Source organism: Coptis chinensis, chromosome 7 (genome assembly GCF_015680905.1).
Source record: "Coptis chinensis isolate HL-2020 chromosome 7, ASM1568090v1, whole genome shotgun sequence".
NCBI classification, from domain to species: domain Eukaryota; kingdom Viridiplantae; phylum Streptophyta; class Magnoliopsida; order Ranunculales; family Ranunculaceae; genus Coptis; species Coptis chinensis.
Window position 1 is genome coordinate 39453121 of NC_141462.1, and position 72089 is coordinate 39525209.

General features: G+C 37.9%; 2 protein-coding genes across 3 annotated transcripts; one reads left to right on the forward strand and one right to left on the reverse strand.

Moving 5' to 3' along the window:
• Positions 1-6436: 6436 nt before the first annotated feature.
• SDP6 (FAD-dependent oxidoreductase family protein) lies at positions 6437-16446 on the reverse strand. Its single transcript, XM_086572053.1, has 7 exons — positions 15754-16446; positions 14127-14600; positions 12836-13167; positions 10402-10562; positions 9848-10106; positions 7239-7536; positions 6437-7126 (listed from the first exon to the last, which is right to left on the reverse strand). Exons 1-7 carry the CDS (start codon positions 16121-16123, stop codon positions 7119-7121), a joined length of 1902 nt encoding a protein of 633 aa, XP_086428179.1. The 5' UTR covers positions 16124-16446; the 3' UTR covers positions 6437-7118.
• Positions 16303-29376, forward strand: LOC147487486 (ubiquitin C-terminal hydrolase 12-like). 2 transcript variants are annotated; one of them, XM_086572054.1, is made up of 7 exons: positions 16303-16715; positions 16804-16933; positions 25964-26133; positions 26275-26560; positions 26639-26795; positions 26933-26997; positions 29150-29376. In XM_086572054.1, exons 2-5 carry the CDS (start codon positions 16806-16808, stop codon positions 26694-26696), a joined length of 642 nt encoding a protein of 213 aa, XP_086428180.1. In that variant the 5' UTR covers positions 16303-16715; positions 16804-16805; the 3' UTR covers positions 26697-26795; positions 26933-26997; positions 29150-29376. The 2 variants fall into 2 exon arrangements, with proteins under 2 accessions (XP_086428180.1, XP_086428181.1); XM_086572055.1 differs by lacking the exons at positions 16303-16715; positions 16804-16933 and adding an exon at positions 25281-25541.
• Positions 29377-72089: the final 42713 nt, after the last annotated feature.

A 72089-nucleotide genomic window follows, 5' to 3' on the forward strand; every position in this document is an offset into this window, starting at 1 on the left:
GACTCGTTCCACTATGTATGGTCCCTCCCATGTTGGTGCTAGCTTGGAGTCATCTTGAGTCTTTTTCAGAACTAGATCACCAGGTTAAAAAGATCAATGATTGACTCGCTTGTTGTAGGACCTCTTTAATGTCTGACGGTAAGATGCTACTTTGATGGCTGCCAAGTTGTAGCGTTCTTCCAGTAAGTCAACCTCTTGAGCTAGGACGGAGTCATTGTGTCCAGACTCGACAAGTTCTAACCAAGTCGTAGTGACTGTCAGTTCGGTGGGAATAATGGCCTCTGTGCTATAGTATAAGGAAAATGGTGACTCGCCTGTGCTAGAGCAAGCTGTAATGCGGTGAGCCTACAAAATGTTCTCTAACTGATTTGGCCATTGGCTATTGTTCTTTTCAATCTTTTTCTTCAAATTCTCCAAAATTGCTTTGTTGCTAGCTTCAGCCTGGCCGTTGCTTTGAGCGTACTGGGGAGTGGAAAATGCATGAATGATCTTCCACTTGGCTAGAAACTCCTTGACTATTTTTCCCTTGAATTGGGAGCCATTTTCCATCACCAGTGTGTGTGGCAAGCCAAATCTGGTGATGATGTGAGTTCAGATGAAGTTTCTGACGTGTGACTCCTTGACATGTGCTAAAGGAATTACTTCGACCCACTTGGTGAAGTAATCAGTTGCAGCTAAGACGAACCGAAAACCAGAACTCTTTTGTCAGATGAATGGTCCCATAATGTCCAACCCGACATGTGAAATGGCCAAGGGCTGGCAATGTTGATTAACTCACGAGCTGGCTGGATGATATTGTGGCCAAAGGTCTGGCATTTGATGCACTTGAGGACATACTTTTTGGCATCGACCTGCATTCGAGGGCAAAAGTATCCCTGGGAGATCGCTTTGTGGGCCAAATAGCGACCTCCAGCATGGTTCCCACATTCACCCTCATGAATTTCAGCAAAAATCAACTAACCTTGTTCTGGGCTTATGCATCTCAAGTGAGGTCCGCTAGCAGATTTGCGGAATAATTTGTTATTGACCAAGCAGTAACGACGTGCCTAATATGGAATTTGTCTAGCTTTGGCACGCTCTTCTGGGAGTGTACTGTGCTGGATGTACTCTATGATGGGCTGCATCCATATTTGACTCATCTGATCCTCAGAGAGTGGGCACAGGTCGCTGATTTCTAGGACATGTTCAGCTTGGTAGGCAGGTCGGTCAATTACTTTAATGAGTAACTGCCTAGGAGCGCAGCTCGGTGTTTGAGTAGCCAGGTAATCTAAACTATCCGCGTGACGATTTTCGTCACGCAAAAAATGGTGTATTGTGGCTTTCTAAAAAATGGTGTATTGTGGCTTTCTTGAAAGAAGGAAGTAATTGATAAACAACTTGAAGATATTTAGAAAGGTTACCTTCATGGGTAGTGTACTCTTTAGCAATCTAGCGAACGACCAGTTGCGAGTCACTAAAGACTTGAAGTTCTTGTACACCGAGCTGTAGCGCCATTCTAATCCCCATGATTAATGCCTCGTACTCCGTCTCGTTGTTGGAGGTTACGAAATCGATGCAAACTGATTTCTCCATCATAGCTCTATCTGGGGACACTAAGACGACTCCGATTTCACTTCCTCCAGGGTTGCTAGAACCATCCACAAAGAGAGACTAGATGGACTTGTCTTGCTTCTTTGTGGATGGGATATCTGTTTCTGGTTCCCAATTTAGGTCGTCGACGGGAAAATTTGCGACGACCTACCCTTTCTGAGAGGTGCGTGGGACGAACTCGATATGATGTTCCCCGAGTTCTTCTGCCCATACTGCCATGTGAGTTGTTTTATTCTCCTTGAGAAGGATTTTCTTCTGTGGGAGGTCGGTGAGTACCTTGATTGGATATGCTTGAAAGTAAGGCCTGAACTTCCTTGCGGAATATAACAATGCGAGTAATGCTCTTTCAATGTAAGAGTAGTTCTTTTCTGCTGGAGTTAGCGTCTTACTTGTAAAGTAGATCGGTTTCTCTGAGTTGTTGTCTTCTTTGAAGAGAACCGAACTGATAGCAAAGTCTGATACTGCTAGATAAAGCCCCAGCGTTTCCCCATCTGTTGGCTTTGCTAGGACGGGAGGTGTTGTCAGATATTCTTTGAGGGTGGAGAACGCTTGGTGGCACTGGTCGTTCCACGAGAACTGCTCACCTTTTTTAAGAAGTTTTAGGAACGGTCGGCACTTGTCTGACGCCCTTGATATGAATCGGTTGAGTGCTGCAACCGTTCCTGATAGCTTCTGTAGTTGCTTCTTTGTCTGTGGATCGGGCATGTCCAAGAATGCTCGGATTTGGTCTGGGTTAGCCTCGATCCCACGCTGTGATACCTGGTGCCCCAGAAATTTTCCGGAGGACGCTCAAAAAGACACTTTTATGGATTCAGCTTCATTCGAGTTCGTAGTAATCTGGAGAACGCCTGCTCTAGGTGAGTGAGGTGGTCACCTGCTTTCTTGCTCTTGACGACCATGTTGTTGATATAGACTTCCATGGTATCACCTAACATGTCCTGGAACATGTCAGTGACTAGCCGTTGATAAGTCGCTCCAATGTTCTTGAGGCCGAACGGGAGGATGTTGTAGCAATAGATTCCCTGTTCAGTGATGAACGACGTCTTCTCTTGATCTTCTTCAGTGAGTGGTATCTGGTTGTACCCACTGTATGCATTCATAAAAGACAAGAGCTCGTGGCCACTGGTCTGGTCCACAAGTCGGTCGATTCTAGGTAAAGGAAAGCTATCCTTTGGTGTTTCTTGGTTGACATTGGTGAAGTCAATGCAAAGGTGAACTGTGTCATTCTTTTTTGGAACTGCTACTATGTTAGCAATCCAGTCGGGGTAATCGACCTTTCGGATGAAACCGACTTGTTTGAGCTTGTCGACCTCATCATTTATTGCTTTTTGAAACCTCTGTGATAATCTCCTAGGTCGTTGTCAAACTGGTCTAGCATTAGGGTTGACATTTAATCTATGACACACAACACTAGGATCGATACCGGGCACATCGACATACGACCAAGCGAAAACATCTTTATTCATGGATAAAAAGTTTACAAGCTGGGCCTTGAGTGTAAGGTCAAGGTTAACCCCTACATAGACAAATTTAGGATCGTCCTCAGTTCCCAGGTTCACGCGCTCTCTTTTACTGCGATCGAACCTGCGACTTTTGATGGTTGAAGCCCCTCGGGAGATTGGTTTCTGGCGGTGATTAATCGATCCGGAGGATCAAGGTCTTGGCGGTAGGCTGTTTAACCTCGTGGTTATGATGACAACGGGGCTGGTGCGACCTCAACTTACTTAAATCTTCTGAACCCGACAATTCTTGGACGACCTCTATGGTCCTGACTGGCGGAGCCATTGGTGTTGGGGCGACCTCTGGGGTCCTGACTGGTGGAGTAACTACTGCTGAAGTGACCTAGGGGGTCCTAACTAGTGGAGTAACAATTGCGGGAGCGACCTCAGGGGTCTTGACAGACGGATAGACTATTTTGTTCGAGCCCCCAGCGTGTTGCTTTGGTGCTTTGGTCTTGACCTCAGCGACCAGATCTTTGGCCATTGTATAGCTGGTGGGCTCATTCCTAGTACTGATGGGTGGATCGGTGGTCTTGTTCGCTGACATAATCTGGTTACAATGATAAGCCTCGAGCTGATTGCTTCAAAGCTCCATCATACCCCTGGGGCTAGGAAAGCGGAGTACTTGATGCAGTGTTGACGATATAGCTTGCATTTGGTGAATCCAACGCCGTCCTAGGATGGCGTTGTAAGACTATTTGATGTCCAGAACGCTGAAATGCGTATTGAAGCTAACTTTGTCTTCTCTAGATCCCACAGAAATTGGGAGTATGATGTCACCAATTGGGTCGGCTCTGGAGCCATTGAACCCATAAAGAGGAGCGATTGGGTCTATGAAAACCGACTTGGGCAAGTTCATCTCTTGAATAGTATGGTAGAACAAAATGTCATATGAACTACCAGGATCTATCAGAACACGCTTGACTATCCAGTCGCTGATTTTGACATGCACTACTAGTGTATCATTGTGCGGGAGGCAAACCTTATTGAGGTCGGCTTCCATGAAAGTGATATCACCTGAACTACGATTTGAACTGCACGGGGCAGGTGCAGCCTATGAGGAAAAGTGGTAAACTTCTTGAAGGGCACCTACGCGCCTTCTTTTTTCTCTGGAAGATGTACTGGAATCATCTTGAAAAGTGATCATATGAATGGTTCTGTCATTATCTAGATCTGACGAGTGCTGATGACGCTCGTGGTGGGAACGGTCTCTGGGACGTTTTCTGCTACGGGAGCGAGCTTGGACATTGTGGCGATCACGGCGAGGTGGAGATCTACTGCGCACCCTTCGAGCCATAAGTTTATGGCGCAGATCGCCATCAGTGATGTTGGTGTATTGCTTGATATGTCCTGATTCGATGAGGTCCTGGAGGTGATGCTTTAGCCCCCAGCACGCATCTGTCTCGTGACATTTTGCTCGGTGGAAAGCGCAGTAAGGCTTGTCAGGTCAATCTGCTGGTTGCCGCACGTCAGGTCGGTAATACGCAGCTCGCTTGATCTTTTCCAATATGTAACTGGGAGATCGTGTAAGAACAGCGAACTCACGATAGTTGTTCGTTCTGTTCCTGCGGTCTGGGCCGCTTTTTTGCAAGTTGGGCGTTGTCGGAGATCGTGGCCACTTCCTGTTGTTCTGTTAGGCCTTGACGTTTTAGGCCTTCTTGCAACTTAATGTACTTGTCTACTCGAGCGTATAACTCGGACAGCGTCTCTGGATGTTCTTTCATCAGCGACCTAGAGAGGTCTGTGTTGCGCACTCGACAGGCATTAGAGAATGCCAGTGTGGCAAAAGATTCTTTGAGACCGCTCTCCATGCATAGCAGTTCGACCTTGAACCGACCTAGGAATTGGCGGATGGTTTCATCCTAGCCAAATGAGAGCTGGAAGAGCGAGTCAAGATCGACTTTTTTATGTCTATTGTGGACGTACTGACTAGCAAACAGATCGGTGAGTTGCTTGAAGGTCTTTATCGAGTCTGACTCGAGTGAAAAGAACCAATCTAGAGCCCCATCTTTGAGACTGATAGGAAACAAACGACAATGGAGATGATCGAACTCTGGTGCACTATAGAGTGCAAGAATGTAGCGAGCTATGTGCTGACCAGGACACGTGCTGCCATCATACATTGGAAAACGTGGCTGGATGAAATCTGGAGGAGAAGCTTTGTTTAGTACTTTAGTAGCGAACGGGGACGCGCGGTATGTCTTCAGCATCTTTTGAACGATCTGACTGGCGTCTTTCTTGACTGCACTTTGGTCGATCCTTTGTGACAGTTCGTTAATCTGTTGATTAACCTCGTTGATGTCGTCCTCTGTTAATGCACCAGGTGGATTCTGTGTGTCCACTTGCGCGCGAAGCGTGACATTCTCTTGCCTGAACAAGGTGATTTGCTTGTTCATCGTACCTAATTGACCTGCTAGACTCTGGATTTGAGCTTCGAGGCTTGCCATGCTTCATTGGCTTGATGATGTTTTCTTTTTAGTTTAGGATTTGTAAAGTGGTTTCTCAAGAAATAGAGACCACAGACGGCGCCAATGAAAATGAGTGTTTTAGTCTTCCTCTACATACAAGATTAGGAAGAGAAAGGGGGTTAATTATTGGAAAGACCGAGTTCGTTCTTTGAGCGAACTGCCTACGTATCTATCTCTCGATTATGGGGGGAGAGAAGAATCAAGTCTGGCGTAGTTCATATGGGAGGTATTTATAAATGGTGGAGGTGAATCTCAACCCAACACGTGTAAGGACAAACACAAATGTATGGTTCAGATTGAGGAGGAGTATTGGAATGATGTTGGTAGGAATTCCGTAATGATGGGAGTGGTTACAGTGGTTAGTAACTTGCGGTGGTGAATTGTGTAAGTGTAGCTTTGGCAATGATTGTTTGTAGAAGATAGGCCGAGTCATGATATAGAACGATCTGCGTGGTGATGTGCGAGTTGATCTGTTCTAGAGCAATCTCATAGCTCGTTGACATGAGCTATTGATGTAGGTCGTTTTGAAGGTAGTTCGGATTTCAGAGAACTAGATCAGAGGTTGGTGTGGTATTTCCACTATGCTGAGCACGTTCTTGATATTCCTGAATGAGAATATCACTCCCCACACATGTCATTTCAAGCATTTCCAGTACATATCTGCCAATAAATAGATGTTTATATTCATGTCAGAAGTACTTTGGCAAGATCCCAACGAAAATATAAATGCGAACCGAAGATTCAAACTGGACGTGTTAAAAAAAGAGCTCTCGACAATGTAATGGAGGAATGAATACCAGTGTTTTAATTGATATTATCACAGGCCTCCGCTTCCATTATAGGAAATTTGGTAAAACCGAAAACACAGAATCAACAGCATTGAGTAAAGTTGATGAAAGAATCAGGCTTCTATAAATGAAAACACTGCATAAAGTTGCCACCTCAACCAGTTTTTTCTAGAAAAAAAACAAGCATTCATTCGTTCTCAAACTGTTAACAAGGGGCCTGATCATTACAATATGGCTGATGAATAAGACTCCCTGTATAGTGAATAACCTTGAGAAAACCAAAAAGATTGTATCAGGATAACAATTTCTTCCGCAAGGCAACTAAGACTCCGAGAGTGGTGCAATATTGCCACCTTAACCAGTTGCAAAACAAACTGCATTGCTAAGCAATCTCAGCAACCAACTGAAAATCCATGGTATTAGTTGCTAAAGTTAAAATAAGAATGACCAAGAAATTTGATCAGCTACAACAAAATTATTTGCCTCTAATCCCCTCTATTGATTTACATGTTTTCCACAAGGCAGTTCCTCTGACCCATAGGATTAAGTTTATGGAAAGACATGTAAATAATTTAACCAGTATGTATTCTTTGCTCCAAAAAGAATTTGAACAGTCTTTTTATAATATCTTTTTCTTTGATCAATAGTTAGTCTCAACAACCGGCAAGAATAGGTGAACGCAAGGGGCACAATGAGCAAACACTTCGGCAAAAAGATCTGCAGCACCCCCACTTCACCGGTTTATTAGTTGTAATGATCCGTCACATCTTAATTCAAGAACCTAAAGGAAACGGAAACCATAAGGAGATGGAAATGGAAATGGAAATGGAAATGGAAACAACTTTAACAATTAACTTCAACAATTCCTACAACGAAAAAGGACGAGAAATTACCTGTGTGTTTTCCATCATGGAATTGAGCATTTTTTGATGACTTGAAAGTTTCCAAGAATTCTTTACCCTTCATTAACTCTTGTTTTTGTCTAGATTTATCCCACTTGTGTTCAGCAGCCAGTATCTCAATTATCCTCGGTAATGCTCGGCCAGCAGCATCAGTGTCAAGAAAAGCAAGTCGAGATCTCCTAGCAATGAAGTCAACAGCAGACTCACAGTATTCATTCCTTGCACAATATGCAACTTCTGCCTCCAGGTAAGGGTATCCGTGGGCAAGCCGCTTTCCAAGATTTTCATTCTACAAAAACAAAGAAATTTGAGAACACAAGCTCGACATTACAAACACTCAAATATATTCTGCTCACAGTGAAAAATTTCACAAACAATGAATCCAACATCTCCTAAACTCATCAGTCATCACAGAACTGAGTAAATCATATATGACGAAGATAGCCAGGTATTGGTTTGTTAAACTTTGGGTGTTTCAGTACTTTGTTTCACCACAAGCAGCAGTCGTGAAAACTAACTTCACGTGCATGGAAAGGATGTTCGATATATTTTACCACATTATATACTTCTCTACACTTCACTTCTAAGATCTAAACTAAAAACAGATTCAAAAGGCCTTACTATCAGTAATCAATTTGTTGTTATCAGTAACTGCCACTATCATAGATCAAAAGATAGATAAATAGAACGAGATGGCCTATTGAAGCACAACAAAATCAGCAAATAAAAAACGAGCAAATGTATGTTATGTCAAACCATTACTTGCACCAAAGGTGTATGAAAACCTAATCTGCAGTATGTTGCATCTGATCCTCCAAACACTTCCTATTACACTCCAGCTGTATGCTCCACATGATGAAAGCCCAAAATATCCATGACTTCCGATATATCAGCACCCCACCCCCCTCAAAAGATTCAAATGTATGTCGCTGATACATCGCAACATGCTGGCTTATATATGAATGGCAAATGCAGATTTTGAGGAAGGTGATAAACTAGACAGTTCATATATGTATAAGAAAAAAAAAATCAGGTTCCCAAAATTCCACTTCATAGGTATATTTCGTCCCTGAACATCATGGCATAAGGGTTGATGCTCAACAACTAATTTACCACCCTCTGTTACAGAAATTTCCATGTCCGAAACCATTATAGATGCTAGGTTGATAGACAAGCTTTCTACCATGGTTGTATTTAACTGTAGTTTACTGAATCAGGGAGTGCATAGACTCTACCGGAGATTTTTAGATATCCACTTCACTGGCCAAAACTTCATTTGTTTTCGGGAATTATGACGCTGATGAGTATGCAGATGAACTATTGCATTTTTTACCAACCAGAATGTATTGTTTACTTTATAGCATATATAAAAACTTAGATAGCATTCTACTAAAAGGCTTCAGGCAGTAGTCTGCGCAAGTAATAACATGAATGAAAGCTGAAGGAACACAATTTTCATAAGACATTTCTGATCATGTTTAGTAGGAGACTTTAACATGTGTTCACAAGACATTTCTGTTCATCCAAGAGAGGCTTCTCCATCTTCCAAATTCGTCACCTCAACTAGTCTAAACATCTGGATGCTTCTGCACCTAAAAGGCTAGAACAACTATTGAGATATGGTAACAATAGAAAATGGTCAAGGGCAGATAGATGTTTAGTCAACTCCTATTGATGCCAAACATTTCCATGCGTACACATGGAGTTTCATACTCAAGGAGTCAGATCACACTCCTATCGTTGGATCTTTTATGAGCATAATTAGAAGGAAAACATACTGCAACTCTTGGTGCTTGCACCCTGATTTCTTAGAACACTACCGTGTCTACCTGGACTACTCTTATCCACAGTCACTATTCCTTTATCCTATCCAAATAGTTCAAGCTCATTGCTGTTTTGTCACAAAATCCACAACCTGCGACCATATTTCATTTTCCGGTACTGAAAGAGATGACATTCTTCTTGCATTACGAAATTTGTTGAAGAAGAAGTATAATCAAGAGTTCCCCACAGGATTAAAAAAAAAGGCCTACTATGGATTTATTCTTCAAAGGCGAGGCTACAGTCTCATAGGAAACAGACATTCCTCGGAAGTACTATTTCCCTGATTTCTCCTGACCGATTTCTTACATTTAAATATCATTTAACTTTCTTTTCAATGCGTTTGCAACTTTGCATCAAATAAGAATATAAGCAACTTCTTGTAGTTAATATAAGCCATATAGTTCAAACGTAGAACGCTTGTAAGGTTTGATATCTCTGATATTTAACGAATAGATGATTGCTATATTTAAGAAAATACAATGAAAAAGTGATACAAAGAACAACATCCCATCTAATGTTACTGACACCCTATAAATGTATAATCAATAAACAGCATCCAAAGTTTTCTGTCAGGTGTTTGGAGCAATGTGCAACTATATGATCCATGTTACTTTATAGTGCCTCTAAGTACATTCCCATGTGTAAGTTCAATTTTTTGATTAAGCTATTCTCTAGAAAAAATAATTTTAAACTAAAAAGCTAAAAAAGAAAAAAGAAAACAGGTAGCAAAGTTTCTTTAAAGACTTCTAAAGAAAATAGTTTACGAAAATCCAAACCTGAGCTACGGACGCCACTCGTTCAGCCAATGTACCATATGCATGAGCCAGATGCTTGGCTGCTGTGCTGTCCATTGCACCTGGAACAACCTTTCCACCATATGACTTCTTCATACGTACATATTGTTGAGCAAGCACTGTGAATGATGCTGGGTCCCACCCATCACCACCAACAATTTGCAGGTTGGGAGTCACACAGCCATTAGTTGGGCTCAGCTTTCCAGATTTAACAGCCAAGTCAACTGCATCTTCCGCCATACTGAAATAAAATTTAGTGAGGCCTAGAACATACACTACTGATTAAGTATATTTGTATTTGAAATTAATTCCCCACCAAACATAAGCATCAGGAAACAGGAAACTAGATACTTCAAGATGGGTGTCTTCTTCTGTCAAATACTTTAATTTTTAGGCTAAGTTTGAATACTTTAATTTTTAGGTCTTTTGCCATATCCAGGTATATTCCGAAAGAAGAGAAACCTTGCAAACCCAGTTTAAAAGTCCATTCGTATTTAATAATAAAATCAAAACTAAACCAATTTAATGAAAATTACCTTCGATATGTAGTCCACTTTCCTCCTGTTATCGTGATCAAACCAGGGTAATCTTCACAGAGAACATGGTCTCTAGATATACTCTCTGTGTTTTTAGCATTTGGATCCATGGCTAAAGGGCGAATACCACTCCAAGCAGAAAGAACATCAGTTCTGCGTACCTGAATTTTCATATAATCATATTACTACTGTGAACATAGAAGTATGCTTGTATATCTACATAGCAGCAACAAAATATCTATCACAGTAACCAAAAGACATAATAATACAGAAAGACATTTCTCTAATAGGTACATACAAAAACCAGTATAACAAGAACAAAGTATCATCAACAAAGAAAAAAAGTTCAAGCCTTCAGCAAGAAGCTGTTCATCACTTTGAAAACAAAAAGGTATTTGCGTGACGCTAAAACTCATAGGCCAATAGTAGTTTCAAATTGATGGCCTTCAGCCTAGTAAAATTTAAAACAGTGATCACAGTATTAAAGAGTATCCAAATCATAATTATTACTTGGTGCAAAATTCCAAAGAACTCCCACTCACCACCCCCCCAAACTCACACGCATAGCACCATTCACATTTCCTTTCAGTACACAGACTTAGCTTCCGTCTTATAAGGTATACTTTACATCAGAAGACGAAGAAAACTTATTTTCTATAAACATCAAATCTTATATACAGACATAGGTAGATGTTATAAAACATATTTTCTTTTAGTCTATAGTAGCAAAACACCATTTCATCCCAAAAGATATTAAGTGACCACACAAGTCAAAACTCCTAAGGAGGTTCATTTCGAATCTAAATCCCTTTACAAAAGAACAATTTAACCTTATTAGAAGCTTACGAACGTTGAATTTGGATACTAATATTGACTATCGATTAGGATTTCAGTTATTGAATATTCTTTTAGATTCAGATCCACATATGGGCAGTGTTTATTTTAATTAGCATCTGTTAAAACTCCATTTTTCGAAAATTTATATTCGATTCAAGATATAATTCAGCAAGTGCCACAGTGACAATAATTCACTGAAACTAGTGGAGCTAGCCAGGTCTTGACCGGATAATATGGCACGGAACAAATTCCAATAGACATTTGATGTTTGGGTCATGTATAGAATTGTTGGTATTATTAAGGAGCACTTAAAAAGGCCTTAAGTGGTCTGGTGGTTGAGGCACACTTGAAAGATCCAGGTTCAACTCCTACCAAATGTGATGAATTTACAGATAAGAAAAAGGGTACTATACAGAGCACTTTACACAAAACAATGCTTAAACCAATTCTCAGCAGTTCCACAAAAGAGTGGCTGTCAGATGATTTTTTTAACGAAATCAGAAAAACAAAAACAGGAACTACTGGAAGGTATTTATCATACAGTATGACTGAATATTAACATAGTCTAATTCCTATCAGCCTTCACATATCAGACTAATGTGGTCATTTAAAAATGAAAAAAGAACCTAGCTTCTTTTGCTCCTTTTCGTCTCCTTATTCAGAAAAAGAATTTGCCCCTTTTTTTCTTTGAAAATGAATTTTGCATATACTAATACCAGTTGATATCTACTGTCTCAGATTTTCCAATAAATCAGAAAATATTGGGTGATATTATCTGTTTAGTAGGTCATAGATTAGAAACTTTAACAGATCGAAAACCCGTATCGTGTTAGGCTCTACACCAGCCATCAATTTGGTGACCACCAGGTCTTCAACTGTATTGAACACTTTATTCCTCAAATTAGTGGTTACCACCTGTTCTGGTTACTTACTTCCCCATTAATGGCATACTGCGCCTAAGCCGATATAGCCCAACTAGCGGTGACTGCACAAATTTCCACAAACAAATGACTTCATTGGCTATACTGAACCTTTTAAACTGTACATTTGCATTGAAGAACTACAACCCTGGTGATGTTTGGCTAATGTTGTGCGTGAAAAAACTATAAGAAAATAAGAAGAAAGAAAGAAAGCAAAGAAGAAATTACCACCATTACCCTTACACAAGTCCTTATTCCAACCATCCAGGAAAATGTGTCACACAAAAATGGAAACAAATATACAAATAAAACTCCAAAAGGAAACACAAGTACATAGAATCTTCTCAGTGTGTGTGTTCAAAGAACTAACTCTCAAGTTAAGTTAGGATATCGAGCCTGATTTAATTTCTAAGAAAATTCCAATCTAAAAAATAGGAAAATCGAAAGAGAGTGTTTAACAAGAATTTAAAATTTCATCTTCCTGTCTTATTGTCTTGCTAGAAACCAATATTTTTTTGGAAAACTGGTTTTTCAGTTTCCACATAATCAAACATGCCCAAAAAGAATCACGGTGACAAAAGAATACTTGATCAGAAATACGATATACAATGTAAACTCAAAACTACAATCACCATATCTGTTTTTTTAATAAAGGAGATTTTAGAAGAAACACAAACCTTAACGTTAAGATAATCAGAGATAGCGTCCAATATAAATTGTATCTCATCTTCATGTGGCTCTGGAAGCATTGTTATTGTAGTGTTTGAGTCGGTAGTTCCTGCAACTGTTCTTCCCAACCACGGTAGCATGAAAACAACACGTCCATCCTTAGTCTTGGGAACGATCAAACCCATTCCTTCAGGAGAATAATAATCAGGTAGAACAATGTGTACACCACTACTTGGAAGAATCATGGGTGCTGCATCTTTATCAGCTATTTTCCTCACAGAGTCGCAAAACGGCCCAGCCGCATTCACAATAACTTTGGCATATGCATCAAACTCTTTGCCTGTTGCACTTTGATAGACAGTGAGGATCATAACAGAAAAATGTACATTTTAGTTTCCTAGATAAAGCTCGTCATCTACTACTATTATGCAATGCTAAAGCAAGCGAACGGTTGCAAATGCTTCACCACTCAATAACAATTAGATGCCTGCTATTTTTCTATCTAATTTTACCGCTATTTAAAATTGTATAAAGCATTATTGTTAATGTTTGGTCAATTTATTTTTGAATCTTACATCAATTTATTTTAACCTTAGTAACACAAGAAAAACCTAATCATCATAATTCTAACGCACCCGTGAAGCAATGTTTCAAATAAGACAATAATAGTGTTGTAAGCCGCTTTCTTCCTAACCACTTCCTCTTAGTAGCTAGGGTTGGGAACTTGCGTGGAAAACAAGATAACAAAAATAAACTTTAAGATTCTCAAACCTCAAAATCTAAAACCTTGTTTCTAGACCTCCAATGGTCCCAAACGGGTCTAGGTTCCATACACCTACATGTGGGTTGGTTCTCCCACCTAATATGGTCCTCAACAATGATCCTAACACCTAATACATAATTTTTAATTGGCATAAATAATTAGATAGGAAAATATCGGTTGTTACAAAGTACCAACTTAATGCTTGAAATATAAAACATGAACATCTCATTACTAATTACCATATAAAGTATTTTTATGTATGAAATAAATACAGAGCACATATTTCCATCTAGCGTAGTAGGTCAATTGAGTAAATATTTGGATATAGTTGTAACATTAACTAAAATTAAGAAAGAATTATAGAGATTTTTTTTAATCAATCTTTTAAGAAATTGAAGAAAAAAACGAACAATAGAAATCAAACTGGTATCTCGAATGTGATACTAGTCACCAATAAGTAACTCAGAGAAGGATAGACAATAAGACAATCTCATTCAGCTTCTAACAAGTCAACTAATAATGTGTGCTCGCAGTACCTGACAGATTGTCTCGGATACGGGCACCAACGATCCGTTTGCTATCATCATCCTTAAGAAAGGAGATAACCTCTGCATGATTAAGAATTGATGCACCAGCTAATGCAGCAGTGCACGCAAGTCCAACATTAAGTCGAGAATCATTCATCTGTCCGTCATAGTATACCACTGTACCTTTCAAGCTTCTATCCCCTCCCTTCTTTGCAAGAGTAGGAAAAAGTTCAACAGACTCTTCTGCAGAATAGTAACGAGACAAATGCAGAAGCCGCGGCCCTGCGACCAGGTCGTACATTTTCAACCCCATCCAGTAGTACACTACATCAAACCAGTTGAAACATGGTGTCATGCATGGCAAGGCATGGCATAAGTGGGGAGCATTCTGGATAACCTGTTTGCGCTCCTCAAGCGCATGGAAAACCAACTTCAGTTGCCCATAGTCAAAATTAAAGACAGCTTTCTCCAAGTAGCGAACACCTAAGAAAAGAGGCAAGTACAGACAATTAATTGAGTAATGATTAAGGGGAAATAATCTTTATTGTGATTTACAATAGTACAAGCTGATTAGATGGAACAGTTATTCTGAACTTCAAAGTATTGGCAGCTAGATTGATACTTTTACTGTCATGAAGTGCTGACCACCCAAGGTAAATTTTCAGTGGCACTAAAAACAACTTAGTCGGCCAATTTAAGAAAATGACAAAATAGTGAACAGGTTGACATCTATGAACCAAATCACATACAAAACAAAAACCAAAACCAAAACCAAAAAAAAAAAGAAAGAAAAAGAAGCAGAACTAACAGTAGCTCCACAACATAGTGTTGTTACTGTTTCAGCTGTTCTTAACGTTCATTAAAGTGTGTTCAATAGCTTGAGATCAAGCTCCATCAAGAAGACAGAAAGACTAATGCTCTTTGGTCTCCCAGATGAACCATAGAGAAATGGCTACATACAGATACCAGTGCCAATATCAATACGAGGAATAGGGATTCGACACTTCTTCTCGTATATGTTGAGAATATATAGATACATGTATCATATCAAGTATGTTGATACTACAATTATTTTTAGTGATTATACTCATATCCAACTAAATATAACATTCCTACACCAAAGTTTTATGTATTTCCCTTTGTCGCATCATACATTTAAGTATCAACATCTACAAGAAACATGAAAATATTATCGAGAACAAGGAACTTATTGTAAACACAAGGATAAGTGAACATCGAAGGCCAATATTGGCCTAAAAATCCACCTTGTACCATGTCCCTAATCATAACACAAGGATAGTAATAAGTTGCGAATAAAAGGTTAAAAAAACACTAATCAATTAAATGATTTATTTGTGATTGGTCTCATATCGCACCCAGTATATAATTTGCAACAAAAATGTCATTGCACTACATAAGTTTAAGTAAACTAGTCTCAATTTGAATTTCCTCATCCATTTACTTAAACTAATCTCCTGCCACTTAATGGAGAAAGTAGCACTCAACTCCAACAAATCCAATGCCTATAAACCTTAATTCCCATATTACCAATGCAATACGAAAATGCCCTTTCCTCCTAAACAACATTAACATCTAAACAAATATACAAATAATGAGAAACAATATAAAAACAAACCTCCATGAATCAATTTGGTGGACCTAGAAGAAGTCCCAGAAGAAAAATCTTCTCTTTCAACCAAACCAACATTCAAACCTCTAGTAACAGCATCAAGAGCAACACCAGAACCAGTAGCACCACCACCAATAACAAGAACATCAAGTGGATTAGTTTTACTTGATCCTATTAACCCAGATACTTGTACTTGTCTAGATGGAACACTTGCATTGAAATCACTTATCTTTTTCCTATAACTCTCTAAAAAACTACTCCCTGTGTCGTTGTAAGAAAAAGTTGGGTTGGTTTTAATGATTGCGTATGCACCGTAAGATACTGTTGCTGCCAGGACTATTTTGCCAAACCCCTTTAAACGGGACGTTGTTGCCATTGTTAGTTATCAAGGGAGGAATCAGATGAAGAAAAAGGCGAGGGTGTCTCTTTTTTGTTTTGTTTAATGTTTTTTATTTACGTTCTGAGATTTTGTGACGTGGAGCGGTAGAAGCCGAAATATTAAAATACCAATTTTGTTCGTAGTCTATTTGATATTTCTTTTTTGGGGTGACGTTTAGGGATAGGAAATCTTGGACTTATTTTTTTTGCATTAGGAGAAAACCGACTGACTCTCTCTCTACTTTGATTCCTTTGTGGAACACGGAAGTTAGCTGGTACTCAAAATAGGAAAAGCAAGAATTAAAGACGAAGTACAAGACTACTATGTAAAAAGTTCTTTTTTTGCTATTTATTATTTAATTTACAATTTGCTTTGATGACTCATTGACCTATTTTTAGGTTCTGATCTTTCAATACCTAGGAGATGAAAAAGCAAGCAGAGACTAAATCAGTCTTACTATGCAACAACCTAACAAATTTGGTTTGAAGGTCTATGTGATCATAAACTCGATGACAATACTTCGGGATTGCATCAATTCAATGTCTAACGGCAATTGATAGGACATAGTGATGATCAATCAGCAACTGAAGTGAGCAAGAAAAAACAGAAGAAAATATTATGATGCCATATCATATATTTATTTAGTGTAAGAATGTTTTTTTTTTCTTTTCATGCAGATATGGCTAGATCAATTAGAGACGCTCCACCGGCTCATTATACCTTCAAAATTCAGTCATTTTCTTCACTTTTGAAGCATTCAAGCGACAAGTACGAGTCAAATGTTTTCGAATCTGGAGGCTACAAATGGTAAATCTTTTATTAATGATTAGTTTGTATATCACCGTTATTATTCAATCTTTAAAAAACATATGTATGTAAGGAGGATATGGCAAACCTAGCTATATAGATGTATGTGTGTTTAGTTTAGGTGAATGCTCTCTTTCCAGATTTTCTCTACTATCAGTTGGGATTTGGGAATCATTTTTAGAATTTTCACTGCAATATGACTGACCATGTTGCACTGGGAAAGGCCATCTCGCACTTGGATTGCCAAAAGTCTTGTGCACCTGGGAAAATCAATGTTGCACCAGAAAATTATAGTGCAAACATCACTGAAAACCACTGTTGCTATCTAGTTATGTGCAGGGTGATATTAGAATCATACATGAATTCCTGTAAGGGAAACACCAAATTTAGATTATAAATACTCATGATATCGGTGTTTGTAGGAAATTGTTGCTCTACCCAAGAGGAGATGAGAGCGTGAATGCGAAAGATCACATTTCTCTCTATCTGGTTATAGCTGAGACGGACTCACTCCCTTCTGGTTGGGAGGTTAATGCCACCTGTAGGGGAGTGATATTCTCTATCCAGCACGCGCATAACATGGTGGAAATGACACATCGACCTGTGGATCCAGGTCGCATCCATGAGCTAATAGAACGATACAGACAGGTCGCAGTGTCACACGAACTACGCTAGGAAAGTGACTCAGATACCCCTTCCAGAAGCAATCATAACTAAAGGTGTACTTGCACATATCTTGGCGTCGACCACTTTGTCCGCGACGCAAAGCTACTTATCTGAGACTAACACCCCACATCATTACAGCAGACCTATGAGGACAGTTCTCACATGTTACCCTGATCTCCACCCCTCGTTTGGGATATCCTTTACACGTGATGGGCAAGGATACACTCTCAATATCTATAAATACCTCTCCTATGAACTACGCCAGACCTGATTCTGCTCTCCCCCAAAAAACCCAAGAGCAAGATACGTAGGCAGTTCGCTCTCAAGACGAACTCGGTCCATCCAATAACCTATTCCAGTCCCCCATTGACTGTTTGTAAGGGAAACCTAAACCACACCTTTACATTGTCGCCGTCTGTGGTCTCGATTACTTGAGAAACCAAACCACTTCCAAACAAATCAGTAACCAAAACTCTCAAGCCCACGAAGCATGGCAAGCTTCGAAGCTCAACTCCACATGCTAGCAGGACAATTAGGCATAGTAAACGAATAAATAGCTCAGCTCAGGCAGGAAAACGTCACACTACGAGCACAAGTGGATACACAGAACCCACTAGGTGCCACCGCTGAGGACGACGTCATCAACGTCAGCCAACAGATCAACGAGCTGAGCTAAAGTCTCGACAAAAATGCGGTAAAGAAAGACTCCACCCTGATAGTGCAAAAGATGCTGAAAACCTACCGCGCATCTCCATTTGCTGCTGAGCTACTCCACAAGATTTCTCTTCCAGATTTCGTCCAACCACGGTTCCCAATGTACGATGGCCGTACATGCCCAGGCCAGCATATAGCTCGGTATGTTCAAAGTCTAGCACTCTACAGTGCACCAGAGTTCGACCACTTTCATTGCAGACTATTTCCCGCTAGTCTAAAAGATGGCCCACTCGACTGGTTCTTCTCCCTCGAGGCCGACTCGATAAAGAACTTCGAACAGCTCACCGACCTGTTCGCAAGCCAATACGTCCATAACAGACGTAAGAAGGGCGATCTCAATTCACTCTTTCAGCTTACACTCGGCAAGGAGGAAACCTTCCGCTCCTTCTTAAGTCAGTTCAAAACCGAACTGCTAGACATGGATAGTGGCCTCAAAGAGTCATTCGCCGCGGTGGCTTTCACAAACGCTTGCGCGACCACGCACATCAAGGCTCACTTCGCGGTCGCTCCCGAAGAACAGCCGAAACGTTGGCGAAGTATGCGCTCGAGTCGATAGGTACATGTCACACCCCGAATTTCGATAAATCAGATAATAATAATGATATCCGACTCCTCGATATCCGAGATGTGACAACAACCTCACAACCCAATCTATATCATAACCCTAATGAATAATAACCCATGCGGAAAAACTAAACAATAAAGTACTCAAAACAATCCACTCATCATTAAGAAAATTTGTGATAAAAAATTAAGTTACAAACTTCTTCACTTAAGAATTCGGAAAAAAATGAATTAAACATATGTCCCCAACAAATTCCACTACATCTCTGAGGAAAAATGAAACGACATCTTATTAAAAATAAATGCTAACATCAATCACGAGCAGCACGCCACCTTCTCGAACATCGGCTAACCCCGTCGGTGATCGACTATGTTCATATAAGAACACACCCGATTAGCAAACATGCAAATCGGGTTGACATTATAAAAACCATTTATGAGTACATACAAAACCATTTACATAATTTTCATTCTTTACATGGCGGTAGTTCCTCCATCGAGGCCTAAGCTTAAGGTAGTTAGTTCCTTCATAAAGGCACCTTAACTTTTAACTAAGAGTAAATAACTTATGTCGACCTAGTACTTACCTTTATGCATGCTCTATCACGAGTGGGTCCTCTGCAAGAATAATTAGTTTAACCCACTCTCCGCAAGCAATTAGTAATAATCATAACAAAAATGAAACTTAACTTGAAAGTCTTAAATCAATAACCACACCTGAGGAAAATATCATGGCAGTAACGTTTATCAAGTGTCCCTAGTAACCCATCGTCTCTATGTTTTACCTAGTTTTCCTGGCTACCACAATCGCTACCCAACGCCGAACATGTACATCCACATACCTCCCCTTACATAATGTACCACTCTGTGCGTAACTACCCTGAGCGGGATGCCGCACACCAGGTAACCCTCATACGAAAGCCATTATGTAAGTAATGCCACTATTCGGCATAAAAGTAACGCGCATCTCGTTCGAAAGTTTTGCGAAGGAGATAATCAAGCCACTATTCGGCTACGATTGCCCAACACATGGGTCAATCAACATCTCATATATATACACCCTATACAGGGGCCAATCATATCACATACGCCCACACAGGGCAAATCACATGAGTTGTGGTAGCTAGGTTCTAGGATTTTCGTTACGTAATTTATTCAAACGTATATATCTATGCATCTTAAAATTTCTCTATCTTCACGTGTCAAAATTTACACAAGATCGACGTCAAATCTATATTAGATACTGACAAACAAGTTTATACAAGTGTCACCCACATCCTATCATCGGATTGGTCCATAATATCAATCTATAACATTTTTAGAAAAAGTCAACGGGTCAACAGTCAACCCAACAGTCGACGGTCCTAACCGGTGGTCATTCCACCCGGTCCTCACCCAAACCCATATTTAAAAAGAGTTCAAACCTTGGTCCTAAGCGACTAGCTAAACTGACCCGGTTTAACCCGGCCCATAAACTGATCTGGCCCAACTTGAAAATTTCAAAACTAAATAGTTCTCATGCGACCCACTTAAAATTTTAGGGACCAGCCCACCTAAACAAGTTAACCTGGCCCAAAACAAAGGACTAAAAAGAATTGGCCTAATAACAAACTGATGTGGTCCGGCCCAAAGTATCCCCACTCAAATGAAACCCAACTATCAGGAGCAGTGGCCGATCCCCTCATCTTCTCCAGCACTTCAACCCAATTTCCGGCCACCCAAAAGTCTTCACACACCACCCAACACTAACCAACCGAAATTGGTTAGGATGAAAAACCCCAAAGCTTTAATTCACCAAACAACCCCCGATTTCCAGTTAGAAAAATCACTTCCAAATTCTTAGATCCGACAGCCATTAGTGTTCTTGGAGCTTTCAAACCCCCACAAACTCCCCACTACCACCATACATCAAACCACCAACCCTCAATACAACAAAACAGGTCAAACACGAAAAATAAATACAAAAAATCAAATTCATCAGTATCACAGTAATGGCAGAAATGGCGTTTTTACAGAGGAGGAGGTTAGGGGCTCGCGCCTCCCTTTACCACCACCTAATGGTGTTAACAGTACTAACAATCTACTAAGTTTTAAACATTCACAAGTAATGATAGTCTTTGAAGAGAAAAAAAATAGAAAAATGAACGATGAACAGAACATGGTTTTGGGAAGGTACAGTTAAGTGTGTCTATATACGGGAAAAACAGAAAATAAACTACTCACGTCCTGTGTTATCGACAATAGAAAATATCGAAGAAAAAATGAGAGAACCAATCCTAGCTAGCTCTCGAAATCCGCGTTCTTCTCCGTTTTCAGCTTGTGTGTGTTGTTTGTGGTTTTTCAGAAAAAACTAGTTTCTCCAGAGACACCCTATATTCTCCTTAACTTCCAAATTACTAAATATTCTTATATCCTAACTATGGAAATATTATTTCTATTAAAAGTATTATATATATATTATGTTACTTAGGTTAATATCTTGTTTCCTTTTTATTTAAAGCTTTCCAAAAATTAAAGATAAACTACCCACATTCAAAATTCAAATACTAGTTTCCTATATTAACATTATACGAAATTACTATTTGGTATTCTACATGCTAGCACGTTGACCAGAAAATACAGTCAAATATAGAAAATATTAAATATTGTTACGCAGATAATGTAAATATAAAATAGGGGTCTTATAGTACATCAAGTTACAAGAAGGTTTGAAAAATCGGAAACAAGATGAAGAGGAAGTAGAAGAAGGAGAAGTTTACGAGGTATCATCATCCTCTAAAAAACGATCCCGACAACAAGAGCAGCCCTCCAAACTCAAAGCGAGCAATGACCGATAATTTGCCGTACTCACTAGATCTCTTAGTTACATACTAGAGAAGATCAAACGAGCTGCCTACTACCGACCGGAGATCAGACAACCGGCAGATCGCCCCGACCAACCCTACTACGCCTTCCACCGAGCTAGGTGCCATGAGACCAACATATGCTGGGGGCTCAAGTATTACTTGCAGGATCTCATAGAAGCCGGACACATCAAGCAATACACCAAGATACCCGACGGCGACCTGCGCCACAAGCTCATGGCCCGCAGAGTATGAAGCAGATCCCCCCCTCGACGTAGCGATCAGAGGACCCAAGGTCGCTCTCACAGCAGAGGACGTTCCCGGGACCGCTCTCGTCAAGATCGTCGCCAACCGTCAACAGGTCGCGAGTACGACAGAACCATTCACATGATCACACTTCAGGATGATTCCATCTCAACATCTCGAGAAAAGAGAAGGCGCGTTGGCGCCCTTCATGAAGTTTACAACTTTTCTTCGCAGGCCGCACCCGCACCACGCAGTTCAGGACGCAGGTCAGGAGATATCACCTTCTCAGAGGCCGACCTCAACAAGGTTTGCCTCCCGCATAACGACGCACTCGTGGTCCACGTCAAAATCAGTGACTGGACCGTCAAGTGAGTTTTGATAGATCCGGGCAGCTCCTGCGATATTTTGTTCTACCATACGATCAAAGAGATGAACCTGCCAAAATCGGTCTTCATAGACCCAATCGCACCCCTCTTTGGATTCAATGGCTCCAGGGCCGACCCAATAGGAGACATCATACTCCCAGTCTCAGTGGGTGCCCGAGAAGACAAGGTCAGCTTCAACACGCGTTTCAGCGTCCTCGATACCAAGTCGTCCTACAACGCTATTCTAGGATGACGATGGATCCATCAACTGCAAGCAGTGCCGTCCACTTTGCATCAAGTGATCCATTTTCCGCCCCAGGGAATCTTTGGAGCTTCTGAACAACCACTTCAGGCGTATCATTGTAACCAGATCATCGCAGCGAACAGGACCACTGAATCTCCCATAAACGTCAGAAACGAGCCCACCAGCTATACAATGGCCAAAGACTTGGTGGCCGAGGTCAGAACCACCGCACCAAAGCAGAACGCTGGGGGCTCTAACAAGAACTTCCTCTCACCAGCCCAGATCCCGACCTCCGCTAAGGCAGCAGTTGTCACATTGTCACAAATCCTTGAGGTCGCCCGGTGAAGATAAGCCCGCCTGACCGCCCGATCTGACCCGTCTTCTTTGCCCAAACCATTCCGACTTACGTTTGTCCGCGGCCACGCCAAGTCAAGCCGACTCTGTTGTCGTAACCACAGAAGACGCTACAGCCACTCACCAGACCAGCACAACATCTACAAAGTGTAATCCTCCAGAGAGCACTCAAATAGCACAAGGCTCAGCACCGACCAAAGAAAGGCAGCAAGTGAATCTGGGAACAAAAGACGACCCTAAACTCGTCTATGTCGGGGCTAACCTCGACCCCACACTTAAAGCCCATCTTGTAAACTTTTTGTCCATGAATAAAGATGTGTTCGCTTGGTCGTATATCGATGTACTTGGTATAGATCCTAGTGTTGCATGCCATAGGTTAAGCGTCAACCCTGGTGCCAAACCAGTTCGACAACGGCCCAGAAGATTGTTATTACGTTTTCAAAAAGCAGTGAACGACGAGGTCGACAAACTCAAACAAGTCGGTTTCATACGGAAGGTTGATTACCCAGATTGGGTAGTAAACATCGTGGCAGTTCCGAAGAAAAACGGTACAATCTGCCTGTGCATCGACTTCACCAACGTCAACCAAGAAACACCTAAAGACAGCTTCCCACTACCTAGAATCGATCGACTAGTCGACCAGACTTGTGGGCACGAGCTGTTATCATTCATGGATGCATACAGTGGGTACAACCAAATACCACTCGCTGAGGAAGATCAGGAGAAGACCTCATTCATCATTGAGCAAGGAATTTATTGCTACAACGTTCTCCCGTTCGGACTCAAGAACGCCGGGGCGACTTATCAACGACTGGTAACTGACATGTTCCAGGACATGTTAGGCGACACCATGGAGGTCTACATAGACGACATGGTCGTCAAAAGCAAAAAAGTAGGTGACCACCTCACTCACCTTGAGCAAGCGTTCTCCAGATTACGCCGAACCGGAATGAAGATGAACCCAGAGAAATGCCTCTTTGGAGCATCCTCCGAAAAATTCTTAGGGTATCAAGTCTCACAGTGAGGTATCGAAGCAAATCTAGACCAAATTCGGGCGTTCTTAGACATGCCCGACCCACAAACAAAGAAACAGATACAAAAACTGTCAGGCATGGTCGCTGCACTCAACCGATTTATATTGAGAGCGTCAGACAAGTGCTGACCATTCCTACAGATCCTAAAAAAAGGCGAGCAGTTCTCATGGAACGATCAATGTCACCAAGCATTCTCCACTCTCAAGGAATACCTCACAACGCCTCCCGTCTTAGCCAAACTAACAAACGGAGAAACACTGGGGCTCTATCTGGCAGTATCAGATTTCACCATCAGTTCGGTTATCTTCAAAGAGGAAAACAATTTAGAAAAGTCGATCTACTTCACAAGTAAGACGCTAACTCCAGCCGAGAATAATTATTCCCACGTTGAAAGAGCAGTGCTTGCCTTATTATACTCCGCAAGAAAATTCAGACCTTACTTCCAAGCTCATCCAATCAGAGTACTTAGCGACCTTCCATTGAAGCGGATCCTTCACAAAGAGAATAAGACTACTAGGATGGCGATATGGGCTGAAGAGCTGGGTGAGCACCACATGGACTTCGTCCCCCGCACGTCGTAGAAGGGCTAGGTCGTCGCAGATTTCCTAGCAGATTTTCCAGTCGACGACCCCAATTAGGAGCCAGAAGCAGAGGTCGCACCCACAAAAGCAAACATAAAAACAGTCTGGTCCCTCTACGTTGATGGTTCCAAAGAACCCCGGGGCGATGGTATCGAATCGTTTTAGTATCCCCCGAGGGAGCTATGATAGAAAAGGCAGTTCGCATAGACTTTGCAACCTCCAATAACGAAGCGGAGTACGAGGCATTGATAATGGGGTTACGTGCGGCAATCCAACTCGGTGTAAAGGAGCTCCAAATCTTTAGTGACTCGCAACTGGTTGTTCACCAGATCGCAAAAGAGTACACTACCAACGAAGGTAACCTTTCCAAATACCTTTAAGTTGTTAATAATTTACTTCCTTCTTTCAGCAGAGCTACAGTACACCATTTTTTGCGTGACGAGAACCGTCACGCAGATAGCTTAGCGTACCTAGCCACTCAAACACCGAACTGTGCCCCTAGACAACTGACCATTGAAGTGGTCGATCGACCAGCTTACCAAGCGGACCATGTATTAGCAATCAGTGACCTGTGCCCACTCTCTGGAGATCAGATGAGTCAAACATGGATGTAGCCTATTATACAATACATCCAGCATGGTAAACTCCCAGATGAGCGTGCCAGGGCCAGGAAGATTCCGCACTAGGCACATAGCTATTGTTTGGTAAATGACAGGTTGTTTCGCAAATCTGCTAGGGGACCTCATCTGAGATGCATCAGTCCAGAGCAAGGTCAGTTAATTTTCGCTGAGATTCATGAAGGAAAGTGTGGAAACCATGCTGGAGGTCGCTCATTGGCCCATAAAGCGATCTCCCAAGGGTACTTCTAGCCCTGTATGCAGATCGATGCCAAAACGTATGTCCTCAAGTGTGTCAAATGTCAAACATTTGGGCACAACATCATTCAGCCAAGCGACAAGTACGAGTCAAATGTTTTCGAATCTGGAGGCTACAAATGGTAAATCTTTTATTAATGATTAGTTTGTATATCACCGTTATTATTCAATCTTTAAAAAACATATGTATGTAAGGAGGATATGGCAAACCTAGCTATATAGATGTATGTGTGTTTAGTTTAGGTGAATGCTCTCTTTCCAGATTTTCTCTACTATCAGTTGGGATTTGGGAATCATTTTTAGAATTTTCACTGCAATATGACTGACCATGTTGCACTGGGAAAGGCCATCTCGCACTTGGATTGCCATAAGTCTTGTGCAACTGGGAAAATCAATGTTGCACCAGAAAATTATAGTGCAAACATCACTGAAAACCACTGTTGCTAACTAGTTATGTGCAGGGTGATATTAGAATCATACATGAATTCCTATAAGGGAAACACCAAATTTAGATTATAAATACTCATGATATCGGTGTTTGTAGGAAATTGTTGCTCTACCCAAGAGGAGATGAGAGCGTGAATGCGAAAGATCACATTTCTCTCTATCTGGTTATAGCTGAGACGGACTCACTCCCTTCTGGTTGGGAGGTTAATGCCACCTTCAAGCTTATTTTGTTTGATCAAATCAAAGACAAGTACTTAGCAGTTGAAGGTAACTATATTCTATTCTTTTCCTTCAATGGCAAATTTGCATGCAATGTTTTGCATTATACCAAGCACAACGTATGATTCATATCATGTGCTAGTAACTATGAAACTTCAGGAATATTTACGATTCTAATTTGATGATTAGACAATGGGCGAATGGCTAGACGCTTTCATGTGCGGAAGACAGAGTGGGGCTTCTCCCAGTTGGTACCACTCGTGACTTTTAATGACCCTTCTAATGGGTACCTTGTGAACAATACTTGCGTGTTTGGAGCGGAGATCTTCGTTCGTAACAATACTGGCAAAGGTGAATGTTTGTCAATGATAGACACTGCAGTTACCTATTATCATACATGGAAGATTGAGAGGTTCTCAAAGTTAGGTCCGGAATGTCTTTTCTCTGAATTGTTCTCAGCTGGAAATCACAAATGGTAAATATAATACGATTAACTTCAATAATTCAGTTTCAACTAATTGTATTCTGATAGACTTTGGTTTGTTTGTGTTAGCAAAATCAAGCTTTATCCCAAGGGGCGCCCAAGAATAAGTATATTTCCTTATATCTAGTGTTCAATGATTTGGCATCTCCATCGCGTAACAGAGTATATGCAAAGTACACATTACGAGTGAGGGACAACTCTTTTGGCAAACACGACGAACAAGAAGGTCAAGTTGAAATAAACTTTTTTTAATAATTAAATTGTGTTTAATTAGTTAGTCTGTGTTAATTGAAGCATCTTCTTAAAAAATTTTGATACTCGCGACTCGCGAGTACTGATATATAGGTTTGTTCTGTTTTGCAGGAACCGCTTGGTTTGCTCATGGACGGGATTTCTTGGCGAAGGATACTATCATCATTGAGGCAGAGGTTAGTGTCCTCGGCTCAGTTAAAAGTTTTAAGTGAAGCTACTTCGTAGTTGTTTTACATCTCTTTTGTTCAGGTCGTCGGTATGGTGTGATACTTCTATCATTAAAGTACTCTTATTGTATATCTAGTTATGGTAGTTAAAGTCCAAATCCGTTAGGGCATCTCCAATGGAGAGTGGAAAAATCCACCTCCACATAGGCTCCACATAGGCGCCATTAGGATTATACACTCTAGATAAATCCCAAATACATAAAGTGTATATTTACTATTTGTGGCTATTCCAATGGTAGGTGGAGGCAAATGTGTAAAAATAGATAGCAACAGACTTAAACTGTCACAGCCCATTCAAAATAATGTAAAATAACGGATTTGGTCCGTCGCAAAAGCTTAAAACAAATACAAACATCATTCAAAGCAACATCCGTGTTTTTAAGTTTAATTTATCACTGAGCGACGGACTTAGACCGTCGCAAACAGAAAAATAAAGCTTCAAACGTGTGTTGAAGTGACGTCTGAGTTTTTAAGTTAAACAGACGTTATTTTAAGTGACGTCCGGGCTTTTTATTAACTAATAGCGAGAAGGGGAATTCCCCACCCTCTCTATTAGCTAATACACTATTACCTATGGTATAGCACCCCCATTGGAGAGAATTTTTTGATATTTGGGGTGTAAAATTTCCTCTCTATACGGTTTACACCCCCCATTGGAGATGCCCTTATGGGGTTAAAACTCACAAATCTTTTGTTAACTAATTTAAGGACTTATGTTTGCTGGGGATTTGGTTTGTTTTGAGGAATAGTATTAAAATTATATTCATGGTTAGAAAAATGGATTTGTACAAATCCATTGAGATATGAATGAGTAATTTATCTCCCAAATTACCCCACTTGAGATGAAATGAATTTATCTTGAAACAGTACCTAAAGTGAGAAAAACCTTTTCAAAAGGGTGCACTGGTTCGAAATAGTACATCATGTCGAAAAGGTATGACCTTTCAAAATAGGCACTGGTTTGAAACAGTGTTTTATGCTAAAATGGTGTGTCCTTTCGAAACATGTGACTTTTCAAAGAGGTGCTTACTTTTTCCCAAGAGCCACTGTGTTGTTTCGAAGAGGCACCACTCACCTATAAATAATGGATGAATTTGGATAGAAAAACACACCAGATCACACAGAGTTCTAATATTTCTCTTCTCCCCTTGTTCTTAGTAAAATACTATGTTGTGTTTGTTGATTTTGTAGAATTGAAGTATTAGCTTTGTATAGAAGGAAATCTGTTCCATCTTGGGAGACAGTATCCCATTAACCTTCCAGCACCGTGAGGGGGAAAATCTGTCTTAAGGACATATTGTATCTATACTAGGCTCGGATTTAACTAAGAAGTACAAGATACGTACAAGACAAAATATTTGTATAGTTTGGTAATTGGTAAAGAGTAAGTACAATTAAGTTGTATATTCCTAACATTCATGTAGTTGAACCAGTTGGATGGAAGACAGTTGAGGCCTTGTAGTTGTATTTATGCATAGCTAGCTATCAAAAACTTCGTCCAAGATGTTCTAGTAGATAGATATTTGGAAAATAGATATATCATCTAGAGCTCTGGAGTGATGTATGTACGAGATTAGGACATACGTAGCACCAAATAAGAAAGGGTAAATTCTTGAATCGGACGTTGACTTAAAGAGTAGGACAAAATAGTCCGTTGAATGTGTCAGAGAAGATTTATTCCACTTCCGGACGTGGCCCCCAGTTGATGATAGTATGAAATACCCCTAATATCCTTCCACAATATTTATATATGAAGATATTGTATCTCATATGTACGACATTATGTAGTGTTGTAACATTCGTATTTGGATAACATGAAAATACACGTTTAACTGAACTAAATATGATCATAGTAAGACATTGTAGCTCACTTGTACGACATGATATGCGTGGTGCTGTTAAATTTGTATTTGGATAACCTGAAAATACATGTTTAATATGGTTTTCATCCCTATTGCCACTACTGTTTTAGGTCTTTTTCCAATAATCCAGTACTCATGATAAGTGTTCAAAAGTAATGATTTATATCCCCAATTATGTGTATGTTAGTCTCTATTTTATATTTAAATATTCTAATATAATGCAATTTGAGTTTTTGCAGGTCAAAGAACCTAAATGTAAAATATACATGGAGGGAAAAGAAGTCAAACAAGTCAAAAAGGAGTCATTGAGAATTACAGCTAAAGGCCTAGGGCAAAAATGTTATATTTGTCTCCATAAGTGTCAAGCATAATGTGACTCTAAAAGAGGATCATAATTGAGTTAGAAGAGTCTTAAATCTTATCTCAAAGTCTTAATTTCAAATTCATAGGAAAAGGAGATCAACATGGAAAAGAATTTAAAGTTTCACAAGAATCAGAAAACTGAAAGCTGTCAGAAGCTGCAGCTTGGAAAATAGCCTGCAGGGCAAAGTGGGCCATGTCCAACTTTGGTCCAACCAAATTCAACTTTGTCAGTATTGCTTTTAGAAATATTCCAGAGAGTTTGAAACCAAATAAACATAGGATTCAAATATCTATCCAAATGAACATGTAAGCTAATATATAAGACACAAAAACCTCAGTTTACATCATCTAGAAAATTTAGTTTTTGCATCTTAAATCTAGAATTAAGAGAGAAGAAAGTTAAGACCTTTTTCACCATTACTATCAATAAATATTATTCATTTTCATATTATGTTCATAGCATAGTATGATGAGCTAATCTCCCTTCTCTTGGGAGGGGAGATGAAGCCTTTATCTTATATTTTAGTTTAGTTTTTCTTTTATCATGTTCTAGTATAAATCCCCCATTGAGTTTTTTCTTATTCGTTCATTGATCTAACGCTCTTTGTAGAGGTTAGGAGGTCTTAAGGTAATTCATGATTGTGTAAAGCCAAATACCATAAACCCTAGATTCTTTTCTTCTAGTTTTTAGTATTTTAGTGTGATGATTGGATTCTTTATGGCACTTCAATTAGTTGTATGGTTAATGTCATATGTGGATTTTCCATGACACCTAGAGTTGTATATTTAATGTCACTTAAAGCACAATTTGGTTAGATAGAAGATATCATTGGAGATTGAAGAAATATTTGGTGGTAAGATAGAAAGCACGTTGAAAGCCAAATATTATTATTATGGTTATGAGCATAAGGTTTGTAGGTATAGTGAGTTTCTATTGATTATTTATATTAAGCATGATAGGTAGATTTATTATACTAATTCTATGATTTTGGTGGATTCATATCTCCCAAGCTATTCTCCCTCTCTTGATTCATATTCATATATTTAAATTAGTTTGTTTTATGCATAGTTTAAATCTCAAACCAAAGCAACCATATATATATATATATATATATTCATTATTACTTAGCTACATTTTTTAGTTGCATCCATTAAAGTAATTTAGATTAGGAATTTTTATTATCATAAACTAGTTATTTAAAGTAGGATTGATATATTGCTAGCCACTATACTAATCAATATTTAATATTGTAGAGAAAAACGATGTTTTCTCATTCTGGTGTGAAGGGCGTGACCCGCACTCCATTTACACCTGGGCAAGGCGCAACCCGCGCTCATGCTTTGGCGACCTCCAGTGATTTAAGCGTGACCCGCGCTCAACTTTGCCTGGTCGAGGGTGCGACCCGCGCTCCACCCTATTTCAGCACAATTTTGCCCTTTTTCGGAAGTTTTCTGAAATAGTATAAATATAGGTTTTTTCTGTAGAAACCTAACCTAACCAAAAATAAAGAAAGAGAGAGATTGTAAGGGAGAAATTCTTAATAAGTTGAGTGTTCATTCTTTGTGAGTGAATTGAGAGCTCTTGTAATCTGTTATTTCGGACATCTAGTAAAGCTTGGATCTCGCCAGTGTGGACGTAGGCAAATTGCTGAACCACGATATATCATTGTCTTGTGGTTGGTTCTCTTTTGCATTATTATCTTTACTGTATATGCTTGTTTGTTTGACATTGAGAAGTGTTGGGATTACTTTGGAGGGTATTGAAGTCTTGTCTAGTGTGGAGGATCGATCATTGTGTAGGATTGATCTATTTGTTGTGGGTAACGTTGTTTCCGCATTGTCCTATTTACAACAATTGGTATCAGAGCTAGGTATAAGGGGACCTAGGATTTTGAGTTTTGGTAAATAACCATAATGCTCGAAATTTGTGTAGACAAGGTGTTCGATAAAATTCCTGAGTGAGATATTTTTTTGGGTTATTGTATGTGACTTGAAAAAAAAGCTCCCAAGATGTCAAATGCTAGATTTAAAGTAGAGAAGTTTGATAAAGAAGCAAAAGAAAAAGGTGGCGAGGGTGATGTCGAATGAGATGACTTCCACAAGCAAGTGGAAGGGTAGTTTGAAGAAGCTTTTAAAACATGTACGGTGCTACAATTGCAAGGAAAAGGGGCATTATCTATGTGATTGCCCTAGCCCGAAAAAGAGTAACAAGATGAGTGGTAAGTTTGAGAATGAGGATGTTAGTGAAGCAAGTCTTGCTTCCGGCTTCGATGGGGGTGATGTAAGTCTTTCGGTGTCTACACAAGACGACCACATGACCGATACGTGGATTCTTGATTCTGGGTGTTCCTACCATATGTGTCCAAATAGGAAGTGGTTTGCTACCTATGAGAACTTGAGTGGAGGTTCCGTTTTGATGGGTAATGATGTTGCTTGTAAGATGGTAGAAATTGGAACTATACGGGTCAAGATGTATGATGGTGTAGTAAGGACTTTAACCGATGTGAGGCATGTTCCTGAGCTAAAGAAGAACCTTATTTCTCTTGGTACCTTGGATTCCAAAGGCCACAATTTTGTGGGAAATGGTGGAGTCCTAAAGATCCTTAGTGACTCTTTAGTCATTATGAAGGGTCAAAGACTTGGAAACTCATATACTTTGTTTGGTAATATAGTGATAGGTGATGTAGCAGTGGGTACATGTAGTGATGATTCTGAATGCACAAAATTGTGGCATATGTGCCTTGGGCATATGAGCCAAAAGGGATTGTCTGAGTTGTACAAGCGAGGGCTACTGAAAGATTTGGAGAAACCAAGTATGGAATTCTGCGAGCATTATGTCTATGGCAAGCAGTGTAGAGTCAATTTCGGTACAAGCAAGCACAAGACGAGAGGCATCCTAGATTATGTGCATACGGATGTTTGGGGACCTTCTAGAGTGGCTTATAAGGGAGGTAACCGGTATTATGTCTCTTTCATCGATGATTATACACGCTATGTGTGGGTATATATCTTGAAGTCCAAAGATGAAGTTTTCGAGACATTTAAGAAGTGGAAGGCAAGGGTTGAAAATCGCACAGATAGGAAGGTGAAGACACTACGGTCTGACAATGGTACTGAGTATACCTGTAAGCCTTTCAAAGAGTTTTGTCTTGTAATGGGGAATTGTCGATCCACTAGACAATGAGGGCACCGCCCTTGTGAGAATGGGTTAGTAGAGAGAATGAATCGCACATTGCTTGAGAAAGCTGGGTGTTTGCTTTCCAATGCCAATCTTTGCAAAGAGTTCTGGGCAGATGCAGTGGCCATGACGTGTTACTTGTATAATAGATCACCAGTTTCGGCGATAGACTGCAAGACACCTTATGAGGTGTGGACGGGGAAACCAAATTGATTATGGTACTTTTTAGCGTGTTTGGATCTAGTGCTTACTACCATATGAAGGATAGTAAGCTTGATTCTAAAGCTAAGAAAGCTATATTCTTAGGCTATGCAAAGGGAGGAAAGGGATACGGATTGTGGTGTCTTGAGAACCACAAGTTCCTCGTCAGCAGTGAGGTTACCTTTGATGAAACTTCAGTGCTACATTTTAGCAGGCCGGAGAAGGCTGGAAATAGTGGTGATTCTATAGAATCTCAAGTGATTGAGATAGAAGCGTCTGAGGATGCTAAAGAGAGTGAGGTTCTTAGTGAACGAACTATACAACAAGAAGTAGAGTTACAACAACCTGAGCAACAAGCTTTGGCTAGATCTAATCCAAAGAGAAGTGTAAAACAAGTTATGAAGTATGGGCAGATAAGCTAGTGAAACATTATGGTCAACCGGACTCGGTTGCCTACGCATTGAATATTGAAGATGATGAGCCAAATAGCTTCAAGAAAGCTGTTAGAGATGCTCATTACAGAGATTGGTCGGTGGATATGCAAAAAATGGTGGAGGCTCGTGACAAGTTTTGTACTTGAGAATTTGTTTCATTGCCTAAGGGCAAAAGCTTTGGGTTGTAGAAGGTTCTCTATGGAGTTGAGTTCCAACATTGGTTGGAGGTACTCCACAAATGGTGGAGGCTCATGCATTGTTGATTGATGCCTTTCGTAGGCATGACTTGTTGTGGGCGTGATTGCTCTTTGTGAGCATGACTCTCTGTGAAGATAGCTCTTTGTGGCATGACATGCTCTTCGTGGGCATGACTCTTTGTAGGTAGCTCTTCGTGAACAAGACACTCTTTGTGGGTGGCTCTTCGTGAGCATGACACTCTTTGTGGGTGGCTCTTTGTGAACAAGACACTCTTTGTGGGTGGCCCTTTGTGGGCATGGCCCTTCGGGGCGGTTGACTGCGAGTTCTGGATGGATGTGTTCTTGCTGGATGTGTTCGGCTCGATTTTATGTGTTAAAACCTTACCGGGGTGGAGAATTGTAGAGAAAAATAATGTTTTCTCATTCTGGTGTGAAGGGCGCGATCCGCAGTCCATTTACACCTGGGCAAGGCGCGACCCGCGCTCATGCTTTGGTGACCTCCAGTGATTTAAGCGCGACCCGCGCTCATCTTTGGCTGGTTGAGGGCGCAACCCGCGCTCCACCTTATTTCAACACGATTTTTCCCTTTTTCGAAAGTTTTCTGAAATAGTATAAATATAGGTTTTTTTTGTAGAAACCTAACCTAACCAAAAAGAAAGAAAGAAAGAGATTGTAAGAGAGAAATTCTTAGTGAGTTGAGTGTTTATTCTTTGTGAGTGAATTGAGAGCTCTTGTAATCTGTTACTCCAGACATCTAGTAAAGCTTGGATCTCGCCAGTGTGGACGTAGGCAAATGTATATGTTTGTTTGTTTGACATTGAGAAGTGTTGGGATTACTTTGGAGGGTGTTGAAGTCTTGTCTAGTGTGTAGGATCGATCATTGTGTAGGATTGATCTATTTGTTGTGGGTAACGTTGTTTCCGCATTGTCCTATTCACAACAAATATGCTAAGTAAGATTTGAAAAAGATACGTAACACAAACAACGATGATATAATAATATGTGTTATGTGCTTTTTCAATGGAACCGCTGCCCGCTCTAAATTGATTAGGTGATAAAATATTTAATTTAGATTACTTTAATTTAGGAATTCATATAGTTTAAATTGCATATTTAGCATAATTAGATTAATTTAGCACAATTCAATTAGATTTGCATAGTAGAAAGTATTTTCATAAAGTTTAGTGTTTGTTTGACAGAAAAGAACAGTACATAAAACGTATTTATAAATTTCAAAAAATTCTGAAATTTTACAGAGTTGATCTGTATAGTATCGGTAATTTACTGGAATGTTTTCGAATTTTTTGTACTTGTCTTACCTGGGTAACTAACATAGTCTTTGCAGTACCCCATTTTCAGTTTTCAGGACACAAACATCTGTAAAAACTGTCGAGTTGAGTTATTTGCACATTATCAAAAATTCTAAATATTTTACAGGAAGAACCTTGATTAGTTAGGAGCTTCTAGTAAAAATTTGGCTATTGTTTGACCTGTTTTGACCACTTAACTAGTTGATTGTTTTTAGTGTGTTGTTGCAGTTTTTCAGGACCAAGGTCTCTGGAAGAATAGTCGAGAAGAAGGATATGTAAAACTCCAAATAATCCAATTTTTTTACAGAATCATCCCTAACACGTCAGAAGACTCCAGTAAAAGTTTCATGATTTTTAGTGCTGTTTTACTTATTTAATCAATCGATTGTTTACAGTGTGTAGAAAACTTATTCACTGGACTCTGCAGGATTAAATAGTACATAAGAGGGACGTTTCAAGCTCTTATTGCTCTAACGTTTTACAGGCTACTTCCTAGACATATCAGGTAGCTGTTGTAAAATTTTCAAAATTTTTGGATTTGTTTTGCTTGCTGTAACAGTAAGTACTTCTCTTCCACCGTGAATCTCCTGTTAGCGGTTTCATAATTATCATTAATAGCCAGTCTAATATAGTTTGATAATATAATTTAGTTAATTAAGTGCATATTAGATTAGTTTATATAGCTTTATTATCTAGTGCATGAAAACTTGGTTTCATGATTCACCTCGTAAACGTTTAATTAGAAGAGCTAATTCTTGTAACAATCTTCCAATTCTGGTTTTGGAGGAGACCACACCATCGAACTTAGGATCTGATTCTAAATCTGAAACACACACACCACTAGTAGACTTAGTTACATCATCTACACAAGTAGAGGATACACCAGAGAAAGTACCATTAGCCGCCATGGCTGATCAAAGAACTCTTAGCACTTTGTTTCAACCTATCGTGGTTCAACCACCGAACTGCATAGTGATGCCCGACAATAACAATAACTATGAGATTAAGACCACCATTCTTAATATGTTGCCAAGATATTATGGTAAAACAAATGAAGAACCATATAATCATTTAAGTAAGTTCTTGAGCATATTAAGCACTTTTAAAGCACCTCGATCATCTTTCCCCTAATGAAACTAGATTAAGGTTGTTCCCTTTGACTTTTGAGGATGCCGCACTACATTGGTATATAGATCCCTACCCTCTAATTCTATAACTACTTGGGAGCAACTATCACAAAAGTTTATGAAACAATATTACCTTTTACGTAAAATTGAAGCCATGCAATTGGCTATTTCAACCTTCAAAGGAAAACCTAATGAAGAGTTTCATACAACATGGGATAGATTTAATGATTTACTTGTTCGGTGTCCACATCATGGTTTTGACATACTTAATATAGTACATTACTTTATAAAAGGTCTTTCACCTATGAACCGTCAGTTAATTGAATCAATGAATGGAGGAAGATTTACTAGTCTTACTTTTGATGAAGCCTACACTTTTTTGCAAAACTTTTATGAGAGTTCTAAGGATTGGGCCAATGGTAGTGACCATGAGGACATGGCATGGGTAGATGGGGGGATGAGTTTTAATAAACCAGGTATGTATGAAGTTAATAACGAACTCAATGAGAAACTTAAAGGTGCCATTGCTAGTTTATCCATAGGAATTGAAAATTTAAACAGGAGGTTTGATTCATTTACTTTAAATTCTCCAATGAATAATCAACCTAAACAAGCAATGAATGTCAATCAATTTTGTGAAAGTTGTTTCGCCACAGACCATGATACACTAGTTTGTCCAATATTTGTTGCCCATAACTTTAGTAACAACTATAACCAAGATCCACGAAATAATTATCAATGGAGACAGAATATGTCTCCACAGCAAAACCAATATGGTTTTCAAGGTAATCAAGGGAACAATAGGCAACAATACGTTAATAGAGGCGTCGTAGTATCTTCTCCACAGTATTACCCATAACAACAACAATAGCCAAACGGGAACAGAGAATTAGCTATTGATCCTATGGCTAACTACCAAACTCAACCCAACACCACAGATGAAACCATGAAAGCTTTAGCCACCAAATTCGAGAATAAATTCAAAAGAATTGACAAAAAATTCGATGTTATAACTCAACAAGTAACACAACAAATTTCTCAGGTAACTCAACATATGAGCCAACAATTAAATCAGATACTAGCTAGTCTAGCAGACAGACCAAGGGGAACCTTACCAAGCCAACCTGAACAAACCCCAAAAGGTAGAAATGTTTATCAAGTTGAAACCACCCCTTCATCCGCACCCACAGAGGGAGTTAATTCAATATCTACCCTTAGGTCAGGAAAGAAAGTAGATAATAAAGTGGACATGCCTAATTTTGATGAAGTTGTTATAACAAAAGATAAGGAAAAACCAATTGAAACTGAGAAAACCAAAGAGCAGGTAACCAAAAAATTTCTGCCCGCACCATTCCCCTCTAGGTTAAAAGATAACAAAAATGAAGCACAATATAATGAGATCATGAATATTTTTTAAAATCTACATATCAATATTCCTTTTCTAAGTGCAATTAAACAAATACATTCCTATGACAAATTCATAAATGACCTAGTAAAGAAGAAAACAAATATCCCAAAGGACGTTTTCCTTGCACAAAATTGTTCATCCTTTCTACATAACCAAGCCATAATAAAACATAAGGACCTCGGTAGTCCTACAGTTACGTGTAGAATATGAGAGGACTACACTTATCAAGCATTATTGGATTTAAGTGCTAGTGTGAATTTATTACCATACTCAATTTATAAACAGCTATGGTTAAAAGACTTAAAACCAACAAATGTTATACTACAGTTAGCAGATAGATTTATTAAGATTCCATGAGGGGTAATAGAGGATGTGATTATCAAGGTTTTTGATTTTTATTACCCCATTGATTTTATAGTTCTTGACACTTTACCTACAAATGGAAACCAAATTCCTATCATCTTAGGTAGACCATTCTTAGCTACAACAGAAGCTTTAATTAATTGTAGAAATGGGAACATGTCCATCACTTTCGGGAATATGAGAGTAGATGTAAACATCTTTACATTATTTAGAAACCCTGACGATGATACAAAAAAGATGGAAGATCTATGTGCAGTAGACACAATAACTAATAAAAGTTTTAGGAACACTCACTACAAAGATCCATTTTTATCATGTGTATCACAATTAGGCATGAATTATAACAAGGATAGTGTTATACACCATATTAATACATTGCTAGACACTGGTCAACCTCATGCAAAAATAGAAGACATTCGAGCATCTTTATGTCAAGCTACTTTTAATGGTAGATTTATTAAAGATTTAATTAAGATGGCTTGCCCTCTACTAAAATGTATAGGTCACGCATGGAAAAGAAAGAAGATAAAAAGAGCAAAAATCAGATTACAAACAAGTTTTAAGTCTAGGGAATCTGACTATAAAAGACCTACAAATTTATAAAATTAATTACCTAAGCTAGTTATGGGGGTAACCTTAAGTTTCCTCCCTTTGTGTTGGCTAGCGACATTAAACGTAGCAGTTATGGGAGGCAACCCAAGTAGTTTAAGTAGATAATTTAATCAGTAGCTCATGACAAGGAAATCGAACTGAGAAAATAAATGCGTACCTGAATTTGTGTTGAAGATATAAAGTAAAGAATTCACCAAATTCTTTAGCTTTTTATATTTCCATTCCAACTGTGAGTAGCTTTCTCCAAATCCAATTCAAACAATGATAGAGGACTAGGGAAGTTCTAATATAACTAGGAAAACTAACCCAATTCGTGCAAGGAAAAAGAGGGAAAGTGCGATAGATTTTAGAATTCGAGTTAAGATAGGAGTTATAATTTGCCCAGCGTCAGGAAGCTGTAGCTTTACGATTAAGACTAGTAAAGACGTGGGGCACTTCTAAAACGTTTCCTATAAAGCTCAATCTTGTCGAGTCTTCTGAGTTCACTACTTCAGCACTTTCTACATCTCTGTATTCTCTATCCCATTACCATAACAGGTTCGGGGAGGAGTTTTAAACATCAAGAGTATAGAGAATTGATTAGTTTTTAGTCGTTATGGTATAATATTAGAAAGAGGGTCGACGTATAGTTAAGTTTATTTCTTACTGTCATGAGCGCTTAGTTGCTTTTAATTTCTTAGAATATCAATAGTTTATGGAGTGAGTGATTAATTAGTTTTTAGGAATAAAAATAAGATTGATAGAAGCTTAGAACTGTTACATGTGATGCGTTTGTTTTAAGTTGTGTGTTAATAAGCTAAAATTCTTCTCTGTTCCGAACAAGTAAGTTAGAATCCATTCTTGTTTCGGACCCAATCCTAATTGATAAACACTTGGGCTTAAAAACAAAAAAAGCCCAAAAATCGACTAGGGTATTAGTATAGAAAACAAATAAGGCCCGGTGCTTTCTTTCACTCCATCTTCTACCTCCAACCACACTAAACAATAAAACACCCACTTTCAACCTAAACCAGAAGCTACAACCTACCTATGACGTGGAGCACTTGCAAATCAGCAAGGCTTACCACCGGTCCGTTCACATAGTGTTTTAATTTTAAGTTTTGGAATTCTACAATTCCAAATAGTATTTTGACGTCCTTATCCTCCCGATTAACTCCTCTAATTTTCGCTAGTGTCACCTCTCAATTTCGGCTCTAAGCAACCTTACAATGTGAGGCTTCTCTTTTTCGTTAATGTTCTCTTGATGACGTGGTGAATTTGGTTTCTCAGTCAATAAGAAAAAGAACACTAAAAATTAGAAAGAGAAACAGGTGCTCTCGATTATAATAAAAAAGAAAATTTGGTTGTCCAAGTTCTCAATTGAATTCAATAGATATTGGGTGTCTGTTTCTGTTACTGTTCCAATGAGGGAGTTGGGAGAACATGGGGTGGTTGGGTGGTCTCGGTTATAAGCAGGAAAGACTGGTAGATTATGGGTATTTGTTTAGGAATTGGAGAGATGAGGTCCTAAACCTTAAGAACTTATTAGCTAGCAATAGTTCTTTTGTGATAAGGTTTTGAAGGTTTGAACTTTAACGACTTGTTCACCGTCCTTCACTGATCAGGTGCGCTGCATGGGTCCTTTGAAAACAATGCCATGAACATTTTTTTTTAAAACAAGAATGTGAAAAACGCGGTTGGGATGGTCACTTTCATTCTAAGGGGGACAAATGTCATGAAGATATTGTTCACGTTTTTATGATCATAGAATCAATTATAAGGAGGCTAGTGGCCTAGGAAAATGGAGTTGAATGGGATAATGAATCCGAGCTATATTATCATAACTGATTTTTTGGTAGAGAAATTTTGACTCTCACAGTTCCGCATTTTCTTAATAACTATTGTTTATCATTCATGTACTTGATTGTCTATTATGATTTTATCACACAAATCTTGTATTCCGTGCAACAATGAAACTATTGATTTAAGCTATTATTATTATTATTATTATTATTCATTGTTTAATTATTATTTATTTATTTATTTTTATTTTTCAGCCGTGCCATTTATACATATGATTTATTATTCCACTCTAGCACTTTTTCTCCACCTTTTTGGAGACGTATAACTTTACGGATTGAGCACATGACAAATATTTAGTCATTGTAGTAATTATTGATCCTTATGAATCATCACTCTTATTTGTTTTGTTAAGGACATAAATTCTATAGATTTTAGCTGATGTAATTTTGCACACATTTAAGGTAATATCCCCCCTTCTCTAATCATTTAAATTATGGTAAGTTTTAAGTTATTTTATTTAGTCATTGAGGACAATGCCTAATTTAGTTAGGGGGTGAGAATTAAAAATTTTTGATATTTTAATTACAATATTTGGAAAGTTTATATGTGAATTATGGTGATTCTAGGTGAAAACTATATTTTTATCGTTTAAACTGGCTACTAAAATTGGAAATTATAAGTCATACTCAGGATTAGTAAGATTTTTAGACTAAGTTTCTATTACTAGAAATAGATCTCATTGATAAAAGTCTTAGTCTAGAGTAAGTTCATATAATACACCACTAAAGGAATTTCAAATGAAAGAGCAACTTAAACTTCTACCAAACTAGATGATTAGTACAGAGACTTGAGCCCCTCAATTTTAATTTCTTGGAGAGTCTTTACGTAAATCTGAGTCCAAGTTGACTAAACCATTTTTTTGTGCTTAAATTCGTTGTGTAGTCTCATTTATGCTTGATTTGACCAATCACGAGGTGACATCAACTGGGGAGATAGCCATTAGGTCTTGTAGTCTATTCGAAGCGGAATATCATACTGATAAGTCAAGTAGTACATGAACCAATCAGCCTTTATCCTACCTAGTAGGATTATCATGTTAACCCCTTTTGAGCCTTATATATTAAGCCTTTTATTCTTAAACCAATCATCTTAAACCCAACTCTAGACAAGGAGTATACCCCATATTATTAGCCTTACCCATATTTCTAAGGATTTCTAAAGAACTAAAGAGAAAGCTAGAACGAAGAAGATTTTGAAGGAAATTTTACCAAAGTCAAATGAATAAAATCATTCCTTTTGCTAAAAAAAAAATAAATAAATAAAGAAAAGAGAAAAAGAAAGAAAAGAAATATAAATAATTAAACAGAAGTAGTGATAGAGTTCAAGTGTTGCTGTAACGCCCGTATTTAAAATACGTATTTATTTATTTATTTATTAATTAATTTAATTATTTATTTAATATTTGATTGGATTGGATTTGAAATATGTGGGCCTGATTTCTGGGCCCGAGTCTGTATTGGGCTTGGGTTTCAAACCCAAGTATATAATCACATTGTTCTAGAGAATAGGGTTTTTAGAGAATAAAATATAATAAAAATGGAGGCAGAGATAGAAGCTGGATTTCTAAAGCGTTAGAACGCGACGATTCGGACTAGGAGGATTCGTGGAGCTTGGGATTAAGGTGAGTAGATTAGTTTTATATTTCACGGTCTAATTCTCATCCCACTTTGTTTTTTTGTGTATTCTTTGGTCGTTATTATTATTGTTAATGCCGTTGTTAAACTGGTTACTTACATATTGTTTGTTGGTCTTTGGATGTCGTGTCCTTGTGATTTGGGTTACTTTTAGTTGTCAGCAAAACTTGCTACACGCCTACATGGCTATCTGCAACAAACCGTCCATTGTTCCAAACCGCGAAGTTACTATCTCTTACTCCTTAGCCATTCTAGTGTTACGTAATTTATTCAGGTGTCATACATTTATGACTCATAATCATTTTACTATATTACGTGCATGTCAAATATATTATTGCACTAAGCCAAATATATTTAGAATTATCTCAATTATATCTCATAACCACTTTCATTCTTTCACGTGCCAATATATTATTGCACTACGCCACACTCCCCTGGGAAATATCCACAAATACTCTACTAGCATCTCACAGATAAAAATAATGGAGTGTCTATACATTTATTTCTCCAAAACTATTGCATTTAATATATATATCCCAACATATTATATAATATCACAATATCAACGTCAAATCTTAATTAGATAATGACAACCAAATTTATACAAGCTTCCACAGCATTTTAGCATTTGATTTGTCCATACAATTTACAACATAAAACGTAGCACAATTAAACAGTCCACAGTCCACAATCAAATCCCAAAAATCTAAAGTCCATGAATCTAAGTCCGTATGTAGTTTAATACTCATAAAAACATATATATCAAATTCTTATTATCAGAATTCCCCTCTAGTTACGTGCCAATATTTATATGCTTTACACACTACTTACGTCAAATCTTAATTAGATAATGACAAACAAGGTTATACAATGTTCGACAATATTTTATTATTACATTTGTCCATATTCTTAAATATGTGAAAATCTAGAAAAAGTCAATATTCCACAGTCAACAGTCAAAGGACAAAGTCAACGATCAATGGTCAAAGTCAATGATCAAACTGTCGTTTCCATGTTCAACAGGTTCATGGTCATAGCCATAGTTCATGGCTAAGGTCAAAGGTGCATGGCTCATGGGCTCATGGCTAAGGTCATGGTTCGGACCCACTAGCCAAGCCCAAACCCAAACCTTATAACCCAAAAGTCTAAAACCAACTTATTTATTCCACCTGACCCAATCGGGGACATAAGGACCAGCCCACATAACTTAAAAACCGGCCCAAAGAAAACTAATTGGAAAAGGCCCAAACAAAATTAAAAGAAATGAATCCGGCCCAACCACTAAAATTAGATTTCGGCCCAGCAAGGAATAGAACCGGCCCAACATAAAAATAAAGTTTTGGCCCAACCGATTAGGCCCAAGCCCAAGAGAGACCACCAGGTCGTCTTCTTCAGCTGCTCCAGTAGCCTCCCACCAAATCGGCCACCGTCAAGCCTCCACACACCTCCTCCTTTTAACCCACCGATTTTTCTCCTTAAGAAAACCCCTACAACTTTAATAAAAGTCAAAAACCTATAAGCATTAAATCAAACTCTTCATCAACCTAGATCTGTAAATCTCTGGTCGCCATTAATGGCTTCTACAAGAGGTCCCCACTTCACAACACTCGGTCCATCCCTACAATCAATTCTCAACCAACCAAGACAACTTCCAATTTAAATTGTATCGACCCTTCCTCCACAGCTACCTCCAGTTGCTCAAGTCCGGCCACCAGCCACCAATTCAATTTTACCAAAGCCTGACTTGAGTACGCATTGATTCCTAAATCAATTTGTAAGTGAAAACCTTAAATCTCGAGCTCACACCACATTCTGAGAGTTAGTTTTCAGCAAGTAACACAGCCACACACAGTGGTCCGGTGACACATCTGTTGGATTACTAGATTCTCCTCCATATTCACATGGTATCTAACACATGATCGAGCAGATAAATGACGTAACACTAGAATGGCTAAGGAGTAAGAGATAGTAACTTCGCGGTTTGGAATAATGGACGGTTTGTTGCACATAGCCGTGTAGGCGTGTAGCAAGTTTTGCTGACAACTAAAAGTAACCCAAATCACAAGGACACGACATCCAAAGACCAACAAACAATATGTAAGTAACCAGTTTAACAACGACATTAACAATAATAATAACGACCAAAGAATACACAAAAAACATTGGACAGTAGAATTAGACCGTGAAATATAAAACTAATCTACTCACCTTAATCCCAAGCTCCACGAATCCTCCTAGTCCGAATCGTCGCGTTCCAACGCTCTAGAAATCCAGCTTCTATCTTTACCTCCATTTTTATTATATTTTATTCTCTAAAAACCCTATTCTCTAGAACAATGTGATTATATACTTGGGTTTGAAACCCAAGCCCAACACAGACTCGGGCTCAGAAACTAGGCCCACATATCCCAAATCTAATCCAATCAAATATTAAATAAATAAATTAATAAATAAATAAATACGTATTTTAAATACGGGCGTTACAGCTATACACATCTCAAAAGAATCTCGTCCCGAGATTCGGAAGTAAAGCTATACGAACAAATAACGTTGGTTATTAACTTAGAACTTACACACGAAGGTACCGAGATTAAACTTAAACAAGACAACATTGATATTAATCATTTTAAATAATTCCATAATATATGTCCTCATGCCATTACAAAATCTATTATAGTTTAACTGTCTATATTAAAACAAATTATTACTGTCACTTAAATACAAGATAAATATATCATTTCTCATGAGCATGCAGTCTCTTAACACGTAGCAAACTCTACAAAAAAAAATATTCTACTTAAACTAATCAATAATGTGAGGTAAGTTCATCTCTGCATAAAATATTATGGAATTTTCATTATCATGCATAAAAGAAAATTAGTGTCCTGATACACTTAAAATAAAAATCACTCATGTCATTGATACTACAATAAAACTTTATATTTACTTTAGTCATGCTATCATAAATATTAAATTTAAAACAACCCTTGAATCCTAATTCATGCTTGCAACTGGATCAAATATAGTACGCATCCAAAAAATAATTTTTCATATTCATCTATCAAAATCATATAGACTGAAACAAAACAATTAAGAATAAATACTCGACGCTCATTGCTATTATTATTATTACTAATTATTTTAAACGGTGAAAAGATTCAAAAATTACTCTCCAAATACAATGACAATTAACATAAGATTTGCTACCGTATAACACGAATTTTAAAAAATTTAGGATAATATAAACTCACTTCTAATATATCACCCATAACAAGTTATATCCTCACGGTAATATTTATGAACCATAAATGAAGGTATATATTTAAGAATACTCGAATATGCAAAAAATCAATGTGAAACTAATTTAACAATATTAATCAATCCTATCATAATTTATAGGCACGAAACACACTTATAAAACAAAAACAAAAATCTGTTTGTTGTTGAAATAAGATCCACATTATATTAAGACATCATTCACAAAACTTCCAATATGGTTTATGACCACCGATTACCACAACTATTTTAATTAATCATTAATAACGTGACCTTAGAAAAACAATTGTACGCATGTCATGTTGGCAGAACATGAACCTGTTGAACATGGAAACGACAGTTTGATCATTGACTTTGACCATTGACCGTTGACTTTGTCCTTTGACCGTTGACTGTGGAATGTTGACTTTTTCTAGATTTTCACATATTTAAGAATATGGACAAATGTAATAATAAAATATTGTCGAACATTGTATAACCTTGTTTGTCATTATCTAATTAAGATTTGACGTAAGTAGTGTGTAAAGCATATAAATATTGGCACGTAACTAGAGGGGAATTATGATAATAAGAATTTGATATATATGTTTTTATGAGTATTAAACTACATACAGACTTAGATTCATGGACTTTAGATTTTTGGGATTTGATTGTGCACTGTTTAATTGTGCTACGTTTTATGTTGTAAATTGTATGGACAAATCAAATGCTAAAATGCTGTGGAAGCTTGTATAAATTTGGTTGTCATTATCTAATTAAGATTTGAAGTTGATATTGTGACATTATATAATATGTTGGGATATATATATTAAATGCAATAGTTTTGGAGAAATAAATGTATAGACACTCCATTATTTTTATCTGTGAGATGCTAGTAGAGTATTTGTGGATATTTCCCATGGGAGTGTGGCGTAGTATAATAATATATTGGCACGGGAAAGAATGAAAGTGGTTATGAGATATAATTGAGATAATTCTAAATATATTTGGCTTAGTGCAATAATGTATTTGACATGCACGTGATATAGTGAAATGATTATGAGTCATAAATGTATGACACCTGAATAAATTACGTAACGAAAATCCTAGAACCTGACTACCACAACTCATGTGATTTGCCCTGTGTGGGCGCATGTGATATGATTGGCCCTTGTGTAGGGTGTATATATAAGATGTTGATTGACCCATGTGTTGGATAATCGTAGCCGAATGGTGGCTTGATTATTCCGTTCGCAAAATTAGAACGAGACGCGTGATATTTTATGCCAAATAATGGCAGTACTTACATAATGGCTTTCGTGTGAGGGTTACCTGGTGTGCGGCATCCCGCTCAGGGTAGTTATGCACGGAGTGGTTCATTATGTAAGGGGAGGCATGTGGATGTACATGTTCGGCGTTGGGGAGCGATTGTGGTAGCCAGGAAAACTAGGTAAGACATAGATACGACGTGAATTTTAGGGACATACAAAGAAAGCCTTAATTAATATAATTATGGTAATATGTTGGTTAATGATATATCTTTAGATACATGATTGTATATGGTTTGGCAGAAGGGTGGGTCAAACTAATTACTTGTGTAGAGACGACTCACTCTGTAATTGAGCATGAAATGAGGTAAGTATAGAATATGCTTGGCTGGTTATAGTTTAGTTAGAACCTAAGGCGCCTCGTGGAGGAACTAAATGCCTTTTTATTATGCGTATGGTTTGTTGTGTGGTTGTTGGAAGTTAAGGCGCCTTAGTGGAGGAACTACTTGCCTTACTTATTGTAGTTAAGAATGTTGTATATTTCGTTGGATGTTAAGGCGCCTCGGTGGAGGAACTAACTGCTTTATTTAGTGTGTATATATATGTATAAGTATATATTATATTTTAAAGCTACTCACACCAGCATTTTTATAATATTGACCCGATTTGCATGTTTGCTTATCGGGTGTGTTCATTAAATGAACATAGTTGATAAGTCTTGATAGGTTTAGTGTTGAAGAAGGTTAGTTCTGCTTGTGGTTGGCATTAGCGTCACTTTTCAATATATGTTTTGTTTTCCCTTGAAGTGATATAGATTTTCAGTCTAGACAATGTTTTTTGTATTTTCAGTTGTAAATTTAATTAAAGAGTTATTGAAAAGAGATTTGTAACCTAATCTTATTTGTAAATTTTTGTAATGAAGAGGACTTTTGTTTAAGTTAAAATTTTTATTGGTTTTTAATTATCCGCATATTTAAACTGTTTATGGGTTTTTGGGAGTTGAGAGTGCGTCACACCTCGAAGATCGAAGAGTCGGGAACAAATATTGTTTTTTCCGAATTTTGTCGAAATTCGGGGTGTGACAGTTACAGTCTACAAGTGAAGAAAATTTCCAAGAAGGCCTAAAGCAAAATGGTCTTTAGTATATTCTCTGAAATATTTGAATCCATTTTACCCTTTTCTTGTTAACCTGTCCTAAGCCCTGTCTTAATACCCAGACTTATCACTAAAGTATGATATGAAGTGTAGAATAGGTGAGAGGATGCTAAAGTGAAGGACCCGACACTTCAAATGTGATTACCATTCTTTCCATGAGACTTTATTTATATATTTGCAAATTTCCGTCTTTATGACTAAATATGTGGGATGTTCTACTTTTTACTCATTTCCCTGCATATGGAGGTAAAATAGAAAACTTATCTGAGAGAGATTTTCTTGTGAGTGTATGAAATGGTGAGATTTGAAGTCAAAATACTAATCCAAAGGTATGGTAGAAATTCCGTTGCTTGGAAAAGAGAAAGAAATCAAAATGGTTAAAAATGAATAAGCTCTAGTTAGGATGATTAGTCTGTCTTTTCTATCTTTATGAATAGAACCTTAGTCTAATATTTTATGATCATGGGTGTGATAAGTAGTAACCTTTTGATTTAGACATTTTAACTGAAAAAGTTATTTTCTCTAGATTTCACCATAGTTTATATGTAAAATTGATTTTGTGGGTATATTAACTGAAAACCCTCACGAGGCTATAACTCGTCCTTTATGGGTAACTTAAAGGTTTAAGGTCTTGTTGCATATGGTAAATGCAACCACGATGCCTGCGAAAGTGAGTTAGTTTCTTATTTAATTAGTATTGTTAGCTTTGAATACTTCTCTAGTAAAATACATATTTGCTAAGAGACTAGCAAAATGCTAGTTGGGGGCTGTGATAAGTGCTCAAAAGTAATGATTTATATCGCCAATTATGTGTATGTTAGTCTCCATTTTATATTTAAATATTCTAATATAATGCAATTTGAGTTTTGTAGGTCAAAGAACCTAAATGTGAAATATGCATGGAGGGAAAAGAAGTCAAACAAGTTAAAAAAGAGTCATTGAGAATTACAACTAAAGGCCTAGGGCCTCCATAAGTACCAAGGCTAATGGGACTCTAAAAGAGGATAATAATTGAGTTAGAAATGTCTTAAATCTGATCTCAAAGTCTTAATTTCGAATTCATAGGAAAATGAGATCAATATGGAAAAAAATTTAGAGTTTCACAAGAATCAAGAAACTGAAAGCTGACAGAAGCTGCAGCTTGGGAAATAGCCTGTAGGGCAAAGTGGGCCATGTCCAACTTTGGTCCAATTGAATTCAACTTTGTTAGGATTGCTTCTAGAAATATTCGAGAGAATTTGAAACCAAATAAACATAGGATTCAAATCTCTATCCAAACGAACATGTAAGCCAATATATAAGGCACAAAAACCTCAGTTTACATCATCTAGGAAATTTAGTTTTTGCATCTTAGATCTAGAATTAAGAGAGAAGAAAGTTCAGACTTTTTTCACCATTACTATTAATAAAGATTATTTTTTTTCATATTGTGCTCATAGCATAGTATGGGGAGCTAATCTCCCTTCTCTTGGGAGGGGAGATGAAGCCTTTATCTTATATTTTAGTTTAGTTTTTCTTCTATCATGTTCTAGTATAAATCCCTTATTGAGTTTCTTCTTATTCGTCGATTGATCTAACGCTCCTTGTGAATGTTAGGAGGTCTTAGGGTAATTCATGATTGTGTAAAGCCAAATACCACAAACCCTAGATTCTTTTCTTCTAGTTTTTAGTGTTCTAGTGTGATGATTGGATTCTTGATGGCACCTCAATTAGTTGTATGGTTAATACCACATTTGGATTTTCCATGACACCTAGAGTTGTATATTGAATGTCACTTAAAGCACAATTTGGTTAGATAGAAGATATCATTGGAGATTGAAGAAGTACTTGGTGGTAAGATAAAAATCACGTTGAAAGCCAAATATTATCATCATGGTTATGAGCATAAGATTTGTAGGTATGGTGAGTTTCTATTGGTGATTTATATTAAGCATGATAGGTAGATTTATTATACTAATTCTATGATTTTTGTGGATTCATCTCTCCCAAGATATTCTCTCTCTCTTGATTCATATTCATATATTTAAATTAGTTTATTTTTTTGCATAGTTTAAATCTTAAACCAAATCAACCATATACTCATTATTACTTAGCTACATTTTTTACTTGCATCCATTAGAGTAATTTAGATTAGGAATTTCTATTATCATCAACTAGTTATTTAAAGTAAGATTGATACCTTGCTAGCCACTATACTAATCAATATTTAATAGGCTAAGTAAGATTTGCAAAAGATATGTAACACAAACAACGACGATATAATAATACGTGTTACGTGCTTTTTCTACTCAACAAATGTTCCCATCTCTACATTACTTTTCCACCAAAAGTTGGCTTTCATTCTAAAATAATTCGTATTTGGATAACCTGAAAATACACGTTTAACTGAACTAAATATGATCATAGTAAGACATTATATCTCTAATGTATGACATTATGTGGTGATGTTAAATAGCACGTTTAACTGAACTAAATATGATCATAGTAAGACATTGTATCTTACTTATACGACATTATGTGGTGCTATTAAATTAGTCTCATTCTAGCTATTTGAGAGCTTTTTTTTCTTAGCTTTTTTAATCTTCATTACTGTTGTAGAAATTTATTCCGAAAACAAATATAGAAACAACATAACAAGGAATTAATAAGACATTACATTGGATAATAGTGTATAGGTGGAGGAATAACTCACCAAGCACATAAGTACTTGTCATTACGCCAAACACAAACATTAAATGACAAATATTCTACAAATCAAGTTCATAGTAACCAATCTCATCCAAACAACATCTTTTTGATGAACTTCATGACCTTATCAAAACAAAGATCTGCGAAAGAGAAGTGTTAGAGTGAGAGGATTAAAATTAAATTGTTGTTTTTAGTTCTTTTTTTTATTCAAAGATTAGAGAGGTAGGAGAGAGTACTGATGAGAAAGAGAGAGAGAAAGGTGGGAGAGAGTATTGGCGAGAGAGAAGGAGAAAATAAAATAAAAGGGTATAAACGTAACAAAACGTTTGCTTTTTGTGGTGGCCACATTTGCAGTTGGAATAAAATTTCTCTGCCATTTTCAACGGGCTACTATGTCCTAATCTTAAAGTCAACGTCCGATTCTGGCATTTACCAAATAAGAAATGCAACTTTTCTTGGGTTGTTGACTTCTTGTCGCACACCAGAAAAGCTTTGCACTTTTTGGTGAATAAGCATGGTTGTTCCTGAGCTCTTTCTTAATAAGTTATTATTATATATTATTTCAAACTGGGTGAAGGAGATAATGTTGAACAATAGTTTGGAGTCCCATAAGATATTTCTCTCCAGGATGATAATAATCTATCAAATCGATTCTGACTAATATCACATTTTACGTAGCTCAGATGGTTAAGGATAGATGGATTTGGTCTAATGTCCCAAGTGCAGTCATCTTTGCAAAAACAAGATACTCTACAAACATAATATTTCCCTTGACAGAGATATATTATAGGGATTATATTCAAATAGTCTGCTCTCAGGCCTACCGATTTCAATATACTTGATAGATTCTTGCCCATTTAGTATCTAAACTGCTCTACAGGAGTCGGAAGCTAGCTTAATTTTTCTACTAATTATCTGCTAGCAGCTAGATTGTCCCACTTCGATCGATTCCTTTATGCTCTTAGAATAGGATTGACGACCTTAAATGACTTTGTAGGGTCTCTATATGCTAGTTGGATCATTTCCTAGATTTCGACCTAATTACTATCTCTAGGATTGACGACCTTAAATGACTTTGTAGGGTCTCTATATGCTAGCTGGATTTTAAGGGTACCTGCATATATGGTCACCTTAGACCTTACTACTAAATCACAGATATATCCTATCGAATATCCAAATTAAAAGCACAACTCATATATCATGTCGAAATGTCAATAGATTGTATTTAGTGCTGATAAGCACCCAAAAGTGTATTATGAAACCCCATTGAGACATATAAATTTGGTTAATTATGTGTTTAATAATCATGAAATAAATATGTTTTCATACTTTTGCAGGTATTTGCGTAAACATGGAAATATTGGTTAAACTGAAATAAAGCCGCGAACGCAGTATATCTGAATTCTCCCAAATCCACACGTAAGCATCAAACTTCCAAAGCTCCTACCTCTCGAACCAGGACTCCGAATGCGACACGAGAGATACTCAGACAATCAGGGCGATGAACTCTACGCATAGGCGGGAAATTGTAACACTACCCAAAATACCAGACCGCCATTGGACTGCACATGGACCCACTATGCGGGGCCACAAGATTGGATGAGTCATCAATCATGGAGCATGTCAAGACAAAGATAACAAATTATTGGTGCAAAGTTGACACCTTGCATGTAATAAATTAGATTAGGTGTTAATAGTAAAAAAAGGCAAGGTGTCACTTTGTTTTAATGTGGTAGATAAAAATGAATCAATGTGGTTTGATAATTCACGTGGGAGGAAATGAGATTTCTCTCAAATGGAGAAGAAATTAGACAAATGTGGGGACACTCCATTTACTCCCTTGACTTATTTTCCTCACATGACATTATTTTAGTTCCTTAGTGAAAATGAGAAGTTAGTTTTAGTTTTTATTAAAAAAAGCTTGTAATAGTTTTAATGGAGGAACACTTGTTCTTCTAGAAAATAATAGAAGTGAGTTTGGTGGTTGATATTTCTCCTCTCTCTCTCTCTCTCTCTCTCTCTCTCTCTCTCTCTCTCTCTCTCTCTCTCTCTCTCTTTCTCTTTTGTGTTTTTCTTAGTTCATAAATCCTTGTCCCAAGTATCATGAGCTAACTTCCCTTTTGGGGAGTTAATCTAACTCATGTGAGGGTAAACCAATTGTTGTTGGTTTGGTAGGTTTAGGAAGAACAACTAACTCTACATCCTACCCCAAAATGGTAGTTGGTGTAGAGTTTAGTTAGGAATCAAGCAATGAGCTTAGAGATAAGTCATTGTTTGGTTTCACTTGCTAGCATGTATGAGCTCTTTAGTGAGCCATGCATGCTAGGGATCAAATCTATTTTTCCGTTAGGGACTTGTCTATGAGTCTAGGAAGAATCAAAACCTTTTTCAAATCAACACTAATGATAGTTTCACATGAGGAGGATTAACTCTCCAACTTCTCTTTAAAATTTCTATTTCGGTATTAAGAGCATGTTTTCATTGTTAATGTTTTTATTAATGTTTGTGTAGGAAGGAAAAATCTAACATTTATATTATATCCTTACTCCTTAATTTCCCTTTATTGTAACATCTAATTTTTAGTTGTTCTAAGCTTTAGGTTAGTTCGAATCCTTATTCAAACTCTACGAAACGAAGATCGTGAATAAGGAATCTTGATTGCTTTTACATTAATTTAGAGAGTTCAAAACTCTAAGTAGTGTTTTCCAAGCATATATCAAATGGCGCCGCTGCTGTTCTAAAGCCATAGAACTTGTGTGCTAAAGATCGGAAGTTGCATAAAGGGGGAACCCCCATTCTCTTCCTTCCTTTCCTTTTCGTTCGTTTACGTTTTTTTGTTTTTTTTTCGTATTTTTGCCTTGAAATAGACCTGTAATCTAAAAAAAATTTTGTTCCACTTCCAGGTACCAAAAGTTAGGATTGGGAAAGATAAATACAGGCGATTATAAGACTTCTGAGAAAATTTGAAAGTATTCTGAATTATTGGACAAGCGTGCGCGGGTGTAGAGTCGCGTGCGCGAGTGGGACCCGCGTCCGCGGGTGAATTTCTTCAGTTGTTGCTCCTGTTCAACCACCAGTATCTCCTGATCTACCTTGATCCATTTCCAGGCCTAAATATCTGGCCTTGTACCTGAAAATATCGATAATCCTTTGGGATTAATCGCGTTAATTTAATTGAAACGCTTTGTTTCAAGGGCTTAAAACGCCGGGAAGCTTCTGAGTTCCCAATTTTCAGTATTATTGTATTTTTTTTTATTATTATTATGTTTTTCTGCATGTATGCCATGTATATAGTATTAGGAAAAATTTATGGATTATTATTTAAGCTTTAGCCTCGAATTATGCATGAATCAAGTTTGTATACCGGTAAATATTTATATAAGATTACTCGGACATGATTTGCATATGAATGTATATTTACATATTAATGGTACTGTTTTGCATGGGTATATGTCTTTCTACGTATAAATGTTGCTTGTTCAATGTTTGATATTTCTCTCGTATACGTACACGGTATTGTCTAATAAGTCGATTTTGTCAAGAAAGAGGAGAACATTCCAACGAGGGTTAAAATCTGAGTTGGGTAAGTTGTTTCTAAACCCTACGGGGTAAAGCGCTCTCTATAGGACATTCGCGAATCTCAATGAGTATTGTCGAAATCGATTTATTATGCAATACAAGAGTCGATTTTAGTTTAGGTATAATACTTTGCATGTTTAGTTTTGTCATCTCTCCCGTATATGTATAATGTATTCAGATGCTAATGCTAATTATTTAGATCGTTATGAGTGATTCAAATTAAGCATTCTTCGCGTTGATATACATTTACGTAATATCGATTTACAAATTAGCGTGCATATATATTATATCGATGTATATTTGCCCATGCGTATGGAAATATTTATCGATGACACAAGCTTTCCTATTCGTATAGCTATACGTATGAGTAGAGTACCTTCACATGCTACTGCACCTAGTATTGTATGAGTAGATCGTATTTGTATGTTTGTATTTTAAACCTTGCATAAATCTTAAAAAAATAATAATAATAATAAATAAATAAAAAAACAAAAAAAAAACAAAAAAAAATAAAAAATAAATTAAATTAAAATTAATTTAATACCACCTTTGCATAAATTTTAATTCCATAAATCTTAATCATATTCCAATGGTGTCTAGGAAACTTGAAAGATTGAGGTTACTTAATTAGAACCGTGCTTGCACGGAAATCCTCCCTCATATCTCTCTTGTGACCTGGCTGTTGGTTTATGCACACGTATTCCTAGCTTCCCTGCTACGTTAGCAGCAGCTTAGGCATATGTTGTTCAACCCTAATGCTTAAGATAATAATAAAATTCGAGTCCTCATAATTCCTTCTGTAAGTTAGATTTAATTTTATGCTTGCATGAGATTAAGGTCCAGTTCCACTAAAGAAATTGAACATACCTATGGTCAAAAAAATACGATAAGCAATTGCGTAAGTTCTCACATAAAAATTGTTCTTCTTCCGCTAATTACCTTCATCACAATCCTTCCGTTCGCCCATCAACTTACGTCATTATGGCCGACGATCCTACACCGAGAGAGAAGCCCTCTCGGGACTTCTATATCTTTGCATTACAGAAGGACCTTCTTCCTCGCATCAAACTTGAGGACATTGTCGGTGATTTTCAGATCCCACCAAACGCTTTTCAGTTTGTTACCAATATATCATGGTTTGGAGCACGAAAAACCGCATAAATCATCTTCGTGACTTCAACAAGTGGCAACAACATTTCATCATCCAGCCAGTCTCTAAGGAACAACTCTTGCTTCGACCGTTTCCATTCACTTTAAGCGGAAAAAGCGTCAATCGGCTAGCGGGACAACAATCACAATCCATAGACACATGGAATAAACTAGTTCAAGCTTTTATGCTTCAGTTTTACACTTTCGAAAAACAACCTGAAATGCTTCAAAAATTCAATTCTTACATCAAAATCCTCATGAATCCTTTACGGAAGCATGGAGTCGCTTTTATGATCTTACGTTAGAATGTCCTCACCACCAACTAGAAAAGCTGTCCTTGTTCGCTCATTCTTTAATGGTCCAATCGATCATCATCAAAAGAAACTCTTGATATAATGAACGGAGGTTGCTTCATGGACAAAGGAGCTACCAAGCATATACTTTTCTTGAAAAACAAGCGAAAAAGGTACACACCGGGGTAACACCGAAGTCGCCTAGATCATCAAAGGATACCGTTACAAAAAGCCACATCTATTTTTGAGGTAAAACCCGATCCTGAAATAAAAAATTTGATAGAATCCCTAACTAAAAAGTTAGATGCCCTTGCAGTTCAAGTAAACGATTAACTACCAAAACCAGTCATGAACGTTGACACCACTCCTTGTGTCCTTTGTCTTAGTCCTGATCATCCTGATGCATATTGTCCCTTGTTATATGCTTCCCCTACTCAACAAGCGGAGGAGGCATGTGCATTCAACATTCCCAATGCACCGTGGAGACAACATCCGAATTTAAAAGGCGTCAAAATAACCAACAAATGGGGGCTCCTCCTGGTTTCGCTAATCAACCTGTTCGACCTACCAATAATTTTATTCCATACCGCCAAGGAAATAATCAACAATACCAACAAGGTCAATTTCAAAATAATTCTAATGCTAATTATCAGACCAACCGCAGCCTTGTTCCAGCTAATCCAAATCCCAACTATAATCAACAACTTCTAAGCAATAATCGAGAACTACTACCATTTGCCTGACAACCTCGCCAACCATTACGGATAGGACAAATGAGACTTTCTTGGCTTACATGAACCAACAATCTCAAATTTTAACGCCTATCCAACAATCACTTCAAAGAATTGGCGCAAGAAAAGAGTAAAAAGCGTGTTTCTGCACAAGCGGTTCCAAACCCTAAACCAAAGCAAACCACGAACTTTGGTAATGCCCTCGTACAAAGCACCCCCAACCAAGGTGAGGTGCATGCAATCACTACTCTACGATTTGGAAAAGCTGTCGACAATCGATCACGTATGCGGATGATCAACCAAAGGAAAAAGAGGGTTCCAAGGAATCTAGTTCTAATAATAAACCTACGGAAGATTCCCCTGATACAACAAAGTCAACACCTTCGAATGTAGGAAACAAGCAAGTAGACCCCTTTGCCAAATTCCGCCCTAAGGCACCGTTTCCTGCACGCTTGACAAAGAATAAACCTGATGACAATTTTGCTGAAATTCGAGAGACTTTTCAAAATTTAACAATCAACTTACCTTTTCTCGATGCCTTAAAATTATTACCAAAACATGCAAAATTTCTGAAAGATATGTGCACCACAAAAAGGAGAACTAATGTTCCTCAACAAGCGTTCCTCACTGAACAGTTTTCCTCCATCACCGAACACAATGGTATAGTAAAATACAAGGACCTTGGTAGACCAATGGTTCCATGCACCTTAGGTGACAAATACACGGTTACTGCGCTATTAGACCTAGGAGCTAGTGTGAACTTACTTCCATATTATTTATTTAAACAACTAGGACTTCATGAGCTCAAACCTACCACCATGACTCTACAGTTAGCCGATCGTTCCATAAAGTATCCAAAAGGAATTGTGGAAAACGTCCTTGTAAAAGTCCAAGATTTCTTCTATCCTGTAGACTTTGTTATTTTGGATACAGAAGTTGCATGTGATTCCATTCCTATCATCTTAGGACGTCCGTTCCTCGCCATTGCTAATGCTCTTATTAACTGTAGAGATGGTTCCATGACCATGTCCTTTGGAAATCTTTCGGTCGAGGTGAATGTGTTCAAATTGATGAAACAACTTCTAGAGCCTGACATTGATGGTGAGGTCAACAGGGTTGACAGCATTCCGCAAGAGTATTTCACAAACTCTTTTCCTGAAGATGAAGTGTACCAATTTCTTTCCTTTAGCGAATCTGAGTTTGAGGACGATGATTACACACAAGAAGTAAATGAGTTATTAGAGTCAGTACCATTATTTGACCCTACAACAGTGATGTCAAGTAACTTGGATGATCATCAATCTGTTTACTACATAGATGATGACCTTCCTCAAGAATCTTTAATACCCACTCCGCTCACCCCTGAATTAAAACCACTTCCTTCGGAATTAAAATACGTACAGCTTGATGCTGATGGTCGTCACCCAGTTATTATTTCTTCACAATTAACTGACGATCAGGAAGCTCGTTTAATTAATGTCATTCAACAACATCGTTCTGCTATTGGATGGTCCCTCGATGACATTAAAGGCATTGAACCTAATGTGTGCACCCATCGCATACACCTGGAAGAAAATGCTAAGACGTCGCGTGAACCACGGGCGTCGCTAAACCCTACCATGAAAGGCGTGGTCCGAGGGAAGTGTTAAAATTACTAGATCGCGGTATTATTTACCCTATCTCGATAGTGTTTGGGTGAGTCCCCCGCACGTGGTTCCAAATAAATCTGGCATTACAGGTTGTGCGAAATGATAAAGATGAATCCATTTCCGCCGTATCCTAGTAAAATGGCTAATATGCATTGACTATCGCAAAACTTAATGCCGCCACTCGTAGGATCACTTTCCACTTCCATTCATCGATCGATGCTTTCGAACGCGTTTAGTCGGTCATGCCTATTCTTGCTTTCTTGATGGTTATTCAGGTTATTTTCAGATAGTCATCGACCTCGCGATCAAGAAAAAGACAACGTTCACTGTCCCATTTGGTACATTTGCATATAGGCGAATGCCTTTTGGCCTTTGCAATGCACCGGTACTTTCCAACGCTTACATGCTTCATATTTTTCGATATGGTTGAACGGTTTATGGAGGTATTCATGGATCGACTTCTCAATTTATGGAGATTCTTTCGATAGTCGCCTATCAAATCTTGAAAAAGTCTTTACACGCCAGGAAGAGAAAAACCTTGTTCTTAATTGGGAAAAATGTCATTTCATGGTTACTAAAGGAATAGTTTTAGGACATATCGTTTCAAAGGACGGAATCGAAGTCGACAAAGCTAAGATAGAAAAAATTGCTTCACTTCCTATACCAAAAACAGTTCGAGACATTCGCGCATTCTTAGGACACGCAGGTTTCTATAGGAGATTTATTCAAGATTTTTCAAAGGTTGCTAGACCTTTAACCAATCTCCTTCTTAAAGATGCCGTTTTTTATTTCAATTTCAGTTGCAAACAAGCCTTTGAGGTATTAAAAACCGCTTTAACTACCGCTCCCATAATTCAACCACCTGATTGGTCTAAACCTTTTGAATTAATGTGTGACGCGACTATGCTATTGAGCTCTGCATTTCTAGGGCAACGCCGAAGATAAGCCGGTTGTCATTTACTATGCGAGTAAAACCCTTAATGAAGCTCAACGTAACTATACCACCACTGAGAAAGAGTTTCTCACCGTTGTATATGCATTAGATAAGTTTCGTCCTTACCTAGTGGGTTCTCCAACTATTGTCTACACTGACCATGCGGCACTTCGTTATCTGTTAGCGAAAAAAGATGCAAAACAAAGGTTGATCCGATGGATTCTCCTTTTGCAAGAGTTTACTCTCGAAATTAGAGATAAAAAAGGTAGCGAAAATGTGGTTGCAGACCATTTATCAAGACTTGTCAGTGATGTTGATACTGATACCGAACCTATCTGTGATTCCTTTCCAGATGAACACTTGTACTCTATTTTTTTGTCCCCTTGGTACGCAGACATAGTAAATTACTTAGTTACCGAGGAATTTCCTTTATCTTGGTCTCATAATGACCGGAAAAAGTTTTTATCCACTGTGAAATTCTATTTCTGGGATGATCCCTACCTTTTCAAGTATTGTTCAGACCAACTAATCCGCCGTTGCATTCCCGACTGGGAACACAACGATGTGTTATCCTTCTGCCATGAACAATCTTGTGGTGGTCATTTTAGTGGTAAGAAAACTGCGGCCAAGGTTCTACAATGTGGTTTTTATTGGCCAACACTGTTTAGAGATGCACATGAGCATTGCAAAGCATGCAATCGCTGCCAGCAGTTAGGTCGCATTACTCAACGCAATATGATGCCCTTAAATCCCATTCTAATTGTGGAAATCTTTGATGTATGGGGCATCGACTTCATGGGTCCATTTCCAAATTCTCATGGCTTCCTATACATACTTGTAGCAGTTGACTATGTGTCAAAATGGATTGAGGCATTGACATGTCATGCTAACGATCATAACACGGTCGTTTTGTTTGTAAAAGAAAATATTTTCTCTCGATTTGGTATTCCAAAAGCTATAATTAGTGACGGGGGAAAACATTTCTGCAATAAAATTTTTGAATCATTAGTAAAGAAATATGGAGTCACGCACAAAGTGGCAACTCCGTGATCATCCTCAAACCAATTAATTCAAGTAGAAGTCTCTAATCGAGAAATAAAATCCATTTTGGAAAAAGCGTCAATCCATCTAGGAAAGATCGGTCTCTACGATTATCGATGCCTTGTGGGCATACGAGAACAGCCTTTTAAGACACCTATATAGGGATGTCTCCGTGATTGCCTCATTTTTGGAAAACCCTCACATCTGCGGTTGAACTTGAGCACCGTGCTCTATGGGCCATCAAAAGCCTCAATTATAACACTAACGTGGCAGGCGAAAAGAGAAAATTGCAGTTAAATGAGCTTGAGGAAATTCGGAGTGATGCCTATGATCTCTCGAAATCCTATAAAGCCAACATGAAAAGAGTGCATGACAAGCACATATTGCAAAAAGAGTTCAAAGCCGGTCAAAAAGTTTTAATGTACAACTCAAGATTACACATCTTTCCAGGAAAATTAAAAACTCGATGGTCTGGTCCTTTCACTGTCTCTGCTGTCACTCCTTATGGGGCTATCTCTGTGAAAAACGTAAATGATGGTAGCGAATTTCAAGTAAATGGCCAGCCTTAAAACATTATCATGAGTTTAAGCTCTCCGGATGTCGAAGAGACTCTTCTCAATGATCCAGTCTACCACGGACTAATAGATTCGTTGGTGTACTTCTTTCCATGTATTTAAATAGGAAAAGTATGCCATTAGGGTAGCCGGGCCCTCTTATATTTTCTTTTCTAACAATCCCTAGAGTGTGTGGTTGCAAGCCCGGAACCTTAGTCCACAAAAAAACTCTACTTGAACCCGAAATAAAAATGTCTTCCGATAATCGAGCAAACGTGCCTCCAGGAAAACAATGGGTACCAAAAATTTCAACTCCTTCTTTCTCCTCCCTTTTCTATTCTCTTCCTCGCGAACTCCAACTCATCATTTGGTCCAAATCTCACCCATCTCGAATTGGTAATGGTCATTGTACTTTTGCTCGAAAGCGACGAGCGAAAAGGATGGGGTGGTGTATGAACTGTCAAACCCCTTTCTGTCTAGGTCTTGATCTTTTATCTGAGATGAGCCGGTATAAGGTATATTATTGTCTGACACCTGCTCAACAGGATAAACTTCGTCGTCGTCCCGTTGCTCCCACAGGTTGGGATTCGTCTTGAGGATCTGACGTTAAAAGACTCACATTCGTCTTGAGTATCTGACGTTAAAAGACTCACATTCGTCTTGAGGATTCACATTCGTCTTGAGGATCTGACGTTAAAAGACTCACATTCGTCTTGAGGATCTGACGTTAAAAGACTCAACATGTATATACTCATTTTGTTTTATTAGCACCCAGCATGGTGCCCAAAGAGAGTCGTGATATGCACCACCGGACATTTCCTAGTTCGTACGGGCAATGGATTCCACCAGGCCAACCCCGTTCAGTTTTCTATGTGACTGTTTCGGGCGGTTTGAGGCTATACCATATGTACTAAGGGTAATATTATTATTAGACCATTGCACATTGGTCAAGGATGGTACCGTCCTAAACCCTAGGCCCCCAAAACATAAAGGATAAGCCACAATCTGGCTGGATTGGGTTCGCCCAGAGCCGACATGAAAGTTGCCTGAGTTAAGCTGTTGTGATGTGTTCTTTTATTTGGATTTCGGTGTTGTTGACCGCTCTTTTCTCGACTTGTACATTTGTATATAAAAGTATAAATAAATAAAAACCAAAAAAAAAAAAAATGTTTGAATGTGATTTTTCATATTCTAGTGGATGGCATTTTTAATACTGATCGTTTCGATATCTCATCCGTTCAATTTGGAGTTGAAACGAATCGAATTTCCACGTTTGAAATTTCGGAACATTTCGGGACATAAGAGGAATTTCTGTAATTCATTTGTACTTGGGCCAAAATGTTGACCCGACCCAAAAACCAAAGATCCGGGTACAAAGCCCACGCGTCCACCCCCCTCACTTCTTCTTCCACAAAAATCGGATCTTGGTCCCCCACAATCCACTTTCGGCTGCATACATACCAAAGATGAATTAGACCACAAGACGCTGGCCTAAAACTCCACCAAACTCATCCCCTTCCTCCAGCACCACCTCCTCCACCTCCTCTTGCTATTTGCACCATCAAAACTTAATTTACACCGCGCTATGGCAGCACAAAGAAGAATTACAGTTGAGAGAAATTTCACAAATCTCTATAATTCCGGGATGTTTCACCCATTTTTCGATGAGGAAATTGCTAGTAGAGAGTGGGAATATCTATTGCATCGAATCCCAGCTCAATATTCCGAAGAATTGGTGTTGAAATTTTATAACAATGGAGGTTTCCGGGGTGACGAATTTTGGATTACGGCGGATGGGATGGAACGTGAACTCACGCTGGAGTTGATTTCAAATACCGCGAAATTCGATTAACTCGATAGCCCGACCCTCAGAATTGTCGAGTATCCCGACCACGAGGGATTTGATGTTTGACACGCTTCGAGGGGAGTACAACACCGCTCGAATGCGTGTACCAAAGATTCGCCGACGTAACCAATTAGCCGCCACTCAATGGCTGGCGACAACGCCATTGGAACTTCAAAGACGCCCGACGCGTGAACAAGACTTTCTTGCACCTGCTATGGATCCTACAGAGAGGGAAGCACACTTTCTGTATGGTCCATTTCACGGCCATATTCTTACGACATCGCGTCAAATAGGTCAGCTCCTCTTGTCAGTACTTGTTACTTTCGGCTTATGCTTAACTTAGGGTTCCAAATCTGCTTTACTCCTTTCATTGAAACAAGGTCTTTCGAGAATTTTGGAATTTTTGAGACTTGTGTTTTAGACCATTGGGACCCGGTAGCTAGAGATGACATTGAGCATGATAACGCATCCTCCTCCTCCTCCTTCACCACGGACTGTTTTTAATGAAGATACCATCGCGAATCAATCAATACTCCTATGGATGCCTTAAGGAACATGAATTCTAGTATCGCGCAGGATGTTTCTTCGCCAGAAGAGATGATTACTTCCCGTGCATGAATTCCAAAGAAGAAATGAGAAATCGCCAAGGCCAATTCCGGAATGATGATGGCAAATCAGCAAAGAATTCAAGATCAATTGCTACCATCCTATAGGCCACATTCCGCACCGGTCATTTCACCTGAAGTTCGTCGTGGTGGCGACGTAAAACCGGGTTCATCTTCGCTAACCCGGAGGATTCACAGTAGCTGTTTATTTCCTTTTGTTTAGAAATGACTATGTCATTTATTTCCCTTATGCATTGCATTTTTATTTTTTAGCGCTAAATTATTATATATTGGTTGATTTCTCATAATTTTGTATCTCCAGATGGTTTGAATGAGAAATTATTTATGCAAATATAGTACTTCAAAAATATGAGTTTGCTCATTGATTCATTGGGCCTACTCTCAAAGCCCAACGGTCAGAACCCAACGGACTGATCCAAATGGTCAGATGCCCAACGGTCAGAAATCAAGTTATAAATATAACTCTCCTTTCCACTTTCACTCATTCCCTTCTCTCACTCTTCACACATTCTTCTTCACAAATTTTCAATTTCTTGAACATAATGAATAAACTAGAGCGATGGGAAAAGGAGCAACGCGAATGGGCTATCACATTAATCGTGATAACAGTGTTTATCATTATTCTCTTGTCACTCATGCACAACATGATCCAGAACATCTAGATCTATGTAACCGTTTCCTTTTATCTGATTTTCATTTTGTATATTAGTATGGTGTGTTAAATAATTCTCCCACATTTGTACGGGTTACGTATTAATTGGAGAAGTTCCGTATTAAATATTTGTGTATATTAGTTGTCTTTTCCTTTTTAAAAAAAAAAAAAAAAAATAATAATAATAAGTAAATAAATAAACAAACCATAACAAAGAAAGGCCATCCAAAACTCACCAAAATAATTAATGGATACACATAGTGTTCAGAGAAAATCGCGCACGCTACAAGGTACACATAACACTTGTCACACATGCAGCTCGATTATTCTATCCATATTCTATTACTGAGTTATGATCATCATTTCTGAAATTACGTGTAAGTTTAACTACCCTGTGAAACTTTCCTCCGTATTTTCTAAACATTAAACCATCTCATTAATTGTATTTGGATATCTGACATGACAAAGACTTACTGTGGATCCCCTATGATGCTGTACATAATCACATGGGTCATTAAATACACTTGGACTCCAGATTGGTATAGCCTCATAGATTGCCTATAAATCTCTTCTTTTTAAGCCATTCTTATTCATACAATTTTCACTATCCTTCCTTCAGTAATGGCTCAACCAAGAAAAAAATAACGGCAGAGAAAAGACTACCTAAAAACTTTTCGAAGAAGGCGGTTTTCTCCTTATTTTGACACCTAAATCATACGTCATGGATGGGCGCCTCTTCTATATCATTCAAAGAGACTAGTTATTCCCGAGAATTGGTTTTGATGTTCTACCAATTTAGAAGATATGAAGATGGAAAATTCTACTTTAATGCCTATGGACAACGATTGAATTTGAATAAGGAAATGATCTCCCACATACTTCAAATCCCAATAAAACCCAGAGTCCCTTGTTCAAGAGTCATCATTCGATTCCGCAAAAAAAACTTTATCATGAGCTACCAGATCTCATGGCGACGTCGAAAAATACACATCACATGGTTCTTCAACGCTCTTTGAAACAGAATCAGCGTGTTGTGCTCCAATCGGTTGGGACATAATGTGGTAGGTACATCACACCAAACTGAAGTCACAAAGCCTTAACTTCACCTACTTTGGATTTTGCAAACTCAAAGAGATGACTTTTGTCTGATCCAACACCTCTGGAACGTAATCACCAAGAAAACAAGAAGGTCAGCAGCTCTACCCACTTTGGTTACGCAGATTATGATGCGTTGGGGTTATCCAATAATTTCTCCAGAGACACCCCTTCAAAGACCATATATAAAGGTACTTCAAACAGACTACTCCGTTGGTTTTTGGACCCCTGATACTCTGATAGATGAGCATAACACCCCAAGCTCAAATTCTGACCATTTATTTGATGAAAATGCCATGCTGAATATTATTAATCCCATGGAAGGCATTAAACTTCTTCATCGGGTTTGAGGGAACTACACTCGTCGATAATATCATCATCAACTCTCTTCGGGATTTTCAAGATCGTCAAGCAACGCATGATGTTGACAGAGGAGGAGATCTTGGAAAATCATTCTCAATTCTTGCAAAATCATGCTCTCCTAATGGAAAATCAAACTCGTACTCTCTCCAGCCCAAGGGGACATTCAGATGCAGCTCGGCCAACAAATAGAAGACCTAAACAGTTTGGTGCAAAATATGCATCTCCAAGAGAAATATAAGAATCCATGATATTACTAAGTCAATAAGTATATAATCATCTATGTTATTACGTTTTCCGTCTTACTATGTATTTTGTCTTATCTTTTTGTCTTCTTTTGTATGCAATGCTTAATAGGATTGTCATCATTTCCATTGTGACTAATATAATTTTAACATGTGCTACAGGAGGGTCTATTTTCTTACATACTCATTTTTCCATCCAGTTTGCCTGCATCGTTACCCATTTCTTTACTTCATCCACCATGGCATCTTCATCAAACATTGCATCTTCATCATCCATGGTACCTCCCAAACTCATTCCTGAGCAATCCTTTCAGTCTATGATGGATTCCAATGCCTATGGCCATCTCTTCCATGATTACATCACAAACATTGGGTGGTCTTCCCTAATTCTTCAACCTGACCAAACTTATTCTCCAAGTTTGGCTGCATACTTTTATACTAATATGGATGACACACCAGCATTCAACCATGCGCATGGTTTCTACTTAGACAGGTTCACAATCCGAGTTGGTGTCACACCTCATATCTTTTCTGAACAACAACTTGCTCTATCTTTGGACCTTCCATACCACGAACCCGCTGCATCTTGGCAGTACATCTATCATAATTCTTACCGTTCCTTTCAGTGGCAAGCGTTTCGCGACTCTTATGGTGATGGTTTTGAGATCAAACGAGAAGGAGATGGCCATGTGCCATGGCGTAACATCACCATTCCATTAGCAAGCATGACCATGAACATGGGGACTGCCATGTTATTTGTACTCCTAAACATTATGGGAGATTGGCATTTTTCTACTGCCAATGAGGCTGCTTGCGTTGTATTCAGTGCACTAGCTCAGGGTCATGCATTATTTAACATTTTAGGTTGTGTTATCTCCAAATGAAACGAGCTCGCACTTTTCGGGATCAGTATATACTTTTACCAGTCACCGCTTGTCGGATCATGAAGACACATTTCCCACAGTTTGCAGCCACTTTTCATGACTGGGTCAAGGTAGATTCCATGTGCCCAGCAAACAGAATCATTCGCTCATTGAGGTTTCGTCAATGGAAGCGTCCCACTCGATACCTGAAGCATGTTCGATGTTACCCAAAGGACGAAAAGATGAAGACCAATTTGAGGGAATCCGGAGACAAAGAATGGGCAGAAATTTGGCAGACTATTATCTATTGGCGCGATGCTAAAGAAATGCATTTCCTTAAAGAGGATGCCAGACCTTCACGTCCTGTTGGATGGTAAACTTGAGTTTGCCATTGTACATATATCTAGCTAAACCTTCTGTTGGTGTGCTATGGTTTTCATGTTTCAGATGCTATGGTTCATTATTTCGGTATTGCTATGTTTAGTGTGCTATTGAACATTTTCTTGTTCTTTCCTCAATATATTATGATCTCCAACCTCTCTCTGTTCCAAAATCTAGCCCTAATTTTTGCTCCACGGTTCTCGTGTACTTTCTTCTTTTAATTATTGATCCTTCGAGGACTAAGCATCATTCTGTTTGGGGGTGCTTTAAACCTGTAGCAAAAATTAGGCATCTTGTAGCCTATATATAGTTTTTATTAATAATTGTACTTAGTGACAAAATCTTGTTTCCTTTTCAATGATGAAAATTGTCTAGAAATCTCACATTAGTATCTGAATTAGGATTTGTTTTTAAGAAACTTTAGATAATACATATGCAATAGTTTATACATCTTTTCATGAATATTCATGTACTGAGTATCATTGATGGTACATAGCAGTAAGTTTCTGGAACCAACGGTTAGTTACTTAAACTATAAATCCTGTGAGAATCTAACCAAAAGCCTTGATATGAGTGATTTGTGTGTGATGACACAGAGGAAGTAGTTTTTCCGATTAGAGGAAATTACGATCTACTTACTTGATCACCAACCGAACCCTAAGGCGAGAATTTAGGCCTTCTTTGGATCGACATAGCTAAAAATTCATACCTGTTACAAATATTACCGCTAGTCACTCCACTGAACCGTTCATCAAACCTTTCACTTTCACCAAAAATTCCTTACCCAATTATGAAACCAAATGAAAGAACCTAACTAAGTGATGAGTATGAGAAATAGGATGAAATGTGGAAAGAATAAAGAGAAAGACTTGTCCTAAATATAAGTTAGTTACTTGCTTCAGGAAAGAAAAATAGAATCATGTTCTTAAGCCATATATATATATATATATATATATATATATATATATATATATATATATATCCCAAAAAAAAAAAAAAAAAAAAACATCATCCCGTGAGGTTAAGAACAAGGTTGGAAAAACTCACAAATAGAAGAAGGAAAGGAAACAATGATTTCTCTAGTGTAAATATATGAAGACCCTATTCTCTCATACTCGTAAATTTTGATTATCCATTTCCATTTTCTTGTACACTATCACCTAAGCCCCACAATACCTAATAAAGACCTCTAGCTCAATTAGGAGTAGGGTGGTGTGATAATAAGTAGTAGACGTGATTGATCGACATCGGCTCCTCTGACTGTCATTGAGATGTAAGGAAACGTGTGCCCACTGCACACTAGAGTTAACAAAACCTGAGTGGAAAATTTTTGAGTGAATTTGTGTTTCGACACATACCTGTGAGAACCCATTTAGGTACGCTCTCCAAGGGATCCAGAAAAAACTCTGCTAGTATATTTCAATGAAAAGTTCACTGCATGAATAATCATATGTAGATGTTTTAATTATTGAATACATATTAACTTGAGTTTCAAAGAAATAAATCCTCATTCCCTGCTAAGGAGATGTATGGATATCTGAGATTAATTTAGGAAACGAAGTTTTACATCATTTGAGTCGTTGTAGTATAAAATGAAGTTTGTGAGTATCTTTTCTGGAAAACTCTCACGAGGCTATAACTCGTCCACTAGGGAATTCCTAGTGGTTTAAGGCCTTGTTACATATGGTCAATGCAACCGCCCTCTGCGAAACGAGAATTAGTTTAGGATTACACATATTTTGGTCACTTATCTATTTTAGTGTCTCTTCTTTGCTTGAGGACAAGCAAAGTGTCTTTTTTAAAATGTGATAAGCACCCAAAAGTGTATTATGAAACCCCATTGAGACATATAAATTTGGTTAATTATGTGTTTAATAATCATGAAATAAATATGTTTTCATATTTTTGCGGTATTTGCAAAACATGGAAATATTAGTTAAACTCGAAATAAAGCACGAGGAACGGGCGATATATACTGAATTCTCCCAAATCCACACGTAAGCATCAAACTTCCAAAGCTCCTACCTCTCGAACCCGGGACTCGAATGCGACCACGAGAGATGCTCGGACAATCGGGCGATGAACTCTACGATAGGCGGAAATTGTAACACTTGCCTAAAATACCGGACCCATGCCATGGATGCACATGGACCCACTATCATGGGGCCACAAGATTGGATGAGTCATCAATCATGGAGCATGTCAAGACAAAGATAACAAATTATTGGTGCAAAGTTGACACCTTGCATGTAATAAATTAGATTAGGTGTTAATAGTGAAAAAAAAGGCAAGGTGTCACTTTGTTTTAATGTGGTAGATAAAAATGAATCAATGTGGTTTGATAATTCACGTGGGAGGAAATGAGATTTCTCTCAAATGGAGAAGAAATTAGACAAATGTGGGGACACTCCATTTACTCCCTTGACTTATTTTCCTCACATGACATTATTTTAGTTCCTTAGTGAAAATGAGAAGTTAGTTTTAGTTATTATTAAAAAAGCTTGTAATAGTTTTAATGGAGGAACACTTGTTCTTCTAGAAAATAATAATAGAAGGTGGTTGAGTTTGGTGGTTGATATTTCTCTCTCTCTCTCTCTCTCTCTCTTTTCTCTCTCTCTCTTTTCAGTTCAAAATCCTTGTCCCAAGGATCATGAGCTAACTTCCCTTTGGGGAGTTAATCTAACTTATGTGAGGGTAAACCAATTGTTGTTGGTTTGGTAGGTTTAGGAAGAACAACTAACTCTACATCCTACCCCAAAATGGTAGTTGGTGTAGAGTTTAGTTAGGAATCAAGCAATGAGCTTAGAGATAAGTTATTGTTTGGTTTCACTTGCTAGCATGTATGAGCTCTTTAGTGAGCCATGCATGCTAGGGATCAAATCTATTTTTCCGTTAGGGACTTGTCTATGAGTCTAGGAAGAATCAAAACCTTTTTCAAATCAACACTAATGATAGTTTCACATGAGGAGGATTAACTCTCCAACTTCTCTTTCAAATTTCTATTTCAGTATTAAGAGCATGTTTTCATTGTTAATGTTTTTATTAATGTTTGTGTAGGGAGGAAAAATCTAACATTTATATTATATCCTTACTCCTTAATTTCCCTTTATTGTAACATCTAATTTTTAGTTGTTCTAAGCTTTAGGTTAGTTCGAATCCTTATTCAAACTCTACGAAATGAAGATCGTGAGTAAGGAATCTTGATTGCTTTTACATTAATTTAGAGAGTTCAAAACTCTAAGTAGTGTTTTCCAAGCATATATCAAGTGCCATGATGAGTGAGACTATAAGGCTACCACAACTCCACGACTATTAACATGCAGGGTAATGCACTAATGCTATTTGCTTGACTCTTAAATTTTAATGACTTTACAGTTTACACTAACTGCATGACTTAAATTCCTAGAATGGAAATACCAAATTTTAGATTATATTACTCATGATATTAGTCTTTGTAGGAAATTGTTACTCTACCCAAAATTAAAGGACATGAGAACGTAAACGTGAATGATCACATTTCACTCTATCTGGTTATTGCTGAGACAGACTCACTCCCTTCTGGTTGGGAGGTTAATGCCACATTCAAGCTATTTTTGTTTGATCATATAAGAGGCAAGTACTTGGCGGTAGAAGGTAACCATTTTCTAATTAATCTTACATATGGGGAAACAAATCAATGGTTTTGCAGTGGAAAACTACAGTTTTTTCGATAGCCCCAACCTGTTTTCCTAGCCTTCAATGGAAAATTTACATGTAATGCTTTACATTTTAGCAAGGAACAAAATTTCGGAAATTTTCACAAAATATTTTGTTTTTGGTGGATATAGAAACATTTCGAACCATACAATTTCTAATTGCAAGTTTTCTGAGCAATTTCATGAAAATTTCGACTCTTTTTCGTTTTTGGTAATTTTGTACACTAATATGCAAGTTTTCACGAAATTTAGAGAAAATTTCAAAATGGTACAAAGTGCAATAAATATTTGAAATAGAGGCTAGTTTTGTCAATGACGGTAAGATCATCCTCACTGAAAATTAATTCCACCAGAAACTCTTAATAATATGAAAATCAAATCAAAGTAATGTAAGGCTAGGAGTTTTAGATTGGATGCAATTGTGAGGATGATATGATATGCATCACGTACACAGAGTGCTTATTAATTAAGTTATTATACTAATTTGTTGTCGACTGTGTACATTACATGTAGGGGGTCGTACAATAGGGAGGAAAAATAGGAAGTAAACTTAGATATGCATGTAACTAGATTTTGGACCCGTTCAACGAACAGGGACCGTTTTGATATAATTTTTTTAATTATTGGTAATGTTTAATAATAAAAGTTTATGAATTAGTATGTATCAAAAATCTTACTTCCATAATATATTGAAACTTAGTAGTAGTGCCAATAATTGATGAGGCTAAAAGGCTTTATTTTTGTATCAATGGGCCTTAGAGTGTATTATTATTAAGATGTCCATTTTTTTTATGGGTTTTATGATAAAGGTTGGCTTAATTTTGAAGCCCATTAGTATATATACTTAACACATGGTTTTAAGTAATTTACGTAAATAATTCAACATATAAATCAAAATCTGTAAATAATTTTAAAAATTGTATATTGATCGAATAGTTTTTATGTATTTAGGTTGAATTTGGTTTAATAACAATACCATCTATTTTTTTTTGTCGGGGCTAAGTTAGTTATGAAAACATCAATTCGTTGAATAATTGAGAAGCAACCAATTGCATGCATTGTTTCTATTTGTTGTGATGTTTGTTTCAAAAGACTTGAAACCAAAACTTGTAACACCAACTCTCCAACTTAGCACATGGTTCAAAAGAAGATGATAATAGTGGACAACATATTTACACCTATGATAAACATTTCGCACTATGCTCCTTCAATATAAATAAAATTTCAACATGTTAATGTATCATCAGTACTCAACTCAATAGTACATGTTTTTTATGTCAAACAGCAAAAGTAAAAAAATGATCAATGACAACTTATAGTGCGACTCAACAAATGCTGCTCTCTTTTGCTATCAACCTTAGCTCCCACTATTAACTTATTCATTTGAAAGATATATAACACAATAATTTTGATATGTACTCTTGCTCAATCTAAGTTCACAAATTACCAAAACGTTGTTGGTTTAGTAAGTTTCACAGCATGAAGCTGACCATGATTTGGTTATTCATTATTCTCTGTACTTTCCATCTGTTTGCATTTGTAGATCGAGCATCAATCTGAGTAGGCTTAATACTTCTCAATCTAAAGGGTGGGAACTAAGGATTCAGGACCATGCATTGACAGTCAGGGATATGAATATACCTTGGGGAAACCAATTGTAACTGGATTGGAGTATGAGTCATACTATATATCTAGCATCAGATGATTATGATACCCCTGAATTTGATTCAAGTGATGAAGATGAAGATGCTGTTTGATAAGCACCCAAAACTGTACTATAAAACCTCGTAGAGACATAATATTTCGGTTGATTTTGTGCTTAATAATCATGAAATAATCACATTTTCGTGCTTTTTCAAGTTGGAGCAACTAACATACAAATGATGATAAAACCAACATTTAAGGACAGAATAGGGAGTATACATAAGCTTTCCGATCAAGCCCATGTGAAGCCCAACAAATCTGGACTAAAGCCCAAAAACAAACAGTACAAAATCTAGTCAGAAACGGGATTACATGCACAGAAGCATCAAACTGTCGAAGCTCATATCTCTTGAACTAGGACTCCGAATGTGACAAGTGAGCTGCTCAGACGATCAGTGTGACAAACTCTATGCATAGGCGGGAAGTTGCAAAAATGCCAAAAGACCGGACCGCCACTGGACACAGCATATGGACCCACCATGTGGGCCCACAAGAGTTGATGAGTCACCATGCAAGAAAAGACAAAAAAAGCAAATAATTGGTGCAAAAGTGACACCTTGCATATAATTGATGAGGTTAGATAGGATTAGGTGCTAATAGTAAAACGAAAGCAAGGTGTCACTTTGTTTTAATTGTGAGGATAAGAGAGAAATAAATGGTGTGTGTGTGTTTCACGTGGGATGAAAGGAGAATGCTCTCATATAAAGCAAGAAAACAAAACAAGGGGAATCACTACATTTACTCCCT

Coding starts and splice junctions, on each gene's coding strand:
- SDP6 (XM_086572053.1), bottom strand. CDS start 16,123: ATGGCAACAACGTCCCGTTTAAAGGGGTTTGGCAAAATAGTCCTGGCA. Junction 14,601..15,753: donor CACCAAATTGATTCATGGAG/GTTTGTTTTTAT, acceptor CTCTTTTCTTAG/GTGTTCGCTACTTGGAGAAA. Junction 7,537..9,847: donor GAGTGGCGTCCGTAGCTCAG/GTTTGGATTTTC, acceptor TTGTTTTTGTAG/AATGAAAATCTTGGAAAGCG.
- LOC147487486 (XM_086572054.1), top strand. CDS start 16,806: ATGGCTAGATCAATTAGAGACGCTCCACCGGCTCATTATACCTTCAAA. Junction 16,934..25,963: donor GAATCTGGAGGCTACAAATG/GTAAATCTTTTA, acceptor CGGTGTTTGTAG/GAAATTGTTGCTCTACCCAA. Junction 26,134..26,274: donor CAAGTACTTAGCAGTTGAAG/GTAACTATATTC, acceptor TTTGATGATTAG/ACAATGGGCGAATGGCTAGA.